The sequence below is a fragment of the Copadichromis virginalis genome, linkage group LG23 (genome assembly GCF_057382275.1).
Source record: "Copadichromis virginalis isolate Kocher_CV1m ecotype Utaka linkage group LG23, C_Virginalis_male_GT1.1, whole genome shotgun sequence".
In the NCBI taxonomy this organism is placed as follows: domain Eukaryota; kingdom Metazoa; phylum Chordata; class Actinopteri; order Cichliformes; family Cichlidae; genus Copadichromis; species Copadichromis virginalis.
Window position 1 is genome coordinate 34,603,951 of NC_140639.1, and position 72,089 is coordinate 34,676,039.

The 72,089-nt window shown below is 40.9% G+C and overlaps 1 protein-coding gene across 1 annotated transcript; it reads left to right on the forward strand.

Moving 5' to 3' along the window:
- Nucleotides 1-15,347: 15,347 nt before the first annotated feature.
- LOC146681462 (uncharacterized) lies at nt 15,348-29,571 on the forward strand. The gene is made up of 4 exons (XM_085448777.1): nt 15,348-15,937; nt 16,194-16,476; nt 16,658-16,817; nt 29,471-29,571. Exons 1-4 carry the CDS (start codon nt 15,732-15,734, stop codon nt 29,569-29,571), a joined length of 750 nt encoding a protein of 249 aa, XP_085304903.1. The 5' UTR covers nt 15,348-15,731.
- The last annotated feature ends 42,518 nt before the right edge of the window (nt 29,572-72,089 follow it).

The window sequence follows — 72,089 nt, forward strand, 5'->3', positions numbered from 1 at the left end:
GGAAGGGCCCGTTACAGGCATAGTTACATGATGAGCTGGGAGTGAGCAAATAGATATGCTGTATGTCAGGTCTAGGGGAAATTGATTCATTCGTGGTGGATGTTGCAGCTGCAAACAACGAGCTGTCTAATGCTAATTTGAGCATTTGTTGGTTTTAAAGGGAGTGGGTGTGAATGTAGAATGTGTGTGTGTGTTGGTTTCTACACACTGTGTGGTTATGCATCTGTGGTGCCATGCACATGGCACGAGTGTTTGTGAATGATAAGCTGTTTTCTACTCCTTGCAGCATCACGTTAGACGCTTCCTTTAGCGTTTTCCCAGTCTCCCAGTGGACGCACACACACATGCACACACACTGGCTTTCACAACAAGGAAGCAGGATTTGTTTTTTCCCCAACTCTAAACCAGGAGTTCCCCTTCAAACTCTTCCTGATGTGGATATAAGAATATGCAAACATACATGTTTACATGTTCGTCAATGTCTCTGCGTGGGTGCACACATGAACAGGTGGGAGTGCACCCAACAAGACACACAGGTGTCCACACTCAAGCAAACACACATTCAGTTATCAGCATGTCTTCCTTCCTACTGAGTCAACAAGTTGTTGGTGACTTTAATGATGTCAGGTTTCCCTCCAGCTTCCACACAGGATGTGTCCGCAATTGACCGTTTTTCCTGTGGACACACAAAGACAATGACAGCACGAGCAACCATTAACCTCATTCATAAAAAACACAGCTGCTCAGCTTCCACGGTGTGTTTGTCTAAGATGGATAACAGGATGAATTTCATAGCAAACACAACTCGCGCCTTTTGCGCCACTTCCCCTCTTCAAGTTGAACAAACAAGTGATGTAATGGGGTTACCGAGTTCTTCATTTGAATATAGCACTTCTGCATTCTCTATATTTTAAGCACATCAGTGTGTGCTCTGACTTGTAGCGCACTACAGAATTGTTACCATTTGCCCGCTTCCTGTTGTCCTATTAAGATTTCATGCTGCAAAATTAAAATCAGTGGAAATGCACAAGAAGTTCTAATAAATATCAGCGATACTCTTAGAGCAAAGAGTTTTCACGTGAGTTGTGTGAAAGTTTCTAGAGCTACATTCAAAGATGGGCAAAAAGAAAAAAAAAACTGCCAAGCCATTTATTACATTAACTGATGAGTCAAAACGTAACTGCTGACAGGTAAAGCAACAAAACACTATTAATATCTCATATCCATCTCACATGTCAAGGTCTGTAGTCCATTAGGCTGCAGGTGAAGGCTTAGTCTCATCTTAAGTCTTTTGGATGGTGAAGAAACAGGCAGCTGTGAAGACTGGAGCAATTTTGATAAGACCATATCTTTTCCTTCCAGTCAGCAGAGGTGTGTAGCTACTGACAATAAGCTGTATGTTATTTCAAGCATCTAATTCAAGCTAAACATCAGTGTGTTAGCCTTAAAGGAATTGCTCAGAATTATTTATGCTACTGAACTTTTTCTTTAAAAAACCCTTTATAATCGACTGTATATGAAAGAAGGACATAGCCACTCAGTTAACTATTAGGTTTAGCCTTAGGTTTAGGACTCAGAAGTTACCATTTGTATGAGATTGTAAGAGAGCTAAGTTATGCTAGCAAGGCTGTTTAGCAAGCTGCAGTTTGAAATTTTCTAGCTATGACTCACAGAGGTTGCCAACTGGTTTCCTGGCCTTTGTGACTGAGGCCTAACAACAGTAAGCACAAACATCCTGGTGATCATGCATCACCACCACCATACAGAAAATGTGACAGATAAAACACGCTTTTGTTATGCTAAATGGACTGGTACATTAATAGTGCTTTTCGAGTCTAGCTGAGCACTTGCTTAGTTAAAGCCTAATTCACTCAGAATTTTTTCTGTACCTGAGCACTTTGTCTAGCGTTTGCCCACACTTATTTACAACTCGGGAAAAGAAAAATCACGGTTTACCTTTTATTACCTTTTTTATTTATTTCATCTAAAATAAATGAAAATATCCCACTGCACTAAGTGATGTTGGAGTGACATCTTACAAAACAATGTTGATATTTGTAAATAAAAAGACATATTGATGTCCAGGCTGTACATGGTTGGATGCCCAAATTGAGGACCAAGTACAGACGTCGTATAGAGGTCCAGAATTGGTCACTGACCGAAGGGCCCAATATAGACATGATCTGCATGTCCATCCAATGTTCAGTGGGATGTCAACCATCAAATTGTTTTTCCTCTGCAAAAGAGAAGTGTTTTAAGATGCAATGACTGTAACTGCAGCAGAAAGAAAATCCTGGGAAACCCCCTGCTGGTGACCAATTTTATGGCAGTTTTACTTATGTGCCACATTTAGTTTTACTAAGAGTCAATGTGCTTAACCACAAGTGTTTGAGAACGAGGCCTAATCAATGCCACTGATTACCAGTTTCTTAAAGTTATGGGGCATATTTCATGCCTGAAACTTTCTACAGTGGCTAATAAATGTTCCATCAGCATACTGAATCTCTTAAAGTGTTTGCATAGCTGCTATGTAATGTCAGGTGTGTGTCAAATGCTTCTAGATCTAGAGCATTTATAGATTTAAATCAACATGCACCATGTGTTATTTTTAAGTGTTGTGTTTACATGAGTTTGTGCTGCTTGAATGTAACATGTACTCAACAACTCCAGTGGAATATTTTTCAATCCATATTCATACATCTTAACCCAGTTTCATATATTAGTCAACAACATGCTAATTTTAGAACACTGCTTTAAGGCTTTATTATCAAATATAGGAATGTGTCATGGGAACAAACCTCCTCTCGGTTTTTGTTTCGACACAAATGCGTCATAACTGCATCATCTGTAAAACAAACCTGCATTCCCGGTTGTCACGAAGAAATCCAAAGCATGTGAAGCATCCATGCACAACAGTCTTGTAATGCAATGGATTATATTTTCTACACCAATGAATCATTATGTTGACAATAACATCTTAGCAGAGCTGAACCATAAGATTTTTAAGGTGTGACTCTTTTTAAAACCCCAGCACCATTTCATTTCATTATCCACTGCGACACTTAAACGACCAAAGAAGATGTGCTGTTATCTGACAAGAGAAGCTGTGAGGGCATAGTCTGCAGAGTGTGTTCAGCAGTTTAGAGGCACGATACTGCACACAAGAGATCAGCTCAGTGCTAATGCCTATGTGCTAGGAAAGTCAGTAAATAACAGAAAATGAGATGCCAGAAAGTTGATTAGGTTCTGGACATAGCATCTCTGAAAACGCTACATCCACAGAATCAGAACAGCATTACCTGCATGAGTGAGCATGCATCAAGACAGAAAATGAGGTGTTTTGCAGATAACTGTGAGTAAAGTCAGTGGAGTTGTTTCTTGACGTACATCAGCTGATCATTCCTGCTTTTATACTTCAAACCTCTGGATAGTCCAGAGGTTTGAAGTATAAAAGCTCTTCTATGCTAGGGTGGGACGGCAGTACAACGATCAGTACTTACACCGCAAAGGGTTTAAATGCATTTAAATGTGCTGGCTGGCTATTGTTAGGTGAAGGTGTTGAGGGAGAAAACTTTATTTTTATTTTTACTTTCAAGTAAATTTTAGAATAAAGGCCGATCTTTTTAATGACCAGAGACAACAGCTTTTTACCTTTCTTCCTTTCTCTTTTTAACCTGACAAAGGTGTCTTTAGTCTTTTCAACTGATGATCCTGTTGGACAAAGCCAAGTAAGTACAGAACAACAGATGCTTTTACTGCAATGCAGGAAAGAAAGACTTCATAATAAATGGACTGTCAGACATATAAGAAGGAAAAAATGACGTATGTCTATATTGGTAATTCATAAGCATTATGGCCAAGCTAGATAAAGTTACACCTTAATGGAGGCTTTGTGTTCATGCTAATCAATGTACAGTGTTTACACATTACATTACTAACAAAGACACCAGTGCTGCAGTCTGCATCACTGCTATGTGTTGTGTCTTTCCAGGAAAGATGCAGCGATCATATAACAACACAGTATGTATATTATATTATTTTATATTTTATAAATATGTATAACATAAGCATAAAATGTATTTTTGTAACATTCCATCTGTACTTATTATAATGGCTTCAATTACAGATTATTGTGTAATACTGCTTGGCTTAATAAGGCCAAGAGAACGCCTCACAGAGACAATTCTAGTTTCTAACCACAGTTTAAAAAATAACTAATTTGCTTCCATGTGGAGAAAAGCATACTTCATTCCTCCTTTTGCACTATCCAAAACATTTCGAGACATTACCCAGGGGAGTTGTACGTCTGCATGTTTGAGATCAGACATTAAACAGTCTTTAACCTGCCAATGAGTGTTAATTTGACCTGACATCCTTCATGCACCAACTCTCAACCAAAGTAAACTGAGTGTTTCCAGGAATGAGAGTACCGAGAATCTCCTGTTGTTAAGTACACGTGAGAGTGGGCAGCTTTGGACTGTGCCTGGACCTGACTGTCTTGACACCATGTGCGAAAATGACTCAACACTTTTGCTCCCCTCTCCTCACACCTGAAGATCAGACACGAGGAGGGAGGAGATGTGAACAGTTTGTGAGGGGTTGGATGAAGTGTGTTTTTGTCCGTGAGAGTGAGGGGGGAAAGGAAAAAGAGACACATGGTGTGGAAGCATGGGGCAAAGCTATTTTTAACTGGCTCAGGCAACCTGATAGGGTAGGCCTATATATAGTGAGGCAGAGAAGCAGATTGGGTAACAGTGTGAGCGTGTGCTCGTATCAAGGAGCCATTTAGGGTTACTATTCTTCTGCTGTAAACACAGTACTCCCAAACCACACATGCACACACTCACACAGATACACACACAGCTATGTGAGATACACTTAAATGTTGCTAAATCTGTAAAATGAATCAACTCAAGCACCAGAAAGGCAAACATCTTAAATCCTGAATAATTCAACGTTGCTTATAATACAACAGTTATTGTTTAACCTAAGGTCCGTCTCCATCGTTTGCTATATATTCTTCTCCTGTTACACGCCACACTCAGTGGATGTTTTCAGTCTGCCTACTGTCACTTGATGAGTGTTTAATCTGCATGCGTTTGTGAGGTCCTTTGCTGATTTTGTATCAGTGACACAACTGGCAGGTGTGTGTGTGAACGCAGGCACCTGTCCTATTACAGATACCAGAGGGGGTAAGCCACAGGGCAGCTGCTGGTGTGGTCATTTGTTGTTTCAGGTGTTATGACAGAGAGGCGCTGAGAGCATCAAGGAACAGCTGAACATTTGTCTGGACACATCAAAGCCAGCTCATACTGTATTTGCACAGCTGAAATTTTTGTATCTCTTTCTCTCTCACACACACACACACACACACACACACACACACACACACACACACACACACACACACACACACACACACAGACACTGCATGGCAGATTAAGGTGAGTAAAATGTGGAAATGCGGAATGCTTCATTTACAGTCTCTTTATCCTTTTTCTTGGTGTCATGATGTCATTGGAAAGGGGAGAGAAAACTTGTGAAAGCTGCTTTCAGAGATCATCTTGCAAATGGGATTACACCAGCAATGATTGAGTTCTCAAACTAACCACATATTCAAATAGTGGCATTTTTACATACCAGAACACATTATTATGGGAAGTTAGTTGCATATGTTTGTTTGCAAATTGACCATTTCAAACTTGTGCAGACTGCAAAATTAGTTTCACGTTCAAATTAGGGCGTCTTTCATGTGGAGAGCCATACTTGATGATAAGAACAAGAGCTCCAGCTGTTTGAGAGTCCATAGTTTCCAACCTCAAATGCAGGCCATGTGACCAGTAGGTACGTCACCCCTCAGGGAGACACGGGAGTTTTATCATAACTTTGTGAGGTGTTCAAGGGAGAACATCAGCATCACATATCAACCACAGGTTTCATATTAAAGATAGAAACTTTAAATATGATTATTATCAACATTAGTGTTTTGGTGGATGCTATGTTGTTGTTGGTTTGTTTTGGGGGGTTAGTGTATTTGCTAGAAATAAGCTAAGGCTAGCAGTCTTGGTTACTAAGCTCCATAAACTAGCTGATAAGAGCTACTTAACATGAACTTCAACCACCTCACTGAAGCCTAAGCTACTTGGACAGTTTGTACTAGGCTGCAAATGATCGTGGCTCAACAGTTGGCAGTTCGTCTTGTAATTAGAAGGTTGCCGGTTTGAGCCCCGGCTCGGACAGTCTCGGTCGTTGTGTCCTTGGGCAAGACACTTCACCTGCTGCCTACTGGTGATGGCCAGAGGGGTCGATGGCGCGATATGGCAGCCTCGCCTCTGTCAGTCTGCCCCAGGGCAGCTGTGGCTACAACTGTAGCTGCCTCCACCAGTGTGTGAATGTGAGAGTGAATGAATAGTGGCATTGTAAAGCGCTTTGATTATTATTATTAAACCATAATAATAGACAGATAATGCTAGAATAATACTTCAAAAGGCACCAGAGGAACGGTCTAGTTCACTGACTTCATTAATGGAGGTGAAGTCACGGATGTCATTTTCATCACACTTCTCTGTTCACATAAATTTAAACTAGGACAACTACAGTGAGTTATATAAAATATAATCCACACATGTGAGTGTGAAGATAGGAACCTATCCATAGCCATTTTGAGTGGGGCAAATACAGGACGGGTACTCTGTGATCCTAAAGGAATGGGCATGGTTAGCAACAGTCAAGTAGGCTGTGCATTTGAATAATGAATAGTGTTTGTACTAAGCTGCAGAGATGCTCTTCTCCATTGCTTGATTGTAACAAGCAGCTCCTATTAGCTCGAATCAGTCCAGCCAGTCTCCTCTGAACTCTGACATCACAAAGAGAACTGCTGCTCAATATTAGGTTTTTTCGTACCATTCTCGGTAATCCTAGAGACATTTGTGAAGGAAACTCCCAGCAAATTAGCAGTTTCTGAAAAACTCAAATAAGCCTATCTGGTACCAGCAACCATGTTCAGAGTCACTAAAATCATCTTTGTCCTGGATTGGTTTGAATGTCAGCAAGTTGTGCTGCATGCTACTATGCATTAACGTACTGTTATGTTACTGCCTGATTAGACATTTGCATAAACGAGCAGTTGAACAGGTGCGCCTAACAAAATGGCCAGTTAATATATAAGTACAGGAATTCATTTATGAGTGAACCATAGGCTCAATCACCTCTAATAGAAGGCACCAAAGACATGCTCTGCAGGGAGAGAATATTTGCAGGTGGTTTAATAATGTCAACCACTCCCCCTGTTTTAAGGCACACACTTTCCACTCTAGGTAGAGACCGAAGCATTAATCATTCAGCAGATGGCCACTCTTCTTTGTGTGTGTGTGTGTGTGTGTGTGTGGGGGGGGGGGGGGGGCGCAGCAGAGAAAATGCCATGGCTGAATATCAAATAACAGTCCTCCTGACCCTGGCCCTTTTGCATGAGCTCCAAAGGTCTCATCCATCTGCATTATCACACCCATTACTTATTCATGACTAGCAGTTCCACTGTGAATGTTTGGCTGCTTGTGTGCAACTGTTTCTACATAAGTACATTTTGTGTATATGCTATACACTGTGTTAACAGTACTGGGTGTGTTTTTAGAAACCACAGGCATACAATTCAGCATTTTAGCTATACATTCATTAAGTCAGCGGCAAATTGAAATTTTATTTCCACTGACATGTGCTAATTATTTAGTTAGAAACAATAGGACATTAATAGAATTATTAATGTGCACTCAAACAGACATAGCTTGAAGGGCGGTTTGGGTCACATTACTTGCCACTTTTCAATATTTTTGTTTATTTGTTTTTTTAGACTTTTTAGACTTTTTAGACTTCTAAAACTGGACAACTCACACTAAACTGTTTCAGGTGGATAAATGGCACTAGAGGACAGAGGAAGCATTTGTAAATATTGTTGGAAATGTGAAGCCATGATACTGAACCAGAAAAGGGTGGAGTGCACATTCTGGGTCAGGGAGAAGTTGCTGTCCCAAGTGGAGGAGATCAAGTATCTCGGGATATTGTTCACAAGTGTTAGGCAAAAGTGGAGCAGGAGACTGACTGACAGGCTGGTGCAGCACCAGCAATGATACGAACACTGTGATAAAGAGAGAACTGAGCGTGTAAGCGAATCCGTTTATTTACCAGTCCATCTGCATTCACGCCTTTACCTACAGCCACAGGCTGAGAGTACTAACTGAAAGAATAACATCACATACACAAATGGTGAAAATGGGTTTCCTCTACGGAGTGTCTGGCCTCAGGCTTGTAGACTGGGTGAAGGGCTTTGTCACTCAGGAGGGACTCAGGCTAGAGCTGCTACTCTTCAGCATAGAAAATAGCTAGGTGAGATCATTCAGGCATCTGAATGCCACCTCGACACTTCTTAGAAGATGTGTTTCACAGAACCTGGATGAATGGATGTCCAACAGGTTACATTCAACATTAACTTTCAACATTGAGGCCCTGTAGGTAACTGCATCATAAAGTATACCTAAAATGTTTGTTGTCTAAAACAATATAATATTTTACACCTTTCCCTATAAAGACATGAAGGCTTTTTGCAGCTCTCTCCCAGCAGAAAGAAGAACACCATGTGCACCTTCTTGGTGTATGAACAGTTCTTTCCAGCTTCTTTTATGAGTTCTTAGAGCCCAGTGAAAAAAAGTTGGATGTCACTGCTGCTGGATGCTGAATAAAGCAGCATGCAGATGTCTTTTTTCCTGCTTCAGCCCATCAGTCAGTAAGTCTTTATATCACATTGGGACTTCCTTAACCCTATCAGGTGGTGTTCAGACCATCCTAGCATAAGGCAGAGAGAGTCACAGGCAGCTGCTCTGCTGCTTCTTCTGTGCCGCGCTCTGTGTGTGATAGGGTACCTTCCAGCTAAGTGGCCGAAGAGATAAGTACGATCATGCGTGGACAGAGTGTTGTAAAAAGAAATTCCTCTGTAGAAAGCAGATAAGCCGACGGGTGAGCAAGAGCGCTCCCGTGCACAACCCCTCCACCACTGCTCTCCTTTGACTCTCAAACACCACCCGCCTGTCACGCCATGCTCACACATACATCACTCCCGATTCCAACTCCAGCGGCATTAGTCTCATATATTCAAAAGACTCCTGCTTAGTTTCGTTTAAGGGAAATCTATATTGTACAAAGAAGAAGATGATAAGTTCACATTTAAATATGTCAGCTGTGTCTAAATAGCATTAGAATTTCAATGTGCACCCCGGCACGCAAGTTTTCCCTTTTCACCGTGAGCGTTTTTTGATCATTTTGCCAAAGCCCGCTTCATTGACAGCACTTCTTGTTGATGTGACACCTCCTCCCTGAGCTTTTTAAATCTACCCTGTGGCACTCAGCCATTTGTGTTGCGTGCCCGAATGTTTACCACACACTGGTACGGGTATCCTTTCCAACACGCACGATAGTCACTTCTAGTAATTGGCCTGGAGAGTTACTTGACTTTGCATGCAAGAGAAGTATGGCACACATTTGATCACAAATCTGAGCACTGCTCATTTTTTCCTCCTTTTTGTTTTGCTGCATGCCCAGAAAAATGTATAAATGCATGCAATGGCAATTCCCCACACGCGATATATGCACAGGCATACATTAATTAAGAATGGGTTTATGTGCAAACAAGATGACAAACATGCGTGGCTCCGTTTACTTCCACCCCGGCCTTTTTCTTTTTCTTTTTAGAGGCTCCAGTTTGACAAACAAACTCAACATGCACTGTTGCCGAGTTCTTTCACATTGGTTGCGGTTGCACCATATGATGGTGCATGTACACTCTCACATGAATAGATCATATAAATCATCTGCCTGGCTAAGATGGGAATCTAATCAAGAAACAGAATTTTAAAACAGCACAACACAACATTTTTCTTTTCACTCCATCAAATTCAGTGAAAAGGTTTTATTGTTTTTCTACTTTGAAGGGGTCTCATAATTTAACAAGAAAAATTCCAGCCATGTTACAAAGCAACAATAAATTTACCCTGAAAAGAAGTTCTCATTTGAATATAGAAAATAATGAATATACAGTATATTTTCCCAGCAACGCACTACTTCACACTCATTCTGTTTACACAAGACTGGTCAGTATTTAATACAAGCACTAAAAGCTGTCACAGATTGGGATGTGAAGGAGGGGGAGGGGTTATTTTAATAAATCTTAACATTTGCATAAACAAATATCCATGGGATATAAAACATCCTTAGTGTCTAAGCTCTTACCAAGGGCTAAGGGCCCAACAAGCCCCCTCAGCAATCACGCTGAATTGCACACTAACGCACATCAGGGAATTGTGTGTACGTTCCTGTGTCCACACTCAAATCTGCACAGTGTAATTTGCATGTGCATCTGTGTGGATGAGCAAACCTCACCCTTTCTTCTCACCCACCACCACCCTTTTCCCGTAACATCAGCGCTTGTTGTCCCCTGTGGCTACAAGGGGAAAACCTTCAAGCGCATCTTCAAGGAGTGAGCGGAGGAAGGGGAACCTACAAAACAATTTCAGAAAGAAGGCAGGGGGAGGGAGACAGAGGGGAGAAAGATAAAGTGTTGATAATAAGAGGAAAAAGTTTCATTTTCAGATTGTTTTGAAAATGAATCCAATGTGTAGTGTCAGTATTCTTAAAGGAAAGAAGCTTTTAGTATCATTTTAGTGCCTATAGAAGTGTTTCCTGTTTGTTACTCAGTTGTGTATGCAGCTGATGCAGCTGAAACTTGAGATGCAAAAATTTTAAAATGTTTGCAATTATTTGAAGACGCACAACACATCCAGAGACATCTGTCAGGTCTGGCTTCCCAGTTCCCCTACAACTGTACATCTTTAATTTAGGCATTTGCATTTGAAAAATATGGAAATGAGACAAAAGTAGATATGAGCTTTAGCTTTCATTTCATCTTATTTATAGCACATACAGTAAAATCTTGTGAAACTGGCAGGAAAAAATGCCAAGAATGTGAGAAGCTGTATCAAAATGAAAAGGCAGTTACTTTGTAGAATATAACATTTCCAACTACACTTTTTCCCCTTACTGCCAAGTGTAAGTACATATTTCATAGTTTTTGTTAGTTCAATTTTTTGTTGTTGAACAGGGTTGAAAATGTATGTATATATACTATTAAAAATGTGGGTGAGGTTAGAAAAAGGCTGTGATCCATGATGATCTCCTCAAACCAAAACACTAGCTATGTTTCATGCCAGTGCCGACTCAGTTCCTAAATGTGGTGCTTCATCAAACGTGTCTCTGAATACAGTCAAGTACACAGCATAATTATGCTAACCAACACAACACAAACCTAATTGGCACTTGTAGTGAGAAGTGAACTGTGTGTTTCTGATTCTCAAGCATTGTATTATAAATGTTAATGATGAAGCTCAAATTCACAACAGCTAAGAAACCCAGACACAACACAGTTTAATGTGCTACTAGTAGATGTCAGTTATTAGTGTATCTCGTGTTATCAGATTACTAAAATGTATGAAGTAATCTAAAAACTAAACAAGTGAATTTCAAAATAATGACAGTGAGGGACACTGTCATAAGTGCCTCTCCCAAAATGAGCACATGCACATATTTCATATTCTATTTTCTGAATTAGCCTTTAGCTGCAATTAGCAGAAGGCTACACTATTAGCAACATTTCTCAGAGGTGCTCATCACCCACTTTTATGACATTATACGCAACCTAACTAGCCACAGAACAAATTTAGACATGACTAATGCCCACTTGTGCTGCAGAAAAATGAAAAGATCAAAAAGTCACACTTTCTGTTCATTAACAGACTCTTGTAGATAAGGTTCTCTACCTGATTATCCCAGCGCTGCATTTTGCTCTCAGAGTGTCAGGGTGGTTTTACATGTGGAACCACCCTCCAGCTTGGGTTCACGAGGCAGACGCCGTCTCTGCTTTTACACTTGGGTTTCCAATATTACTTTAATAAAGTTTATCTTTTAGATAAGCTACTATAGATTCAGGCTTCTGAGGGACGTCCCATGATGAACTGCTTCTCTTCCCTTCCCCATGTAGTTATAAATGCCACATTGTGTTTTTACCTGCTTTGTTTTCTTTTTAGTTATTTCTTTCATCTCATCACCTGACAGATGACAGCCGGAAGTGTCTTGTTGTTTAAAATGAGTTCGTTCTCCTCGCAGTTGCCAGGTGCTGCTCACAGAGGATCGTCTGATTGCCGTGGTTCTCTCTCATTACTGTTGTAGGAATTTTAACTTTCAATAGAAAGCACACTGAGCTAAGTGTTTTATTAGCTCTTGCTATATAAATAAAACTTGATTAAATACATATCATTTCTTAAGCTACTTTCCAGTGGCCAGTGCTGCGATAGCAACTTTCCTCTGTACCAGTAAATAAATAAGATTTTCAACCATCTGAAGAGGTGTATCATTTGTCATAAGACCTATGATTGATCGGTGGCTACATTTATGTAGTTTTATATGTTATTCATTTCATAGTTACTGCCCAACTGTAATTAATATTAAGATTAGCTTTGTTGATTGTGTAAAAAAAAGTGCAATTCTTTTTCTTTTTTTAATCCAAAAGGAGGTGGGGGCAGGGTAGAAGTAGAAGAAGATGGAGATGGGGGAGGAAACAGAGGAGGGGGTTGGGACAGCATGGTTACGGCAGCTGCTGCTCAGTCAAAATTGCCTCAATTAGTTGATAGGGCTGCCATGACAACACTGTTTGAGTTGTTGTCATGGCAATGTAGGGGGAGTTGATGAGGATGATGATGGTGTTACAAGGTGAAGGGTTGGTGTCAGAGAGGGAAGATGAGTGTAAAAGAGCAATGATGGCGAGAAGGAGCACAGACTTGGTGAAGGATAAGGAAGAGCGGGATGAAAATAATGAGGGCTTACAGAGAAGAGGAAGGGAACAGCATGGAGGGAAGGAAAAATGTTGCTGTACAAGTAACTTGAAGGAATGACTCTCAGTTGGGAAGATTACCCTCTGATTGATCATGGTGAAAGTCATTTCAGGGACCAATGAAACAATACAGACGGGAGAGCTACCATGTAGAATGAAGAAGTGGGAGGTGATGGGGAGAGCAGAGAAGATAAAGCAAAAAGGGAAATCAATTGAGAGATTTAGGAGATTTAGAGCAAAAATGGATAAAAGGAAAAGAGGGGATCAAGGGAAAAGACCAAACTTAGATTCAAATAATGAAAAGATTGATTTGAAATGAAAGGAGTGACAGAATAAGAGACAGTCAATAAAGGGCTTGGCACAAAGGAAAATGGGCTTCTATTTCAGGTAGAGGATGGAGGAGAAAAGGAAAATGTGTGTCAGGAGAGGGGAGAAGAATACGAAGGAAACTGAGAATTGTAAAGGAATGATATGCAGCTGTATGTTTTCAACATGAAGAAATGAACTGACAGAAGAATAAAGCAGTGTTCATTGTTAGAAAATTTGCAGAGCAAAAAATGTCTGTAATGTCAAAACTTCATGGTAAAGCAAATACGTTCTCATCCCAAAATGTAACATACCGATGCTATATGACAAGTCGTCGCTATGTTACGCTTTCGGGCGCCCAACCTGTCTATATGTTACGGGTTGCGAAGCATGAGAGCGGTGTGGAAAGAGTCTATAAATGTAAGGTTATGGTTAAGGTTGGGCTTAGGGCTGCAATAGAAAGCCTTGAAGCGAATAAAAAGGGAAGCACATAGAAAGCAGCACAAAACAGTTTGGTCATCAACATCAAAAGTTTAAAAAGATTAAAAAGGCTGTCACTCTTTGAAGTAAAACAAAGCTGATTATGGTTGCAAGTCTTTAAACAGACTCCACTGAATGGATCTGGGTTATGTCATTGCAGTTGCATTTGTATTCTGGTGGCAAAAACAGGAAACTAGAAAGATCATGCAACTACTAAAAACTACTTTGAAAACAGTTGCTAAACTCCCAGACACACACAGGCCTAAAGACTAGTTGGTGACTGTCTGACAACCTCAGTTGCAGGGCAAAAAGGTATATTCCCTGAGTGATTGACAAGTCTGCGTATTTTCACTGGGTGAAATTAGTTGCCAAGAGTTGATGGCTGCACCAAAAACCTCCTTGCAATTGCAGTGGTTACAAGAAAGTGAAGAGTGCAACACAGTTAAAGTTAAAGTTTAGCCTTTTGAGAGCTGTTGTTTGCAGCTTCAAATTGGTGAGTGGTCCCCATTTTCACTTTACATAGTTTTTCAAGTTTCAGTTAGTTAGCAAGTGTTTGCAGACAAGTCGGTATCTTCCTTGCAAAATACAATTTGCTTTCAAACAAAATAATCAATAGGTTTTTGGTGGCGCACCCTCACCTAGAGACAGCCAGCAACCTCCACAATCCATTTGTCAACCAGTCAGGGAATACACATATTTCCTAAGCAGGAAGATTCTCTAAGCCGGCCTGATTGGAGCCTTAGCAACATTAGCGTATTAGCCAAAGCAACATGTGACCTAAAAAGATTACACATAAAAGGTCTTAATGGTAGAATTTTATAAATTGATAGGACGTGTTGTTATGTGTCTTCTTTCAGCTGCTCCCTTTAGTGTCCACGCAGCGAATAGTCTGCCTCTATCTGGTCCTATCTCTATCATCTGCTTCTGTCACACTAACATTCTGCATTGTAATCTTTTACTACTGTCACCTTCCTCTTTTTCTTCTGCCTGGCAGTACCTCTACTACTACATGTTTTCCACCTGTCTACCTCTCATTAATACACATGGAGTTGGTCTTACTTCTACTGATATTTATTCTTCTGTCCAGAGCATGCCTCCACCTTTACAGGCTCTCTTCCACCTGCTCCCCACTCTCACCACAGATCATAATGCTGTCTGAAAACGTCATAGTTGATGGAGACGCCTTCCTGACCTTATCTGTCAACCTGTCCATCACCATCACAAACAAGTAGAGGTTCAGGTAATCCCACCCTGACTTTGAACCCATCTGTCAAGCCTACCACACGTCTCAGCACCATCTCACTGTCATTCCTCTCCTGGCTTCCTCATGCAGTTCTTTTCTTGGTTCTCTATCATATCAACGTTGTCTGGCATTCTCTATACTTATCCACTGACCCTCTCAAAAAAAAAAACATCACAGCATGAAGCCATACTGATCAGCACCTCTTCTCTCAACATGGCTTCAGCAACTTTGCCTAACTTCCAAGGTGCAACACATCAGTCTTATTCCACTTGTTCTTGAAAATCAGCACCAGAACACTTCTGCCACTTTGATATGGCATTAACTAATCTGGTTAAAAAGTCCACTGGCCTCTCTCCTAGACCTTCACAGGTATGCATCCTCTTACAGTTTTTGCTCGTTGCTTGAACACTATAAACCCATGCTTAGACTAAAGTAACACAACTTGAAGCTTTTGTTACCATACCCCAAACACATGTACCCATACCTTAAACAAAAGTGCTGCTTTGCACTCTGGTTGCAATTATGCAACACACTTACTCCTTTATGCAACACACATGGTCCTGCATACTACACTCTATTTCATACATAAGACACTTCGTTCAAAAATGAAATTTCAGGGTGCCATTTGGAAAACACATGTATCCAAAATACAAAACACATCGGGTAATTGCAACCACTCAAATATACACCTGAAGGCACTTACTTGCAAAACTGAACACCAATTAGCCAACCACAAAAAGCCCTCAGTTTAGCCAATTCAAGAACTTTGCAAGCATGGATGGAGGGAGAGCAAGAGGAAGAGGAGGAGGAGGTCAAAGAGGCCATGCACGGACCCATATTTCTGATGATATAAGAGCAACTTTGGTGGACCATGTCATCAACCACGGCCTGACTATGAGGGAAGCTGGGCAGAGAGTCCACCCACATCTAAGCCGCTTCACAGTGGCATCTGTAATAAGAAAATTCCGACTAGAAAACAGGTCTGTCTTCATCTCACTGCCTTCTACTCCACTCAGATGGTTTTCATAGTACTGTTCTACAGTTACCATATCAAGTGTACAGGGTATTGCAGGGTGCTAATGCTCCTTTTGCAGCCAAAGTGGTAGTTTCTGTGAAACATACCATGATTACTTATATTGAAGTACAGTGTTGTACAGTGGATGATACAGTACATACAGTGAAGTACTGTAAGAAAAATAAGCAAACCGATGACAATATGTGGTTGTATTTCTCTAGAATGACTCGAAGACCTTCTGGGGGAGGACGCCAACGCCTGTTCACACAACGGCAGGAACTTGCTGTTGTGGACCTAGTGAGGGCAGACAATGCCATCTGTCTCCACCAGCTACGACGGAAAATACTTGCAGACAGGCGAGTGTTCAGCAACATAGACCATGTGAGCATCACCACCATCAGACGCATCTTGGGTAAACACAGCATCACCATGAAGCAGCTCTACAGAGTCCCATTCGAGAGGAACAGTGACAGGGTCAAAGGACTTCGAGCTGAATATGTACGGGTACGTGTAACTGTCCCTTACATTTACAATAGAGTATTGGTGAAGTCCAGTAGCAGCTGAATATGTACCATATCAGTACCACATGGATCCATTCTGAGAGCTACACAGGTACCTGTGTGATGGGGTGAGGGTGCTGTATGTGTAGCACTGTAGTACAGTGATATGTTCCCCTTTTTTTCAGAGAATCTTGGCCATGGATGGAGCTGCACAGCCTCATGAATACATTTTCATTGATGAAGCTGGATTCGACCTGAGCAAAACAAGACGACGGGGTCGTAATGTAATTGGCCAAAGGGCAATTGTGCATGTCCCAGGGCAGCGCGGGGGAAACATCACATTATGTGCCGCCATATGCCTTCGAGGGCTTCTGCACCATCATGCAATACTAGGTCCATACAATAGCCAACACATACTCACATTTCTAGATGCTCTCCATGATATAGTTGTACAGAACAGACCAGATCAGCCCAGGTTTGTGGTGATATGGGATAATGTCAGTTTCCATCGGGCTGCTCTGGTCCAGGCCTGGTTCTCCAACCAAAGGCAACTTGAAGTGGTATACTTGCCCCCTTACTCACCATTTTTAAACCCTATAGAGGAATTTTTTTCGGCTTGGAGATAGCGTGTATATGACCGCCAACTACATGCCTGCATGCCTCTTCTGCAGGCAATGGAACAGGCCTGCGGCGACATTCAGGTGACAGCAATCCATGGATGGTTTCGACATGCAAGAGGATATTTTCCCCGGTGCCCAGCGGGAGAAGACATTGCTTGCGATGTTGATGAGGTCCTGTGGCCAGACCCCAACAGACGGCGGGATCCATGAGCCCACGTATGCACAATTGTCATGATTTTTTGTTTACAGTATAGTGTTTTTTCTATTACTGTATTATGGGGGTTTTTTTGTTTTGGTTTTTTTTTGCTTTATCTGAATTCATGGTACTGCAATGTACAATATTGAGTAGGTCTATTTGCTTTTTTGGTTGTTTGCAAATGTGTCTCCTGAAAATATGCCTTCTGAATGAACAATGGAAATCAAAGACTGCAGTGCTTTATATAAAGTAGACTAGTGTGTTCCTCCTGCTCTGTAAGTGTTTGCATATGATGCAAGTATGTGTCATTTTGTCAACAGAGTTACATTTTGACAAAGGAATGTTAGGTTTTGATAGCAGAGTTTAGGTTTTGAGAGTAGAGTTTCAATTTGGTGCAGATGTGAATGGTATATTTCCCAGTGTTGTGTCATGTTTACTTGTGTTTAGGGTTTTGGCACAATGAGCAAAGTTTTGCAAAATGTGTTCAGGCAACGGGCAAAAACTGTAATAGCTGCCCTGACTTCTGTCATACTTCCTGATTCACTAACTTTCCTCCGTTTGTCCTCCGTTTCTCTCTCGTTTTCCATATCCATCATCTCTTTAAAGTACTCCTTCCAGTATAGTCTCTTCACATATTAGTGCATTTCTACATCTCTGTCCTTAACCACTGTAACCTGCAGCACATGCTTTCCAGCTCCATCTCTCTGCCTAGCCAATCAATACGAATCCTTTTAGCCTTCCTTAATGTCCAGCCTCACATAAAACTCATTATAAACCTTTTCCTTTGCCACCTCTATCTTTATTGTATGCCTATCCCCCCCCCCCCCCCCCCCCCCAGTGCTCTTGTCTACTTTCTTCATCTCCATTGCTATCCCATTTTTTCCTTGCCACTTTTTTATTTTGAATATTTTCCTGTACTTTCTTATTCCACCATCAAATCTCCTTGTCTTTTTTTCTCCATTGAGAGGATAGTCCAAACACCTTGGCAGTTTACTTCACCACTTCAGCTGAACTTTCCCAGTCATCTGGTAACTCTTACTCTTACTCTTACTCTTCCACCAACACCTCCTCATCATCCCTGTTCCCTTCACCTACATCCCCATTGAAGTCTACTCTAATCACCACCCTCATCCCCTGGGGACGCTTGATACCACCTCATTCCAACTTACTCCAGAATTCCTCGTTCTCTTCTAACTGACGTCCAACCTGTAGGGCATATGCACCGGCAACATCCAGCATCACCCTTTGATTTCTAGCTTGAAACTAATGGTCCTATCTGGCATTCTTCAGCGCCGCACTATTCACATATTCACATATTCACATTCTTCTGGATTACCGCTGCTGCACTTCGCTTCCTTTCTACACCGCTGCATAACAGCCTCTGGCCTTGCTTCCCTTCCACCTGGTCTCCTGCACAGGCAATATATCTATGCTCCTTCTCCCTATAGATCAGGTTCACTAGTCATAGTCCAAAGATTTAAAATCCCCACTCTCATCGCCAAAGTCGCTGTCTTCAAACATACATACGCCTAGTTCTTCTTCCTGCATTGCTGTCCATAGTTATGGTCATATACTATTATAATGATCATGTTATAGTGTGTTTGTGTGTGTGATTTAACATCTACTTTATACTATGACTGAACAATGGCAGTATATATTTTAACTTGCTCATCATAGCCCATTTCTTGTGCAGTTTTGTTTTAAACTCTTGCCCTTTGGCAGAATGCTGGTCGGTTGCACAGATATAAAAATCAAAATGTTTACAAATGTATAAAAAACAAACAATACTGTAAAGTACAAACAGGGTTCTTCTGGGAGAAACTGTGTGTATTATTTGAGCTATTCAGTGGGCTATAAAAACTTCCCTTGCTTAACTCAATTAAAATACACAAATGTGCAGCAGTTTTATGAAAGGTGTCTACTTTTGTCATTATTTGCATATGCAGCATGATATGAGGAAGAATTGTTCATGAAAATAAATATATGCTGAGATATTAATGGTCATAACATCTTTATTTCAACATACTTTATGAACATTTCTCTACATATCGTGCTGCATATGCAAATAATGATAAAAGTAGACACCTTTCATCAAACTGCAGCACATTTGCATATTTTTTTTCCCTTTTACACAATAAGAACGGACAAAAGCTTTTCCGATAACTCTTGCTGTAAGCACGTGTTTTAATCTTCAGGTGTCTTCTGTCGCATCCTCCACTGACTTCAGCTGAAACCCAGGACCCCAGTAATAGCTGGTCAGTTGTACATCAAGCAAAAGCTGTGAAGTGGAAAACTTTCCTGTGCATGTGCACCAAGTCAGTTAGGCAGTAGCAGTAGTTGTTATACAGAAACAATTTCAATTTACCTTGTAACATCTACATGTAATGTTTTAGCAAAATTTCCATAAATTTCAGTAGCTGTGACCCACACCCCCTTTATTATATCTGAGAGTAAAGGTAGTAATCTTAATGATAGATATCTCAAAATCAGACAGATCAACACTATTTAGATTTTATCTACTACTAAAAATTCCCCAACGCAGCACTCAGAGTGAAACAAAGGACAGGGAGGCGAATCGGGCTTTAGATTTGCACCAGTCTCGAGAAGTCAGCTATCTGGTTCGATCGTCTCCCGCTGCGACCGTCTAACCCTCCGGTCAGCAGAGCAAAAAGCAATTTGTCACTCTCACTGATCTGATGGAAGATGGATGATGGTGGCAAGAGAGCAGTAATGCGAGTGTGTCTGTAAGTAAGAGTGTGTGACTTCGAGTCTCTCACACTGTCTCTCTCGGTCATCTTCACGCACATTGTCTCCAATTTATGCGTGTCAAACGTCTGTCTCTCTGCACGTGTGTACGTACAGCAGGTGTGCTACCAGCAGTATCATAAAACCAATCAATCTTATATCATATCTAGTTGGCTAAAACAAAATACATGCTCTTTCCATATATATTCATGAAAGGCCATTTTTTTCGCTGCAGACACAGTCATTTGCTTTGTTAGCTTCATGATTTATCGTCCCACCGCAGCTGAAGGTTGGGGATGGGAGAGAGTGCGGTACAAACCGCTGAGTAGGTGTATCCTCTCGAAGCAGCGATGAGCCTCTCGGCGCTTCGCAAACACAAACGCACGCCATCAGAGCAGCTTCCCCCCATCAATTCAGTGTTATTATAATCTCCCTCATTCTTACAGCTAATTCAGCCTTAATATAATGTCTTCTGACTGATCACACGTACCGAAAGTGGTTGTGTTTGCCTGTGTGTTTATTGCAGTGTTGGAAGTCCCAGCGATCACTGTCACAGGTGTTAAGGTGTGGATCAGGTGGCGAGTTTTAAGTTAATGCTTATGCTCAGTCAATGCAAATCGACCTGATCCAGATACAGTGCCCATGTTTTATCCCCCTGCACAAGATGTCATGTGGCGCTTAAAGGTCTCAATTACACTGACTCTTATCACACACGTGGCCACAAATCACATGCCTAAGCAGGAAACGCACATGCAGTGATTTCATGCAAGCTGGAATCCACAAACCCTGCATCATTCAATGGAAAAATATAATGTAGGCTTCTTTCATCTTGTTAAAATTACACTTATTAACACAATAATAATAATTTTTATTATATTGCGTACCATAATAAAATGCCAGAAATAAAAGTGTTTCATCAAAGCTCAAAAATTCAAGTGTCTCATTGTAAAAACATGGCATGAAGGGTCTTAAAAAAACATTTCTAAAAAGTAAAAAAGAAAAAATGAGATTTGTGCATTGATGTCAAAGTAACCCAGACTTGGAGATTAACTGATGGGAAAAACAGTGGGAGGTTGAGAACATGGTGAAACCCAAGAGTCTTCAGTTATTTTATTCGAATAACTAACATCACACCCTGTTCCCAACAAATGTCACAGTTAATCTCATGGCGAATCTGTGAAAGTGTATCATTCAGTAAAAAACTTTTTACATTTTAAGACAGTGGCAGAGAACTTTGAGTAGGGGATTTTGAAAAGAACAGCCCAGGTGTTCTTTGGTTTTATTATTTGAAAATAATTTTTACCGCAGTATTCTCTCAAGAGAAATTCTTAGAGGGATTCTCAGAAATATTTTCTAATGTAAAAGAAAAGAAAAGTTACAGTTATTCTTTCAGAGAACAAAATGCCTTCAGGAACCAGGAAACTCTGATTCTCAAACGAAGGCTTTGAAGCAGAACTGGAAGCAAACCTTGCCCCCTTATATAAAACCAAATGCAGCCTCCAAATGTTGGATGATCAGTGGTCTCGCTTCATATAGTAATTGGATTAATGTATGTAAAGTATGCAAGGTTTGACCTTCTTTCTGAAAAAAATAAGCTCTCTTTTTGTCTCATTTGTAACAATCCAAAGAAAATCCAGTGAATTTTCTGTAGCCTACTACAGCTGGTCTGTGTTGATCTCTTGTGAAAACTCTATCCGGGACTCAGACACAGGCAGCTTTGGACACTAGTTGAGTTCCTGTTATACTTCATTGAAGTTCGCTTGAAGTCTGCTGCCTGGGGCACACATGTAGTTAATGTGTTGCAATGTTCATTGCAAATGGTCCATGCAATAGCAACAACCTGACTGTAAGCTGACGTTTGGAAGGACTAAATTTTCTGTCATTCTGAACCAAGCAGAATGAAGTAGATCCTTGCGGATTCATGGACATAAAAACTACAACACCCATCTAACATGACGAGTCCCCTGCTTTAAAAGTTTACCTTAGCCAGCCACTAGATAGGCAACTAAAATACACTTCAACAACATCATCTGGTTAGTGTGGTCTCCATTATGAAGCATGTGTTTTTACCATTATCATGTTGATGTTTTCAACATAGACAACTGTTTGCCATTGGAGACATTTATTGTTGGTTTGACTGAATCATTATCCTATGACTGGATGACTCATCAAGTAGAATGTTCAGAAGATCGATGTTTCCACGTGCCGTCTCTAACTCATCATTGCTGGTCTGTCATTTTCTGCCACCTGCCCATTAGCAGTTTAATCAGCCTCTGGCTTTGTCATAAACACAGGCTCCTCTGGTTTGCTGTGAATTCCATCTGTTAGCAGCGTTTTGTGATAAAAAACTGAAAAAATTGTTATTTTATTTAGAAAACCTGATACTACCCCCCAGTCCATGTCTGTTGGGTTCTTTCCGCATCACGGGACAAAAGAGAAGCACTGGTGACATCTCCATCTTCAGTGTCCTGTTTAGAGAACAGCTAGCCATGAATTGCCTTCATCTTCTGTTCATTATCATCGATAACGCTTCCCTGCCCATTTGACTCACACGCACCCACTTTCACTGATCATCTCTGCCACCCCATTGCACATAGCCCTTCCCCCATAAAAGACATACATGCACTCACATATTCACACAATCACACTATTTACTCCCCCCGATCCACCCCGCCACATTTTTTCAACCAGATACTTTCTCCAACTGCTTCTTTTCCCCCACCCGCCTTCCATCATTCATCACCACACTCTCATTTTCGCTTCCTTTTTAACTCATGTACTCACCTCTTCTTCATAGCAGCTCACCCCTGCACCCCACATACCATCCCCACCCCCTCATCAACACCCAGCACCAGCACTTTTATCAAAGTCAATCTGACTACACCAGCAAGATTTGCACTGCTCAGGTTTCCTTGGAAGCAATCCCACAGAAATCAAAAGCTGTCCTCTCTGAAATCCATCCAAAAGCACTGCTGTGATTGCTGGTTGTCAGCTTATGCAGATTTCATATCCAATCAAATCAAAGCACAGGTCATATTCTCTCAAGATGTCCTGTAGTGCCCACACAGCATCTGAAGGTCATCGTTCATTATTGCATAGCTGAGGTTATAGCTGACACTCTCCAAGTCTCTAATGTATAAGTGACTATGGCTCTGCTGCATTAAAAAGATTGCATTTTAGGGGAATGGAAACTGTTGAAAAATTGCATTCTGTGAGGTTTCTGCAGAATGAAGTATGGTGTCCTGAAAAATGGGCCACTGTCAGCAAACAGACTAGATAGTTGTGTTGTCATAAGACATGATGGATGAGCGCCCTGAAACATTTTATCTTGACAAAATTGCTGTACTACCACCAGTATTATAACATATCTAAAAGCATGAATCAAGACTAGAGTTAAGTCCTTGCCTGAAGTGCACAATGATCGATATCACGCAGTATTTACTGGAAGCATTAACATCGCCTTACAGGGTGGAATATTAAATGAATTCATCAGAGCTCCAGCGCGCCTTCCATTTGATCATATATATATATACTATAACTCCCCACTGAAGGCCGATCATTTCAATATACTGAAATGGGTACACTTATCCATGCATATTTCTCTGCACCCAAGACAGCAAAACAACACATACACAAACACACGTCTAGCATAAGCGTGACAACCGCTAGTTAACGAGGAGTTAGCAGGTGGTAATCCCCCTGTGGAGCTGATGCACAGAAAAAAGTACATCACTCAGGCTTTACACACATACACCCTCATGCACCAGCGCTTGCTTATTGAGACTCCTGGATGCCCACTGGGGGACAGAGCGTGCAAGCCCCCGTTAAAGTCAAGCTGTCACTACCCCCACTGCCCTCCCCCCGATCACTGCCCATTTTTGCCAGCTCTTCAGTTTATCAGTGCGCTCTTCCGCTCTTTCCTTCCACCTCTTGCCCACGCACTCTCCAATATACTCCGAAAAAACAGTCTCTCACTCATGCATGCAAACAGATTTCGGAAAACGCGTGCCCACACACTTGGCATAGCTTCCGTGCAGGCCTTGTAGGCTTCAGCATGCACAGTCTTTGAGCTATATTAGCCTCCCCGTATGTTTTCCCTGTAGTACATAGAAGCATCTTTAATCTATACAGAATAAGAACACAAGGTACCAGCATGGAGCGGACAAGGGTTTCTCTTGGGCCTCGTCTTTGGTCTTCTATTTGCTTCTGTTGGATTTTCAGATTTTCTGTGAACATTCTCTTTGGTTTATTTTTCCCCATCTACAGCTTTGTGTTTCAAGGTTGTATTTATGCACAGCAGCTTCAGCATTTTCCCCTTGGTAATTTGTACAGGACATTTAGCACAGGAACAATTAGTGCTGAAGTTAAGCAGAGTAGATGAATGCCTCAAATGATAGCACAGGGCTAAAACGACATATCTGCTGGCTCAATCTGAACTCTATTTTAGCTCTATGATCACATTACACCAGCATTTACTTACTCCAAAATTGAGCTTTTCTGAATACAAAATCTGAAGAATTTTGTATTTGGGTGACAAAATATTGTTGTTGAAACATTCATAGTGACGTTTTTCCATAACAAAGTCTACAATAAAGATGGCATTCTGAAATTAAGCTAGCATAACCTGTATTAATAGTACACTAAAAGTGCTGTAAATCTAACAACAACTGTGCAGTAGTGACTGCGGGGTTACAAATATAGGGGACTTTCTTTCACTGTCACTCTGCTGAGCAACTTCAACAAACTTCTTTTAAGCCTCAGTCACACATGCCTAGAGAGCAGTTATCAACCATCTGGAAAGTGGTCCTAAAGAAAACATGTGCATTCCCAGACCGGTTGCAAGTGGTTTCTGTTGGTTGCTGGGAATTACTAGCATGAAATTGGCATAAGATAAGATGACCGTTATTAGTCCCACAGGTGGGAAATTTGTTTTGTTACAGCAGAAATTAGAAAACACTGGAATGCAATAAAATACAATAGAATAAAATAAAATACTATATACAATAGAATAAAATAGAATAGAATAATATATACAATAGAATAAAATATAAATACAAATACTATATACAACTGAGTAGGAAAATACAAAAATACAACTTCGTCAGAAGAAGAATTGCACAAGAATTGCACATATAGCAGTCTTATTGCACATGTGTGGGTTTGTGTGTTTGATCAGCTGCAAAAGTCTTTGTTGTAGAGTCTGACAGCAGTGGGGAGGAAAGACCTGTGAAATCTCTCCGTCCCACACCATGGGTGCCGCAGTCTCCCACTGAAGGAGCTGCTCAGTGCTGTCAGAGTCTCATGCATGGGGTGGGAGATGTTGTCCAACAGGGATGACAGCTTAGCCACCATTCTCCTGTCACTCACCACCTCCACTGGGTCCAGAGGGCATCCCAGAACAGAGCTGGCCCTTCGGATCAGTCTGTTCAGTCTCTTCCTGTCCCCAGCAGAGATGCTGCCGCCCCAGCAGACCACACCATAGAAGATGGCCGAGGCCACCACAGAGTCATAGAAGGTCTTCAGGAGTGGACCCTCCACTCCAAACGACCTGAGTCTCCACAGCAGGTACAGCCTGCTCTGCCCTTTCCTGTAGAGGGCGTCTGAGTTATGAGTCCAGTCCAGTTTGTTGTTCAGATGAACACCGAGGTACCTGTAGCTGTCCACAGCCTCGATGTCCATACCTTGGATGTTCAGTGGTTGCAGTGGAGGATGCTTGTGCCTGCGGAAGTCTACCACCAGCTCCTTGGTTTTACTGGCGTTGATCTGGAGGTAGTTTAGCTGGCACCAGTCCACAAAGTCTTGAGTCAGTCCTCTGTACTCCTTGTCGTCCCCATCAGTGATGAGGCCGACTATTGCAGAGTCACCAGAGAACTTCTGCAGGAAGCACTGGGTGGAGTTGTGGGAGAAGTCTGCAGTGTAGATGGTGAAGAGGAACGGAGCCAGAACCGTTCCCTGTGGGGCCCCCGTACTGCAGACGACCCTGTCCGACACACAGCCTTGAGTCCTCACATACTGTGGTCGGTCGGTGAGGTAGTCCAAAATCCAGGTAGTGAGGTGATGGTCCACTCCAGAGTTCTCCAGCTTGTCCTTCAGAACTGAGGGAAGAATAGTGTTGAAGGCACTGGAGAAATCAAAGAACATGATTCTCACAGTGCTTCCAGCGGTCTCCAGGTGAGCGAGGGAACGATGTAGGAGGTGAATGACGGCATCATCCGCTCCAATGCCAGGCTGGTAGGCAAACTGAAGTGGGTCCAGTGATGAGCTCACAAGGCGCCGAAGCTGAGCCAGGACCAACCGCTCCATGGTCTTCATCAGGTGGGATGTCATAGCCACCGGCCTGTAGCTGTTGAGGTCCTTGGGGCGTGATGTCTTTGGCACTGGTACAACACAGGAGGTTTTCCAGAGCTGTGGGACTCTTCCCAGCCTCAGGCTCAGGTTGAAGAGGTGCTCCATCACCGCACACAGTTGGTCCGCGCAGGACCTGATGACCCTTGAGCTGATGCCATCTGGGCCCGCTGCCTTCTTGCCATTAATCCTCCTCAGTTCCCTCCTAACCTGGGTGGTTGAGAGAGACAGGCTGGAGCCTTGTGTTGATTGTGTATTGGATGCTGTTTTTGGGGGTGGGGAGGAGTGAGCAGGGTGAATAGAGGAGGTGTGAAGTGTCTGAGGTGTCAGAGGTGGGACAGCAACAGTGGGGGTGGGTAAGTCTGCAGTCGATGTTGCAGACTGCCTCATTGCTGAATCAAATCTGTTGAAGAAATGATTCAGTTCATTTGCCCACCTCACATCCCTCCCAGGCAGAGAGTTCTGATGTTTGTGGCCTGAGATGGTTCTGAGGCCTCTCCAGACTTCACCAACGTTGTTTTGCTGAAGCTGGTTCTCCATCTTCTGCCTGTAGCTGTCCTTCCCATTCCTTATCAGTTCCCTCAGCTCTCTCTGCACCCTTTTCAACTCCTCTTTGTCTTTGGATTTGAAGGCCCTCCTCTTCTGCTTGAGGACAGCTTTAATTTCTGGGGTAATCCAAGGTTTGTTGTTGGAGAAACACCGTACAGTCCTGGTAGGTACGGTGTTATCCACACAGAAATTAATATAGTCAGTAATGCATGTAGTAAGGCTGTTGATGTCCTCTCCGTGGTCATCACAGATCACCTCCCACACAGTCGACTCAAAACAATCCTTAAGAGCCTCCTCGCTCTCCTCCGACCATCTCTGTACTGTGCGGGTGGCTGGTGGCTCCCTGTGCACTAAGGGCTCATACACAGGGACAAGGTGCACCAGGTTGTGATCAGATCTGCCCAGAGGAGGGAGAGGTGATGAACTGTATACCTCTATGTAGCTACACCAAAAAACTCCTTGTAATTGCTGTAGACAGCAATTGCAAACCCGAAAAAGAGATGCACAAACGGAAAACAGACACCGTTCTCATTTTAAATTTTATTTGAAAATAGCGTGCCTTGGAGTTGTTTGATGACTTAGCCTATCTGTATCCCTCCCCAAGAGCAGCTCAAATAGAAGCAGTTTGGAATCCAGGAAGTGCTCTAGTATCTACTTAATTATTTATTCCTTCAAGAAAGTACTTTGTTAGAATAACAATTGCATCACTTTTGCATCACTGCGCAACACTGCTTGAGGTGCACAGTTGCATGATTACCGTTTGACAATGAAAATAATAATTTACAGTCCGACAGGCAAATCTCTATCCTAATGAGGAGGCTACACAGAAGAGCTTTCTTTTACTATTTAAATATTAACGCAAAGGTCAAAACACAAGCCCAAAGAACACTTTACAGTAGAAATAGATACTGGTATTTTTTTTTTTTTAAAAGAGGAAAAAAAGGAGAGGGTGATGGTGAAAATGGATAATACACTACCAAAAGTCTGACTGTTCATCACTGTGTTGGTTGATTTCATCTATTTTTCTCTGCCTTTCATTCTGCAGCATTCAGGAGATTGCGTTTCTAACCAAGCATATTTTAGAAAGCATCTACTATCTTTTCTCAGGGAGTGTAAACAAGGATGGTTTATGGTCTATAACACAGTCAACAACTATGTCATCTATCATTTTATGCAGCCTATAAGTGGATGGAAAATGGTTCTGTAGGCTGCAGAATTTCAATTTAATATCACATGTGTTGCTGTTCCAAATTATGTAGCAATGATGAGTCATGATCAGTTTTTTGTTCTATGCTTTTTTCAGCCAAATGACCATGGGGGAGTCCTTTATTTGGCTCTAAATAGGTAATGCAGGGAACAGAACCATGACTCAGTGTGCTGAGATTCAGCAGGGTTACCTGGGCTGTAAAAGCACTTGCTTGGATTAGTGTGTGTGTCATCTATGGTAAGAGGTAATGCTAATGTAAACGCTTTGAGATTTTATTCAGTAGATAAAACCTTTAGCCCTACTTGAAATATCCATGTAGGTTTTAAGATTTTGTCTTAAGCCTTTTTTTCTATTGCTTGCCGTTATTGAGAGTCATTGAGGTACAAAATTGAGTTTACTGCCCAACCATCATAAAAAATGAATGTAATTAACACAAATTCATTTTATGGAGAGAGACCAGTGCCTGTAATCTTTAAATTGGCCTCAGGTGAAAACGTTCCACTGGATGGTGGATACGTGTATTCCCAGACACATATATATTTTATGTATGTACTCCAGGACGAATTTGTGTGAAGAGGGAGATATTAAGGAAAGATCAAGTGCCAGCATTTCATCTTTCTGTTATTCTGCAGGAGATGTTCATGTCTATAGCTCAAGGCAATTAACCCTGCAGTGTGTAAATGGATTTACATAGGTGTCGGTGAGATTTCTTTCCTCCAGGCAGGCGTGAAGAAATTCTTTTTATCCCGGCCTATTTCTCATTATTATTCCAGTTGCTTCTGCCTGTTATCTGGGGCTCTGCTGGTCTCAGAGGGAGTTTCTAAAGAGCAGTGATGACTGGGGGGAAAGGATTTTCCCACTTATGGATGAGCCCTAACTATGTAAATTAGTACATATAGTGTAATTGTTGCTTAATGAGCCTCAGTTCAGCAGATAATAGCAACAATAGCTGATTAGCATAAAAATACATTTCTTTCTCTTCATCACTGTTTTAACTGATAATTAGAAGCCCTCTGCAATAGTTGGTTTTCACAATAGTTTTCACATCAAGTTGATGATGGACCTCGAAGCTCCCAGTTTATGGCCTAAACTAAACTTTGAACCAGTCAGTTGAAACCATTGATTGTTCTACTTGGACACAAGCAAAAAGGACTGCAGCAATTCAGTTTTCATATTTTTCTATATACATTTTCTAGGTTTTCTGTAGTAACAATAGCGAAAACAGTGGTTGGAGAACAAAAAAATAGGAATTGGAGAGTGGTCCATAGGGACACTCTAGGTCATAGGATCAGGATCGATTCTGTAATTGTATCAACTAATCTGCGGTCTTTCCCAGGTGAAGAGAGGAACAAAGATGAGTTGGATCGGGTGATGGGAGAAAATGGTGGACAGGCCTGGCACATCCACATGGATAGTGAAGGTGCACTGGGAATGTAAGGCAGGGGCCCCCTGTGCTCAAAGTCTTTAGTTCTGTCAGAGCTCCAACAGGACTCCAAGGGAGTTTGGGGACATTGAATTTGAATGGACCATGTTGCCTAACTCCACTGTTATGTGAAGCTGTGGCCACAAGGTGGTTGGTGTTTGTCATTTCAGTAATCCCGAACCAGATGTCGCATATCAGAGGTACATTCTCCAGCTAGCCGAATATCCACTAAATGATGTTTTCATGTGTTAAATCTGTCCTGTGATGGGAATCCAACCACTTTCACACATTCATTCAATCCATCGAGGAATCTTACATCTCATTCATGAGTGGTAACACTCATGTCATTCATGTCTCATGACATTACAAACTACAAAGGCATACAAGCAGGAAATAGTTTCTTCACGAAGGACTGCAGACTGAGACAGAAATCTAAACATAATCTGTAATAGCTACAGGTCCTTGTCCTTGTACATCTTTGCCTTATCATACCACCCATCATATTGACTAATAACATCCAGAAACAAACTATTGCTATTAAAAGGTTTCACTTCTAAACATCTGAAATGTGCATATTGATGAAGACTTAACTCAGAGGAAGTAACTTGTTGTTACAAATGGCTCTTTTTTTGAATGAATCTCTCCAAGAAGCAGGAACTTCAAGGCCAGTGATATTTCGAAAATAAAGTGTAGGCAGTCTAGATTTCTTCTTTCATAAACACTTCTGGTAAAAGGATGAATTTATTCCTTTTTTGTATCATCAGAATACCTCGCTTTTATAAATGTAGCAAAGGTTAAGCACACTGGACATATTCTGATCCAAAGCAACTCGTGCAATTATGTTGGCAATGTGAGGAGCCTTGATTCTGGGAAAAGATACAAAAGATTTATTTAGAAAGCAGCAGCATAGCATCAAATCCCTCAAGGTTAATTCAGCTAAAAGTTGATTCACAATTTTCCCTATTCATTTCATTTTATGCTCTTCTTTTCAGTGAAAGCTGAATGAAATAAAGCTATTTAAAGTTCATGATCTACATTTTGGTAAAAGGCCACCGTACATCTGTCTGGCAGATAATTGTTGTCACTTTGGTAAACTTGAAACTCACATACACCATTATGTTTAACCAATCAAACAGACAGGAGTAAGAGAGGTAGTTTTGGTACATTTTTGTAACTTTGACATAGTTTGTGTTGTATTAGCAAAATGAACCAAATCCCAACACCATGGCTTGGTGAACAACAGCAGAGAGAGCGGTCAGTTTTCAAATAGTTGTTTGGTTGAACTGTGTTGCATTTATGAAGCCAGGGTAGTAACTGTGATGATAAGCTTGCAATGGCACATGCATGCTGATGTTTAGCATAGTCAGTATGTAAAAGACTGCTGCAGTCATGTCAAACATCAGTTTTGGACTCCACATTTTGCAGCCTAAGAGTTAGTTAGCATTACGGTCATTTCCAGGTTGTTTGTTTGTTTGGTAGGATTTTAGGGGGAAATATTTCAAACTGAGTTACTGTTTATTGCTGACAGGGTTGGTTGTGTGCTTGGTTCAGTGCAACACACAGATACATACTCCTGCTAATTACTAGTATATGAGACTAATAGGTTCCAGTGCTCCAGTCATTAAAACTGGAACATAGAGTTCTTGGACAAATGAATCCACGCCATAATATTCACCAGACAGTTTCATTAAAAGTGCTCTAAAAGGCACCAACAGCACAGACACAGTTAATAGGTTTAGTGGCCTGTGAGTGTCACAAATGTTTTCACCAAATTTCATTAATGAACCCTTTCAGTAATTTTGAAAAATATGCTCCTAAAATCCTGTCAAAACTGTGAAAATGTTGTTTTGACACTAAATTTGGCACCAGCCCATTTGGTAAGCTGTAGACATCTGCCTTTGACTTCTGAGCATACTTACTGCACTGTAACCTTTCACTTTTGAATTAAACATAAATGTAAAGGTACATCTTGTTTACAGCTGGCTAACCATTCTTAGCTGAGGAAAACATCCATGAAAATCTGCTTCTTGGTGCATTACTACCATCGCTGAATACCCTGAGTAAAATTTTAGCTGACATAAAGATGCCACTTTTTGTCTTGTTCATTGTTAAGTGGAGATGAGTTGCATTTCCAGATGGGGACTTTTATTTTTTATGGTTCACAAATAATGTTCAGAGTAAGGATTCAGCAGTATTTCTTCAGTCTGCCTAGTATCTCACTTATCACACAAGAATGTAGACTCATTACATCTCAATGCATCACAAAGCAACACTGGATCTTTGAACCTTGGCTTCCTATTTCAAAATATTTTGAATGCTGGATCCAGGATGTTCCCTGTACTTAAGATATATTGTCCTCAACTCATTTGTGATTATGTGCGTGGGTGTTTATTTTTATATATATGTAAGTATATCCTTGTGTCTGTGTCGCTGAATGACCCAACGTGGCATCTGCACAAATCTGATTAAACATATTCTACAATAGAAAAAAGAACCAATGAGATCTTTGGCATTATCAGGAGAGAGTGTCAACACTGAGATTCAGAACAAAAGAGGCTGTGCAGTGACTGACGGTTTTGTTAAACCCCCCAACCCAAACATGTTATCCTGGAATAAAGGTCACACTGGAACATTTTCTTTACTCTCGTCTTTTATTATACATTCTGAGACCTTATTTACACAGTTCTTATGGCGCAACATGACTTATTCCTTTTTATTATTATTTATGCTTCTGTCCTCCACACTTTGAATAGTTTTAAACAGCATAATACTCCAAGTTTGTCAGAGTTTGCAGCTTTTTTCTTTTCCCATATACACCAACTATGAAATGAGAAAGACTCCTGTGAATGTGATTTGTACTGTAAACAGAGATTTTTCATCAAGTCTGTTTATGCTTTTGTGTTTTCTATCTTTTAAAGACCACAGAAAAACTGCCCAAACAATATATGACTTATTCTTTAAAGGTAATGTTTTTCTACTGTCCTTAAAGCTTGATGGTAAATAATTTACAGTACAATTTATATTCTTACAATCTTGCTATTAAATAGTCAAACACAGTTTGAAGATCACAATCTGCAAAATGACAAAAAAGCCAAAAAGATGATGTTCGAAAGACAGAAAGCATGACCTCCAATAACACCACGAAGTGGGATTTATTTAATGTATATTTATTTATTTATTATGTCTCGACTGCCTTTCAATGTCAATAAACCAGGAAAGAAGCTGGGTATGTAAACGACGTTTATACTTTTTCTCACTGTAAAATGATATTTTTATAGATTCATTACAATCCGCTGAAACTATTAATTTTATATTTGGAAAATTCTGTTGTGTAAATAGATTTGTCAAAAATCCATCCAATGCATACAGTATCAGCATTTTTTCAATATAGATTCCCCCCTTCGTGCATTTTTTTAAATCAAATGTTGCATTTCTATGAATGGACTTCTTTGTGACAGTCCAAAAAAACAGTATTATTCGGTTTTATATTGGTTAAAAGATTTTGGTCACTCTGTCCTCAGTCTTTGGTCCCCACCCCCCTCTTTACCATTCCCTCCCTTCACCCGTCGATACACTGTCTCTCCTATCAAAACGTCAAAGGAGGATTACCCTCAGCAGCTTAAACCCTGGACCTGACATGAACCCTGATATTATGGTGAGGCACACCATGGCAATATTTCCCAGGGCGGGTCTAGTGGAGTTGACATTAATTTACTCTGTGTGTGTGTGTGTGTGTGTGTGTGTGTGTGTGTGTGTGTGTGTGTGTGTGTGTGTGTGTGTGTGTGTGTGCAAGACAAGGGAGAGAGAGCAAGAGCATGAGAAGTGGAGTTCAGAGGTTAAATATCTAACATGGCTTCTGGTATTGATTTTTCTGCAAGTGGTGCTGATATTTAAGTTTCTGATTCTTAACTGAATAGTCCCTCAATGATGAATGTACAAAGCAGTAATTCTTTTCTTTTCTTTTTACAGTGAAAACGGGTTGAGCTCCAAGCATCTGTGTGGGCACCCCACAGCTCTCTATAGCCCACAAATATACAGTAAAGACTCCACAATAACAGGGTCCCAGTAAAGAACACTGTTTTGGTGTTCATAGATAAATTTGCTCTTTATAATGATTATATAGTAGAGATTATTTTTATAACTAACTAATTTAAATACATCAAAGACTTCAAATGGCCACTTGGTCACTTTGCCTGACAACTGGGAGCTAATCCGAGTCACCTGCGTGAGTGAAATTCTACCAATTTAATAGTCTGTTTTAATTTGCATGAGCATTAAATGCCACGAAATAGCATCTCTGACCTAACAAGAACCATATCCCAGCTTTAAAAAACCAGGACTTCTTGATCCAACACAAGTTTCAAAGAAGTGCTTTCACAACCAAAAACGGACCGTTTTTGTCGACATACGAGAACAAACAGATCACATTCTGTGACTATTTCAAGAATTGTCATGAGACCAAGCAGTCATGGGATGTCATACAGTTTATTGAGAAACATCAACCGTGAATATTTTCCTGGTTGACAGAACAGATTATCCAATTAGGAGATTATTATGTGACATATTGACATGTTTTTATAAATAAAATAGCAGTTACAGGGCAGCACAATTAAGAAATAAGAATAGTATGTATGAATGGATTGCCAGTATGGAGGGTGTTGTATTGCTGGTGGCTCCACCTATGCCTGCATAAGACATCCTAAATACCAGCCCCTGATGTTACTACTGAGATTTTCATATTCGCAATGTACTCCCCTCATAAAAGAGAAGCAACTATGAGGAAGCAAGTCAGCTTTTAATGTTTTAAAATGCACATTGAACATTCTTTATGTTCTTGGTAGCCCCTCCTGGGGGAGGTGTACCTACTGCACTCAGTCATTAAACTTTGGCTCCACAGCATGCATCTGTATTATTGCTCTATACATACTAGATGTAAGTGTGCATGTAGCACTTCATGCACATACGATGTGCCTATGTGCAGCAACTGCTAAAACTTTAAATGTACCAAAGCCGTCCTATTCACTCAGAATGTCTCATTATCTGTGTATTTTAAATGAGCAGGCTGGTGAATTCTTTATGTATTTTAATAAGGAGTGCATGCATACAGCACAGCTACCTGCGAGTAGATGGATTGGAGGCCTCTCAAGTCTTTTGCAAAGGTGAAAATTACACCAGAGCGCACCTTACAGCTGACATAAACCACACTGTGAAATTTTGATCAAAGTCAGTTCGTTTTCAGTTACGAAGAGAGAAACAATGAATATGGATGCTTCTGAAATGGAAACACGTGATTTTTAAAAATGAATATTTACTGTGGAGTCGGTTTAAAATACTCTACAGTTTGAATACACACTTATTTGTAGGAACGTATAAACCTACACACTGCAATAAGGTAAAAGTTAATAACAGGGCCATCATATAATTTACAGTGTCCCAGATGTAAGATAAAAACAGTCTATATGAAAGATAACAACTCTAACTCTGCATTTACCTTCCCAGAGAAAAATTAATCTCAAGAAGGCTGTCAGAGACGTGATTAAAGAAAATAATTATTCTACTGAGTCGCTTTTTTAATTCCCAGTTTTTGCCCAGATGCAGGCTGGTAACCATGTACCCGGACCTTAAGATTTGCATTTGAAAATCCAGAATTACATCACCATGACTGCCACTGAAAAAAACCCAGCAAATCTAATCTAAGTCAAGAACTGGAGCACTTTTCAAATCCAAGGAATTTCACAATTGGAGCATCTGAACCCGTCAGTAAAAATGGATGTTTTCTCAACCCACTCTGTCAGACACTGCTCTGAACAAAAGCCAGAGGTGTCACAGCAAGATGCACGTTGTTTTTTGGCAGCTAAGTCCGCAGAAGTAGAAAGAAGCAGTGCTATAGTGGGATGTATCCTATGTTTGTCCAAGACAAGTCTCAAGACAAATCTTGCACTTTTATTTATTTTCATCAAGAATGTGTTGTTCAGGTACTAAAATTACATTGTTTAAGGAAAGCCGTTGGTTTGGGAGAAATACACCTGTTAAGAACTGTCACTCTGCAGGCTGACAAATTACACTTTTAAATTTGATGTCAAGGGGTCCAGGACAAATACACATACAGTACATGATCCATTAGGAGTGACGCCCAGCTCACAGCTGATGCGTCACAGCAATGATGCCAAAGAATGCTAGCTGAGAGGTCCTTTGCACTGCCATGTGTCACTATAGCTACTAAGTGAAATAAAACATTTATAAAAGAACTGTAACTTTGTTAGTTCAATTTATGCTAGTTTGTGATTAAGATAACAGACTTCCTATTTTAATTAATTGCTCGTTATTGGACATGCTAACATGCTAGCAGAAGAAAACCTTGTTCATGTATTTGTTTATTTATTTTTTGGACCATATGTCATGGTCTGCAGTGGGTGGCTGGAATTTCCATAAGGCTCCTGAACTGACCTGGGATCCGCCCCTGGGCAGGGCCAACTCCAGCTCCTGCACACCTGGAGCCTATTGCAGGCAATCAAGCCAGAGGGATTTAAACCACACGTTGATGTTCATTCACTGCCAGTTCGTCATCAACACATGTTGGTAACAGGCCTTATACTTCAAGTTCTTGCTGTGATCTATCTTGTTAACAAGACTCTCTTGTGCTGCAGTTGCTGTATTCACCTTGGCTCACGCTCCACCTCCAGACTCAGGATACCAAACAATCATTTTGAAAATCTCTCTATGCCTCACCTGCCTGCCCTCCTGCCATCACACTCACCACACACGTGAGGAGCCATCAGTTAATGGTTAGCAACGTAGGTTCGCAACGTTCATCTGTAACCTGCTGTAATATTTTTAAATGAGTGGATTTAATGATATACAATAGATTGGTAGCTCTAAGTTGTGTAAACAAGACACTAAATTCCAGTTTAATGACGCCAGTGGCAGGGTGATATAAGAGAGCCGTGGACTCTGAAGCAGTGAGAGGAGACAAAGCAAAGGATGATTTGTCCTAGTTGATGGGATGATAACAAATGATCATACATACAGTATTTATGTTTGTATGTACATTTGGAAATTACAGTACTTTGTGCAACTTCCTAGAACACAGCACTGACACAGCATTTGACTCACAGGAACACATCTGAAAGATAGTACAGTAGTTTTTTCCTTCAGCCTTCCTGGCACTTATAGCCATCTGGCTCCAACATTAATGATAATATGATCACAAAGGATTTCATACTGTTATTGGATTATCTAAATGTCACCGTGTCACATTCATGTCTCGCTCATGATGTAACACATTTCAAATATCCACCACTGATTGGCATAAGAGGCTTGTGTTTACATTCTCTCATTGTGAAATACACATGTGCATTCACACATAGAAAACATAAACAACTAAGCAGCAAAGCGAGTTGTTTTGGTGCCACACAAACCTTTTTGTTTTAGTATCCAATTGTGTATTTATGGGGTTAAAATCAGTGATTTGTCTAACAACCACATGCATGTACTCTCGTTTCAGCAGCAGAATGAAGGTCAGGGCTGGACACCAACAGGATTACTTGGGATTTGCACAGAGTATCACTAGCCAGCTAATATGGGCCAGAGGTTTCCCCTGTTCACTCAGTGCCAGAGTATAAATAGCACTTAGACCTGCCTCCCTAATCCATATTACATACAAATCCACTTTTCATTCATTCAAACTTTGATGCTCGTCAACGTGTTTGAGTCTCCTCATCAGAGGCAATAAGAAGGTTCATACAACTTGCCAAGTATTTTTGTGTCCATCTTGCCAAGACTTTGGTTTTAGTATCGTTCATATCTGTCTGTTTGTTGGTTTGTTTTTGTGCACAAACAGCTCCTACGCGAGGAGTGGAGCAACCAAAATTGCAACACAGGTGCATCAAAGGACTTGAGGGTTGTTATCTCTATCGGCAGTTATTGACATCTTTGTTTCCTAGCAACCACTTACTAAAATATTGCAGTTTTGTGATTTTTACAACAATAATGTAATTTAAATGTTGATGTCTCTAAATTGTGATGTTTACAGTGTGAATATTACATTACATAATTTGGCACACCTATGAAGTCAAATATACTTATACTTTACTCCTTGTATGTAATCTTTCTATCGTTAATGGGCTTCTGCAGTGACTGGTTGATGAGTGCTGCCGGTTAGTATTTTTTTGTACTTTTCTCATTTTAATTCAGTATTTTGATTTCCTAACAACACAAACAAAACAAACAGTAATAGGGTTGTATATCAGCACATTTATAGAATAATGTTGCAATGTAGTGTTGTAATAAAATTTCAAGACCTTCATAAAAACAAAGATTTTATTCGCTAGTGTACAGTTACTGCATACATACATGTATCCATTCACAGCAGCATTTTGGCTTCCTGTGAACAGTGAGTGTTGTCAGCCAGCAACAAAATATGGAAGCAGCCTTCACATGGGAATCACGTGAGGTCCAAGCAAACACTGATGACCCTAATCCCAACCCTGTGTTATCAGAATATGCTTTAAAAGTAATCATTTGACCCAATTAACAACTATTAAAATTTTTGGCCTTTCTAGGTGATGAGTTTGTGAAGAAGAAAGTTGCATGTTTAAAGTTGCAGCAAAAAGCAGCAACTCGATTCTGAGAAACATTTGTTTTGTCTTTGTTTGGTTTTCATCTCACTTTATATCACTTTATACATAAAATCTTAATGGTTTGAGTCCTGCCAGAGTGCAGTTTAGTAAATGGTTTCACCACTGCAGCATTGTGAGAAACTTCCATGCCGTGCAGACAACAAAAACAGAAATTTAAACCATGCAGTGCGACCACTGGCCTGTTCTTCCCTCTAAACTAAAAGAGGATCAAAACAACTCAAGAATTGCTGTCTGGGCTTTCTTCATCTCACGGAACGTCACCAAACACACTCTGCTGTCCTGCACTTTGTGAATGAATGCAAACAGAAAGCAAGAGCAGTACAGGAAACAATCCTAGACAGCCGCTGATTTCACATTGCAGTCCAAACATGCTGCAATAAATATCTGAATTTCCATCTGTTGTGTATTGCTGATTCATTTCACTGGTTTCTCCTCTTCCTGCTCTTTTAACAGCACCAAAGGTCCATTATTACGCGTTGTTTTCTTTCATTTGATAAACTGAAGATTAAGGCCAAAGTGTTCTAAGAATAAGCCCTGTGGTTCAACAAAGCTAGGAGTCATCACTGCGCTCTTTGAAAGAGTTTTTGTCCTTAAAGTGTGTCTGACTCAGTCCCAAACAGAAAAAAAACAAGTTTCACAGCTGTTTGCAGCCCCGCCCGCCTGACATATTTCTAAGCCGGAGTCACTGATGTCTCGTTTGTGCCAAGGCTTTGTAGGCAGAATTTTTGTGGTTTTGAGACCAAGTAGCAACACATCATTTCCATCACTGCTAGTGGTTTTTTAAGTCTGTCTGAAAAAAACCACGTCTGGCCCCTTGTGCCACATCATCCCGACCTACTGCCCCCCCACCTCCCGCCCCTGCACTCCCCTCGACGGTCCTCCTTTCTGTGACTGTTTTCATGTGGGGGGGGGGGATGAGTTCATTCTCTGACCACGAGACAATACCTCATCCTTCCACTTTGGCTCTCTAGCTGAATCACAGGCTTAGGGGAGGTGGAAAACATCTCCCTTCTCCTCTACTTCTGTCCAAGACAAACAGCTGTGGCTCAGTTATGAGTGTGTGCCTGCTGTGTTCTGACAGGTTTCCAGAAACCTGCTGTCAGGTAGCCCATGCAGGGAAACACAGAGGCGGAGTGTTACAACACCGTTAGGGTCTGTGTGAACTTGTGGCCTGATCGGATGAATTCTTAGCTAACTAGCTAGGCAGAAAAAAGTACACTTAGCACTTAGCACAGCTAAACAAAGACCTGGTAGACTGAATGACTATTTCTACATGGAACATGTTAGCAGAGGCTTACTCACAGGTCACTCCTCGACATGTGGGAGTTTGCTTTACTTTCACACTGGAGGATTGGGCTTTAAGCGGGGGTCTAGTTTTCCTCTCCTAAGAAATGCTGAGCATCTTATGGTGCACTTGCTGCATCGTACACATGCTGATCTTCCACAAACTCATCCAGTTGCCATGGGCTTTGTCTATGCCTGTGGTTTTTCTTTATAACTCTTAGTCCATCACTTCCTATGTGTTTTTAATGTTGCTTCTTGCTTCCTGTTTTTTTTTTTTTTCTTCTTTGTTCTTTTGTCTGTGGTTCACTGTTGCTAGTGTAGGTTTGCTAATCCTGTTCCCTCTTTTGTTTCCTGCTTTATTTTGAAGATTTGTTCCTTATATGGCTTCAGGATTTTTGGCTTTCATTTCACATCCCAAATATTATTGCTTTTCAACCATGCACTTAAACTTCATTGAAAAAAAAGACAAGCATTAATAAACCTGAAGTGAGTTTTTGATCCTCTCTTTGATCCTTCCTTATTTTCTGTCACATGTATACATACTGTTAGCCCAAGATTACAAAGACTACACCCTTGCCACATTCTTGCTCCAGCACAGCCAATGGAGCTAAACATGCTGGATGGCGTTACAGAAGCATCCCAGAATTGTCCCAGACGTGGCTCTCCCTGTGGTTCAAAACGGCTCTATTTTACAATGAAGTAACATCATCCTGGTCAGAACAGATAAGGAGGACAGGAAGTCAAATGCAAGAATGCCCTAAACAATTGGGTAAAATTGTAAATTTTCAAAATAAGAGACATTTTGCAGGCTTATCAGGTGAAACAAAAACGCTTCACAGGCAGGCACCTGATGTACAGTATTCCTGAGATTATAATGGTGGATGCTCATAGTAAACATTTCAGTTAATGAGGTCAGTGCATGAACAAGTAATCTCCACGAGTCAGAAGCTCGGTCTTCAGAGTAATCTGAAGCTCAGTTTCTTTCTGTTTTTGCTTCGCAGAAGAAAATTCACCAGTAAAAGAAAACCAATCATTTGGCTTAAAGGGAATGGGTTTCCTTTAGTGGAAAATAGCTAAAACTGCTTATTACTAGGAAGGAGGGTGGGAGGCAGGGGAAAGGAATACATTGTGTATCTGACAACAGATACACAATGCTCATGCTGACATGTGGTCTACTAACTTCCTCCTCCGTGTTGCTTACCTGCTTGCTGAATGGCTGATTGCATGGCTTGATGAGTCAGTGGCATGCTGGGCTGCTCGAGTGTGTCTGTAGTGATAGAGTAACTGATTTGCTGACTGACTGGCTGTCTGAAAAACTCAGATAAAGCCATCCCTCGTCAGAGCCAGAAGAAGGCCTCCACACCCACCAAGGACTATGAGATACAGGAGAGGGAAAAAAGAAAGGGGCGGGGTTGGGGGATGGGGAGAATAAGAAGCAGAAGACATATGAGGTGACTGAGAATAAGAGAGAGAGAAGAGTACTGTGAATCCAATACTGTTCTATTAGGAGTGATTAGATTTTGAAGCTCTGAGCTGAAGCATAGATCTCGTGGGAATATGGCTAGAGTTACAGCTTTGATGTTGACCTTGCATGAACTGGTCTCACTCTGTAACCCACTTTTATTGAAATTTTTCAGCCCCCAGATCCACTCTGAGTCAGTGCATTCCTCAGAGTTTATCATTGTTTATCACGCCACTAGTCGCTTGGATGGTTTATCCTGTGTTTTGGGGAAAATTCTGCAGTGTTGATAGTTACCACCAAATTCCATCCAACTTTTGGCTTTGACATTTTCATGATATCGATTGTATTTACTACTGCATCTCAAAGAAGAGCTGAGGATGGGCAGGGTGCGATCAGACTGCACCCTATACTGCACATATATTGTTATCAAATTTTGTTTGCATATTTATTTGTTTTTAAAGGCTTCCTGTGTTGATTAACATGTCATTAGAAAAATGACATGGCACTTTTTGGGAGATAACTAATATAGATTATACATAAAAGATAGTTACCAGCCACTGTCAGATAAGCCACTGATTATGGAAGTCCTGTGGTGAAGCTTCAAGCTGAGCATTTTTGCCGTCTAGTCATGAAAATAAGTTATACTGCACACTCATTACTTAACCATAATTTACAAACCCAGCGTCAGTGTGACTTGAAAAGTGGTCATGACCATAAACTCATTAGAAAAGGGTTTATCGAGGTCATAGATAGCTTTAGCGTTATTTTCCTGTAGACTTCTATCTAACTGGACTTTTTGTCCAACCAGGCGACTCACCCATGGTGGCCATTAGAACAAGGCAGGTTTGGTGCACTTATTGACTGGCTTCTCATCATTTCTTCATATGCAGTCTTTACTAATTGCCCACTGTTGAGGTCCCTGAATGTCTTCATATGGCTTTTTTTCTTGTTTGCACTCATTTAATCAGTCAGAATGTTAATGCAGTATAATAGGCAGTTGGTAATTGGTATTACAACAACTGAGCTACCCCAGTTTTTGAACACCTAAGGTTGAACAACTAGTTCAGTCAAGTTTGGGGGATTTCCTTACCTGGTTGATCAAGACAAACAACTGCCACAAGCTCAAAAAGTTGGAAGATCCCAGTTCTTTATAATCTCAACAACATCAAGATGGAAAGATGTGTGGTTGAAAGCATCAATTTTGTGCTCCTTGGACTTGTATAATGCACATTATACAACAAGTGACAATTTCCTTCAAGTATTGCTAAGCATGCAAAGAACCTTAGACCTCCTCTGTGCCAGAAGTAGTAGAAGGACTATTTGCTGGTGTGTAGGCCCGACTATATCAGTTCAGATGCGGTTTGATAATTGTGCTGTTCTACTTGTAACTTTATTTCAGCTTCATCTACACTGCTTTGCAGTGCGTGGATGCTTCACATAGCTGAGAATAACAAACCTCTTGTATTTGCTCCAAGATTTAGGGTTAATCAAACCTACACTTGATGGTTGCTTCACTTTTCTGTGTTTTGATTAATTTTTAGAGCTATGTGTTCAAATTCTTCATACAATGCCTCTGGTAATATTTAAAGTTTTGTTCTTTTCTTTTTTTAATATGGCAGCTGCTGGTGCTGCACCACACAGTCGGAAGTTTCCTTTTGAGTTGAAGAGGATCTGTCCTGAAGTAGGAACTTTAATGGCTCAAAATACAAAAACAATGGACGTCCATCAAGAGCGACACTTATGAAAAGGTTCGTGACAGCAAAGGAGCTTCTGGCATTCAAAGCGGGTTACATTGTGTCATGGGGAAAAGACTTTGTACATACATTTCATGTTTTCATATCACATATATTAATTTAGCAACTTGCACTATCATGACAGATTTTTCCTTTTCCTTCCCACTGTCGCCAAAGTGCTTGCTCATAGGGGGTCATATGATTGTTGGGTTTTTCTCTGTATCTGTTATTGTAGGATCTACTGTGCAATATAAAGCGCCTTGAGGCAACTTGTTGTGATTTGGCGCTTTATAAATAAAATTGAATTGAATTGAATAGATTTAAATTGTTTAAACTTTGTTATGACTCAAGCAGTTATTACTTGGAAATGAATTTAAACTTTGATGACCAATAAAGCATTAACATGAACCAGTACAAACCACACGCCACAGACTCTAAAACAGGCTGTGAAACACCTCTGTACTAAAACACCAAAATGTAGTTTCTAGAAAACATTCCCACAGCAGGGGAAACATAAAACCAGTAACGCAACACTGACTACACCTTCAGTTAGAAGTTCCAAAGCCAGAAGGACGGTAAGTCTGTGGCTGTGACATTTGACACCACTCTGCTGCCCCACTTCCTAAAAGTCAAGGTTGGTTTCTTTTAACTACAACTAACCTCAGCTTAATGTTTTCATTTGGCGCTACACCTAACCAAACCTAAACTGTAGTACTGACACAATTGATGCACAACGCTGTCCTCTTGATATGAGTGCAAGATGAGAAAACAACTTTTGGGCAACCTTTTCTGTCATTTAGATTGGAGAACTTGTCTGCTGTGTGATAATGTTGCTAAACAATTTGCCCTTTTAGGAGGGAAGTTGGGTTGATAATTTGACTGCGGTCAGTTTGCTATGAGAAGCAGCCTGACCCGAGTTTGCATTTGTATGAACTTTGCAACAAACAAGATAAAAATTAGTCGTATAAAACGGTCACTTTAAATACATGTGATGCTTCTTATCAGACAGCTGAAAGATGTGCATCCCTTCAATGTCATTGCAATTGTCAGATGTCATGTTTGCTGTTATTAGCTTTGTATGAGCAGGTATTAGGAAGCTAAAATGAAAAACTTTCCTAGGCTCCTCTAACAGAGTGGCTTTCACCCCAAACCAGAAATCAAAGGTATTTGCAACTAATACTTAAAACCGAGCCAAACTTACTCTTAGAAAGCCTCTGAGCGGAGAGCTAAATCTGTTCAGGGAATCTGTTGCCTTGGTTCCTGATGCTGTACCATTGCCATGCTGGCTCTGGGCCCACTACTATACTCTCCTCTTTCAGCAACCAGTGAGGGAACATTTGGCACCATGGCAATGCCGCTACATCACATCAGGAGTCATTTTGAGTGTTTAAATGAGGTTTAATTTAAGGTGTCCCTCAGCTGTTCAGACTTACGTGAATGCAATTTGTAATTTTTATGTAGCTTTCTATAAGAAGTTGTTGTGTAAAACATCAGACACAGCCTTATATAATCCCAAGGCCCCAAAGCCCAGAACTCATTTGCTAATCAGAAGACATCCTGCAACCTGCTGCAGCCCCATGGCTACCCTCTGTAGTGCAAACTGGGTGTACCTGAGACAAAATATTCATCCCAAAGCATTCATCTGTGGGAATCCTCTAAAAATGAACCAGCTGTTTTCTAAGTATTTGGTTTCACAGGAAGGTTATGTATGAACAGACTTGTGTTTGTGCTCAATAGTGTTCAAAAAATAGGTTCCTGTGTGGTTTTGCAGGCGCGGGGGTTAATTTGGGTGATTCTCAGAAGAGGAGGCAAATATCTTGCACTCATCAGTTATGCAGGTTTTGTAATGCAGTACATCTATAAAATATCTCCAGTTGTATGCATTAGCGACCTCAATCCATCTCCAAGTCCTGGGCCTTCTCTCCCATAAATATTAAGCACACAGGCTTGCAGACATCTGAAAATCATTCTAAAAGTGACAGGTATACATAAAAGTCGATTCTGCAGAGAAGCGCATTAATACCATGTGATGAAATGGAGCAAACAGGATGAACACTCAGGCAAGAAATGCTTCAAATACCAAAAGGACCAAGCAAGCAGATGGGGATGGCAAAAGAAGAGAGAGAGGAAGAGGTGAGTAAACACCACTAGACATGGTAACAGATGGAGACATAAGAGAGGAAGACAGAGTCATTTAGGGACAGAGCACAGGAGCAGACGGAGATGAGGAGAGGCAGAGAGCAAGTGAACAGATGAGTGTATTAGAAAACCACTCGGTCGCTTTAGACAGCTTGTGGAAACAGACCACAGAAAAGGTTCGTGTCAGGTAACGGCTGCTGCATTCATCCATACAGCTGATAATAAGACAACTGAGCTGTGAAAAAGTAGAGCAGTGAGAGGTTAGCCAACTCTGTGGAGGATCATTATCTCCAAAATCACACTCTCAAAAGAGGACTGAGCTGTCTCATATATTTCACTTTTCAGTATTAGTCACTCACGGGGTTTTTTCCCTCATGGTGGGTAGCTCATTTGACATTGTCAAACAGTTTGGGAAAAGCTTCTGTCTACTTAGATTTGAAGCACCAGCAGCCAGTCAGCTTAGATCAGCATGCACTTTGGAGAAGAGCTAACCAGACTTCTACAATGTAAAAGAAAACTTCTGCACTTACTGGTCACCTTGTTGGGTATACCTGTTCAGCTCATTAATACAAATATGTAAACAGCCAATCACATGGCAGCACCTCAGTGCATTTAGGCATGTAGACATGGTCAACATGAACCTGCTGAAGTTCAAAGACAAAAATACAAAAATAGTTGTTTTAGCCTGTCCACAATTGATGCACACCTGCAGGCCAATTTGCACATCCACCACTTGGAAAATGGGGAACAAAATAAGTAATCCTTCTAACTGATACATGTGAAAAACTATTCATGCTTTTTTAACAAAAAGGTCAGTTTTGGCCTCCTCCAAAATATAGGGTTAATGTAGGTTAGCACCTATAATGACTTAGGCCAGACCTCCATCCATTTTCTTCCGCTTATCCGGGGCTGGGTCGCCAGGGCAGCAGCCTAAGCAGAGAAGCCCAGAACTCCCTCTCTCTGGTCACCTCCTCCAGCTTATCCAGGGGAACACCAAGGCGTTTCCATGCCAGCTGAGAGATATAATCTGTCCAGCGTGTCCTGGGTCTGCCCTGGGGCCTCCTCCCGGTGGGACATGCCTGGAACACCTCAGCCAGGACGCATCCTTATCAGATGCCCGAGCCACCACAACTGGCTCCTTTCAATGTGGAGGAGCATGCCTGAACTCCTCAGGGAGGGGCTTAGGCCAGGCCTCTGAGGGTTTATTGATGTCATCTATTGTCATCTGTTCTGTACTGTGCTAAATTACTGCAGAATGGAAAAAGAATATAATACATTTAGTCATGAGAAATGGTGTAAATAAAACAAAACAAAGTTAAAAAATTTAGTGTGGCAACCTTACTACTGTTTCCCTGCATCCAGGATTCTTGCAAAGTTCAAGTGAAGGAGGATGGGCTATTTCAGCTAATTCCAGCTGCGTATCACAAATGAGATTGATATTGTCCTATTTTTAACTGTAATTTCTTAAGATGACTGAGAAGTAGAGCAGAGGGAAATGCAATAAATCACAATGCACCACAACTCCTACATCCAACAGCAAGAAAATGTCCAGCTGCTCTATACATTATTAAACACAGCAGCATCCTGTTTGTTCTGCTCTAGCAACGCATTTACTATCATGAGGAACAGCAGCTGGCTGATGATTTGCTATATATGGACAATTATTATGTCATATAACAACTAAGGAGCAAACTCAAGGACATCACAGAATATTTTCCCTGCTTGCTGTTTGACTGTTTCTCTATCAGCCGAAGGATTACTCTGGAAAAAGAACCAGCAGCAGTGATGAAGCGCAGATGCCACGCAGTGTGACAAGACGCATTTGCAATGAGCTTTCCAGGAACTCATTTGTTGTTTCATAGTTGTCTGGGAGACTCAGCTGCTGACAAGCTTTTTGTTTGGGAAAGGGTAGATGTACGGGAGCTCAGTCAGGCTGAAAGTCATATCTGAATCACTCCAGTACACTAGCTTCAGTCTCACTATGATAGTGAGCAAAAAACAAGCAGAGACCCTTTGACAGGAAGTTCAGTCATTCAGTTTAAGCTTTCGTTCTTAATAATGCAGCTGGGTTGTGTGCTTAAGAAGAAGCCAATATAATCAGCACTGACAGTAAGTTAAGATAACGGAATTTCTATTGAATCATAATTGTTCAGCTGTAATTCACAGGAATTCTGGTCAGGCTTGAGTCTGGACTGAGATCAGCGCCACAGCTGTTTTCATCACCTCACTAAACTCTGGGAAGGGGCCACAGAATCAGCTGCCAGGGGTCAGTGAGTGTGCCTGTGTGTCCATGTGAGAGAGAATATCAACTGTAAAGTAAAAAAGGAGGTCACTGAGTTGGTGGAAGATTGCCCAAGTGTTGTTACATGTGTGTGTCTCGCTCTGTGTTTGTGTTTGTGTTTGAGTCAGCTGGATATGGAGTCGCTGAGGCCTAAGTGAGGGTGAGGTAGAGCAGATCAGCAACATTAACCAGACATGGCAATGAAACAGCCTCACGGCCTTGGAGATGCTACACTTTCCTGGAAAGAATGTGACCTGTAGCAGCATACCTCTAACTGTCCATGCTTTTCCAACAAAGAACATGTAGACAGCCAGGAACCTGTGTTTAACTTTGCCCCTAGTCACAAGGCTGGTTAGACTCTGATACAATTCTGACGATCTAAAATGAAGCCTTGAGCCTCACAACATTCAACTTCACATTGTGTGAAGTTAACCCAAAGCATGTTAAGTTGGACTGTAGGGATTTCATGCTACAAAGTTCCTTTTAAGCTCACTGGTGCTGCCTGGAGAATGTTCCTGAAGCCCGAGGAATGCACTGACATCACTTTTAGCATTTTGCCAGAGCTGAAAGGTTGGGAGTAGCTAGATGGACCGAATCTCCTCACATGTTTTTCTACCACTGTGTGTCTATATAGTGTGTGTGTGTGTGTGTGTGTGTGTGTGTGTGTGTGTGTGTGTGTGTGTGTGTGTGTGTGTGTGTGTGTGTGTGTGTGTGTGACTGTGTCTATATACTACAGATGGCTTTCTATTCCTTCACTTTGGACCAGAGTGAAAAATAAGATTTGCCACTGAGGACAAATGAAAATGCTTTAACTCACCTACAGAAGGGTAACTGAGATTTCAAGTGAAAGACCTTTCAAGTGCTACATGAATCAAACAGATTTGTGTGCTCTCCAGACTTTGAGACTGCCAGATGGAATTTTTGGATGAAATTAACCTGAAACTGCTGGAACAGCAGCATCACCGTCTGCAGTGAAGTGAGTTGCTACGGATGGGGAGTGCATACAAGAAACCTGGTCCAAAATCTGTCCAAAAAGTTTGATAGAAATTCACAGCTAGCCACATAAACAAGCCATATCCTTCCAGGAGAACATTTTCATGGTCAGACAAGACAAAGGTTGAGCTATCAGGCCAACATCACATGAGGTATGCTTGGAGGAGTAACACTGAGACCTTCATACCTAAGAACACTATACCAACTGTCAAGAATGGTGGCTGTAGCTAGGTTGTTTTGCGTTCATGCTACTAGTGTATACCCAAAATAGAGTGGAATAATGATGAAGGAAAACTATCTTCTAATCATTCAACAGCTAGATTTTTGAGACTTGGGTACAACTGGATGTTCCAACAGGATAAAAACACAGTAAAAACTGGTTTTGGGAGAAATACTGCATTATTCCTTCCAAAACCAGTTTTTGGAAGGAACAGCTGACATTAACGTCTGGAATGATCTTTCCAAAGGCGCAACCTCAACCTTATTTATAATTAATTTGCTTTGCTTAAAAAACAGTGAACCAGTTTTGACAAGAAGAGTGGTCAACAAAACGTATGACGCCTTTTGTATGGCCTGCTTTAACAACGTGCTAACCTTATTTACAATCAATATTGTATGGATGTAATAATGGTGCTAATATTCAGCTGGAATTATGCCAGAAGCGTGTTGAGGGCTACCAAAATCCTCTGGTCGAGGTACAAGTTTCTAAGAGACATTTGATCAAATATAGTGGTGGGGTTGTACGCATATATCTGTACCTCTATGCATACTTTAAACCCTACGTAAATCAGAAAAAGAAACGAATTCAGACTTGTGCACACAGTTCCCATCTTTGAAGCAACCATTTCAAAGGCCATGAGATTGCACACAGTCACAATAATTTCGATCATGCTGCAGACTGTAGCATAAAGCAGCTTAAATGACAGCCAGCCCAGTCTGTGGGCTGGCCGAGATAATAATCTACCAGGTTTGTTTCAGCTTTTTGCTATCAGAAGTAACATTACTCATTTTCTGATGTATGACTTCGGCATCTTTTAATGTATTGTAGCCCCACCAGCATTGCATGAGACAGGGTGCCCTCTCTTTATCATGTGTGAACAAAGTTGTGACACTCACAGAATTACAGCTGCATTCTCATTTGGCATGTCATCACAAGAAAGCATTCCTCTAAGACGAGTTTGCTGTAATTTTACATGCTGGTTGGTAGGTACCCAGACACTTTGCAGAACTGAGATATCATCAGTGAAACTTTTATCACATGTCTGTTTGTTGTGAAGAGTCAAAATGTCTACACTGAATTATTATAATGCGGGCCTTACCCTGGGCCAACAACGTCTACAACACCAGAACCTGGAAACTGAAGATATGAAATGGAACTGAGCTGTCACATCTTCACAGGCAAGAGTACACAATACTTAAAATATGAAAAAGTGCTTTAGCTTCCTAATCCCGCCCAAACCATTTAGTCTTTTATATTATATCACATAGAAATCTCGAAGTTTGGGTTAATGCTATGAAGCTTGGAAAACAAGGAGCAGCTCATGGATGCATGTATAATATGTACACAAAAAACTCAAACTAGCCTGTTATTAGTTGTTGTTATTTGTTTTTCTGCGTAGACAAAAAATTGTAAAATCCTATAAAAGAAAGAAAGAAAGACAGAAAAATAATACCAGGTGTACTGACTTTTTGCTGTTGAGCTGATATTCTTATAAAAACAATCATTTACAACCTTGGAAATACAGTTTCTTCTATTCCATATAGAAATCAGTTTCCCCTGCTTCCTGTAAGGTCTACATACAATGCATGTTCATGTTTACATAATAAGAAAAGCCGCTATGGAAGGCACAAGTCATAAGACAAAATAACCTTGTTATTTGCGAAAGCAGAGGAAAAAGCCTTCGGCCTGAATAGTAATATACAGCATCTAAATGGATTTTTTCACACTTACGCATCACATATGTAGCCTACTATTGCTTAATCAAAAAAAAAATGACACCAGGGGTCTCAAAAGTATCCATCACTTTCATTTTAACAAAAACAATACCAGCGTGAACATGGGGGTACCACAGGGGCTGCATGGCTCTTCTAGGAAAACTGCTCTGACCACAGGCCACCGCAATGTATGCTGTGTTATTATAAACAAACACACGAGGATGTGCAATATTAATCACACAAACCTCCTGCCTGCTTTCCTGTGTAGCCACACACACACACACAAATATACTTGTGTGCAGAGGAACAAACGCACATGTTACAAACATGAGGCAGGGGTGTGGATTCTCTGGAAGTGTGAGGTTTAGATAAGAACAGTTCTACGGAACAAGTAAGACGCAGCCACATGACAGTTGAGAGTGAGAAAGCACAGGGGTAGCACGGGGGGGTGTGGAGTTGAATAAAAGCAAACCCATCCAGGACCTCTTGTAGCGAACGAGTGGCTGCACTCCTTTGTTTCTCTGGAAACATTCTACACGGTTTGTTGAGGGAATAAAAATGAGTCACATTGATAAGGCCAAAATAGCTCCCAGCATGCTCACTGAAGCTGTTTTATGGCTTAACTCCCTCTCTTTCTGCATTATTTCCCATAGTGGGTTTGGATGCTTCATAATATCTACAGTGACGCTGCTGAACTAACAACTAAATATAGACCTACGACGGATTTAGGCTCATTTCCAAATAAGATGATTTGCATTTGTTAATACCAAACACTAGTGTGTTCTCACTAACTGACAGTCACCACCGATATAACTACGAATCAACAATGGATGGAACATTTTGCTCTAAAGTAAGGAGGCATCAAGAACTTCTCTCCATACTTGGAGAATTTAAAAGACATTTGGGTTTCTCTATATGCTGAACTTCAAACACTTTTTAAATATGCAAAGGTAGAAGTATTAAAAAGTATTCACTGGTACCCACTGACATTTTTGGTAGTAAAGCATTACAAAGTAACGCACTACTGTAATCACATTACATTTTTTAGTAACATGGCAATGTTACAGTAATGTGTGGCTCTTCAGTTATCTGCATGGAGGGTGCATAGAAAGAACAAAAAATATCAAGCAGACAGGGGAGACCTTCACCAGACCTTCACCAGGTGCTCGGGTATTTTATACCCTGAAACCAGAATAGATTTGCTGCTGCTTTTGAGCACTGGATGCCCTCTGAGCACCTTCTGTTTTCAGTTTTCCAGGCACATCAAACTGGTAGGAAATCCCAACCCAGAATTTGATGAGGTGGGCGACATTGATTACTGGTTATGTGACCTGATGAATTTTTGTGAAACTGTCAACAACTACACCAAAAATTATTTCTAAACATTCTGGAGAAGTGCCTTTCATTGCTAAAGAATTGTTCTCCATATTTAGCTTTGCAAACTGTGGTTATCGTGGCTTATATAGCTAAGATGACAAGTTCAAGAGTGCAGATGTGCTGAACAGATGGTGCAAACTATAAAATAATGGCCCAGGTTATAAAGTTCTAAAAATATCTTCTAAAGATACCTTAAATTAGAAAAGTCCAGTCAGGTGTCGCCTTGTCCGTCTGGCTGATGACAAATAAACATAGAGTCTTTTATTTTATATTAGGCTTTACTTGTAATTTTATCATTTAAAAGCAATTTGAAAGGACATTAATAAAGCTGCTAATATTGCTGTAATAAATTGCCCTTCATAAATGTCTTGAATTACCCGTTGTCTTTTAATGACCTTTAATAGTGCGTGTTGTTTTAATTTAATATTAAAGTATTTAATCTTCTGTTATTTCCAGCTCAAGATTTCAGTTTTGTGCACAGATGAATGTGTATTTTACTTGTGCACCCAAAGGGCTAATAACTCACATCTTGGTGCATCAAAGTATGCTCATCTAACAAATGTACCCTGTGGTAAAGTCAGCGTGCCAGATGTGTGACAGACAAAACTCAATGTTCTGCCAATTCTGTACCTGGAGTCACACCCATAACACTTGCTGCTGCCAGATACTGGTGTGGTATTACACTGATAGCTTATTAAGCAGCCTTTTGTGTAGGTTATTGGCCGCATACAATATGAATAGGCTTCTATTAAAAGGTTAGCAGTAATTAACCCAGGAACTCTAATTGAAATGCAGAAAACTAATTTAAAGACTTCTGAAAAATTTGCTAAATTCATTAAAGGTGTGGTTTAGGCCACAGCAAACAGCACATAATGTTTTGCAATCTCTCATCTGAGTTGGACAATTTAGCTTTTATATTATCTTGGCTGCATGCATGTTTACCTTAGGAAGCACTGTTGTAAATCAACTCCCAATGTGGCTCATCCAACAAGTACAAGGACTTCTTGGTCTTCTTGCACAAGTTCAGGAGTGCCTTTTGAGGGGAGGATGCTATAGCATACTTTGGCTTGTTACTTAACCCTCCTGCCATCCTTTAAAAAACTCACACCCATCACCCTAGGGACCATTCTCAGCCACGCCATAAAAAGACCATATATCCATATTTTATTCCACTTTAAATTAGCCAACCTTGTAAAACTACTTCTCCCTGAAATATTCATGTAAAGTTTTAATTATATTTTCGTTGTTTTAACCCTTCAAATCCCAGTGTTATTACATGAGCGCCCTGTGTTATAAGCCCCAAAAACCAAAAAACGAAACTAAATATTTCCACAAAAAACCAGTTGAAGTAATATGTGATTGTCATTATAAGTAGGCCTTTAGATGGACCAAAGATTGGCACCAACATACATTTTGACCTGCCATTATTTTTTTTGCATTTTTTTTTGCAATTTAAAAATTAAAACTTCAAGGCCCTGAGTCTTCATTGACATCCAAGAAAAGAAGAAAAAATAAAATCATATGATGATAATTTGGGGTTGAAAAATAGCGTTTATAATGGAAGTCAATGGGCAGAAAATGGTCCCCAGGGTGATGGGTGTGGGGATTTCTGCTGCTCAGCCATTTTAGGCTGATTTAAGGAATTCACACTGGAATATTAACATTGACAGGTAAAAACTATCCTGTGGCAAGTTTGGTTATATTCCACTGAACACAGTGGAAATGGCAGCCATTTAACACATAGCAGTGGCACAAAAAGGTCCCAAGAAGGCAGGAAGGTTAACTGAGGCCCCTCCAGCATTGCATTGAACTATTTTAGGAGCAAGAGAATGCATCTTATGAGGGTTGAACTATTTGGAAGCCAGGTGCAGTGACTTCCTGAAATGTTATCATTATCATTCTTCTAGCAGGAACTTAACAGTGCATGGTCAGAAAAATTGCCTCTTTTCTCAGTACTTGGGGTTTTCATATGGCTTAAACAGAAATACAAAAAGTAATAGAAAGAATTTGTGGCTTTGTGGCAGTCATCATTCTTATGATTAGGTCACTGGCATTATTATCATATCTAGTCAACAGACATCAGAGTGGTGTTCAATGGACCCTTGGTTGTTAGGGACAAATCTGTCTTTGGTAGAATCTGGTAGAGTCCAAGAATAAGATTATGGTGCAAGAAAATAGCATAACAGATTGATGATCTGAGCGCATGAAAGTGAAATTTATCCTGCTACTAGTTTTCCATGCTTTCACAAAGAAGTATGAAGGAGCATGCTTATTTTTGTGTGACTGTAAAATCGAGATCTAAATCTGGGGCCAACAAAAAGTCACCGTAACATAAATCATTAAATTTGAAATAATGATTATCCATCCATTCTTTTCCGCTTATTCTTTTTCAGGGTCGCGGGGGGGCTGGAGCCAATCCCAACTGTCTTGGCGAGAGGCAAGGTACAACCTAGACAGGTCACCAGTCTGTCACAGGGTTAACACATAGACAGTCATTCACACCTATTGGCAATTTAGAGAGACCAATTAACCTAACCCAACTCACTGTATGTCTTTGGACTGTGGGAGGAAACCGGAGTACTGGGAGAGAACCCACACAAACACGGGAAAACATGCAAACTCCACACAGAAAGACCCCGGTCTGATGGTAGAACTGAACTCAGGACCACCATGCTGCCCCATAATGATTGTTGTAAAAAAAAGAAGTTGCTGAAAAACATTTAGGTTGAGAATGAGGTTTGGGAAGCAGGAGTTATTGTTACATTAGCATAAAATGTATGTGTGAGTGTGAACTATTATTAAATGTTGAGTACACAACACTGACCTGAAGGAAAAAAAAGCAGCATCCACTTGCATCCAAGTTGGAAAAAAGAAAGTGTTAGGTATTTTGATACCATAGTAGCATTTACAGGATATTGTTTTATACAGGAAAACTGTTACTCAATAAGGCCCAACTACTAGTTGTTTTTCTCTTTCTCTGTGACCCAAGAATTAATGTGTAGGACTCACAAGCTGGTACCCCAAGGTCGAAAACACCACAGAGATGAGACCACTTCCTTACTCCCATCCTCCCTTTTTCTTTATCTCCTGGAAAAGGCTCGTTAAAGGCTAGGTGGTTTGTTTCAGAATTCACTAATGAAAGAACTCTGTATTTTATGTCTAGGAGTGTATTTTGCTGGGATGATCATAAATTATAGCTGAACTGAGAAACTACACACAGGATACTTCTTTGCTCACAAGGCAGGAAGACGTTTCCTTATTTGGTCTGTACCGGTTTGAACTGGGAAAGCTGACACACGAACCTTTTTTTCTCTATATAAGCTGTTATGTATCAAATAAACCTTTGAGTCGATTTGGGAAGACAACCTGAAGCAGTCTGTGTTTCCTTGTTCTCCCAAGCTGCTCCCGACGTCGTAACTAACCCAGCTGAATGGCATACCTGAGTGTTACTTTAAATAATTAGGAATCTTAGAAGGAAAGGACAGAACTCTGCTTATCGCTCACGCCACGGAGGAAACCCGGGAAGGCAATTTCCTTCAGAAAGTGCCACACCTTTTTGCTCCTATTTCTCCACTTCTCACACCTCACCCAAGCCACACACGAAACCAAACACACCCCGGCTAAATATCTGTTCACGTGACCCTTTGTTTTGCCGCCTCCACCACGTGTTAGATGCTCTGCCTTGTTGTTAACCTGTGCTTTACTTTCACACTTGCACTGTGACTCATAAACAGAAAGAATTGTGCGTGCGTGTGTGTGTGTGTGTGTGTGTGTGTACACGCATGCATAACCATCTTTGTTTTCATGTTCGTGGCTGTGTGACTCACATCCTCTTAGTTTTATTAAGTGGACAATCAAGTGCTGTAAACAGTAGCTGTGTGAGTAAAAGGGCGATCCACTTCTCTTTTCTTTATTTCTCATACTCTATTTTCAAGCTTTCTGTTTCCATATCTCTGTCTGTCTGTCTGCCTCCTACACACGTGTTTACTATACAGATGTAGGAATTTTACAACAAAAAAACATAACTCTCAGTCCCATTTTCCCCAGAACACTATTCTCATACTGCAGGTGCTTCAGGTTCCTGATTTTAAAACAGCTGTGCATTTTAAGAGGCCTGTTTTGTAGCTTATGGCCTCACCCATTTTTATTGTCATACATGAAAGCATGTTCTCTCCTTACCACATATTTAGACAACAGTTACTGTACAGGAGTTCTCACAGTGACAAGTTTGTATTATTTATCCACAGTCTTTCTGGTTGCACCCAATAGCTGCGATTAATAAAATTAACAATGAAAAGCCGTCCTGTCCTCCTGGTGTTGCATAACACCTGCGCATATCAGTTCTCTCTCTCATGCAGATTCAGCTGCAGCATTAGTGTCTCTATCACACCTGACCATGATAATAATGCCAACTTCCTTACAACAGAATAGCTCACTTCATTGTTGAACAAATGGAAACTAGGTCGGAAGAAATCCCCATTGACAACTGCTTTCCAGTTCCCTTCCAGAAGATATAGTGTCACTTCCTCATTCTCGGCTTTTTTGGGCAGCCAGTGACCTGCTAGTGTATGGTGATACTGTTGACTGGAAGGCAGCTGTTCCGCATTGTTACTCAGTGGCTACATAACTTCTTCCCTAATGTGACGCACAACGAACCAAAACTTCATGTTTCTGCCTTATCCTGTCTCCAACTGATTGACCGCTGCTAGCAAGTCAATTCATCTGGATCAGTCTAACTTAAGCAGCAAAGAACAGCTCTGAGCTTTAAAGCACTTCAGACTTCGATTTGTGATGAACCCCGGCTCAAAAGCTACTCTTTCTATTCACTGCAACCAAAAAAAAGTGTCGTCCGAACTGAATAAATTTCTCTAGACATCACAAACTTTTGCAAAACTGCATTTGTCTTATATAGAAAAACATCATTGATTCATTTTGTGTTCAAGAACCCAACAGGAAGTCTAAAATGTGCAGTGTGTCTCTCACACTTGTGAATGGGTAGCCATCTTTAAACATTCTACCCGGCTGTCCCTAACACACCCACAGTCTGGCTGTTGAATCCAAAGAGCGTGAATCTGGCTGAGACATGCTGACCACTAAACTGAGGAATTGAAAGAACATTACCGGGATTAGAAACTGTAACTAACTGCTGAATTTAAAATGAGAGGAAGCACATATGTAATGTTTCATTGATTTTGCACATTAGGGTGATAAAGCGTTGCTTCCATAATTACTGTATATGTTCGTGTGTGTGTGTGTGTGTGTTATAATTTTTTGTGCCAAGTTAATTTTTTCTGCCTTTTTAATAAAGTAAGCTACAAAGCTCCCACCGTGGATCCACATACTCAACTCTCCTGGCGTTCTTGCGGCAGCGCTGTTGCTATGTGATTGCCATTAAAGCAATTCTTGGAAAAGCATCGTTAATTGATGAGTAACACAAGCGACCTGATTCCCAACCAGTTAAATGCACTCAGCAGGGCGTCCAAGCAGCCAGCAGCACTGATGTTTCGGCACAGATCAGCATGGAGGTATTGTGGTGCTAACTGTCCCTGGACCTCTATTGTTGCTCGATGGACCCTTGCAACAATAGGTCGCATTCCAGTCCTGCTGGGCCTGCAGCCGCGGTCAGCTACTGTGGCTGCACAGGCCGATGAGAGGTATCATTGTCGTTGCATGTGTGTGAAATGTGCACGCCAACTTTGTGCGTTTGCACGGTTCATTTCATGCACCGCCACCTCCTGCAGAGTGCATGGTTGTCTGTGTGTGGCCTGTCTGCCCACTGGAGGAGTTTGTCAAAGTGAACTTGCCCTTGATGACACCATTGTGGCTCCACACAGATTTTGCCCCTTCATGTGCTGCCACAACGATTCTCATAGAGGGGAAAATGGAGAGAAAGAAGAAAAACAAATGAATCTCCGGAAAAAAGCAGTAAGTGCTGAAGAGGAGTCTGTAAATCACAAGCCTGTTCTGCAATAGGAGGATTTTTAATAGGCCAATATTCCTCCTTTTGGTATCTGACTCAGAACATTTTTGGAGCATCATGCGAAACAAATGAAAGACATCAATGAGTGTGTGTTTTGTTTTTTGTTTTTAATGAAAACAGACACTTTCTGTGCCTGGGGCTAAGTACCAAATGGGGATGTCCCCTGGAAACTACTAACTTTTCTGTTTTCATTATTCTGCTGCAGGCTGAATGCTGAAGTGATATCATAACCAGATAGCAGCTGGTAATACAACATCACTTTTTGTGATGGGCTTTCATTTTCTTGTTATGCTGTTTTTCTTTTTTTTTCTCTACTTTGTCCCGTGGTGTGTGGATGCTTAGTTCTAACACAAAGGAACTGGTAGTGAAGTTTTTGATGTTTTGCTCTGACTAATTAAAACTGATTTAGATTTCCTCCATGGCATACGTGATTTTAAGCTCTACTGACAATAATCACATTATACTATATTTAGTGTGTTGGTCATTTCAAAGTTTCACTAACTTTGAAATTAGCTGCTTCAAACACTACAAATGTTTATTGATTCTGGTTACCAGCAGATTCATGCATTTGTCAATCAACACATGCTCACATCTACAGAGTTCCTTTTATGGAGGGAAGGCATGGTAGTCATTGATAAAAATAAAAAAAAAGAGTTCTATGAACTACAGACCCAAGTTGTTATAGGGCAGACAGTTATAAGAGCTGAAAAATTCCTGTAGCATCTATTCGTATATTTATCACATTCAAGTGTCTCACTGGCCATAATTTAGGGAGGAAAATTCAGAGGACTCAGATGCTACGTGTCAATCAAAGTACATCAAATAAATTAAGACAAAGACAAATTTAAATTTCATTTAAAAATTTTCATCCATCCGTTTTTCTTAATCCCAGTCAAGGTTACAGAGGGCTGAAGTTTATACCAGCAGTCAAAGGGTATAAAATAAGCCAACCCAAAAAGGGTCACCAGGCTATCACAGGGCTAACACAGAGAGACAGATGATCATTCATACCAATGGTCGATTTAAAATCACTAGAATAAATTAACTTAGCAATACTTTTCCTGCAGGCCAGAGAAAAAATCAAACAAATTACAGGAAAAATGCATCATCATCTTTGAAAGTGAGGGAGGAAGATGGTACCTGGAAAAAAGCCACTCAGTCTCAGGGAGGGCATGCAAACAAACCAGAAATGGTGAGAGCCAGTTAGTGAATTCAAACTCAGGACTTTTTAGCTGATAACAATTCTAACCACTGCACAACTGTGGTGCTAAGGTGCAGTCACGTACATTTAGAGACCGGATGGTGACCATTTGACAACCGCAAGTCACGAGGGAGAAAACTCATTTCCAGTCAGCTGATGAGAGGATGTTACCAGTTGCTGTTAAATTGATTGTTAAAGCTCCATTCACACAGGCCTAGAGACCAGTCAGCTTCCCCCTGGCAACTGCTGGTCACTAGCAAAAAGTATTCCCCAACAGGTTGCTGAGTGGTTGCGTGAAATTGGTCATAAAGAGGTATAACATGCTGTACTAAAAAAATCTCCTTGCACTCACTTGACTCATTAGCAGGTTGACGTGGTTGCCAGTAGACTACATGGAATACGTCGAGTTTCCTAACATGAAAACCTTGTGCCTTTTAAAATGTGTTGGCTGCATTGGTAAAGGACAACTCTGTGTTTCATGCAAGCTGCAGGTGATTGCTGCAATCTGCTAGCAATCAAAGCAAGCACGAGGAGGAACTAACTTATCCCAGTGTTAGCCTGAAAAGAATAAAAGATTTTCCCTTGTAGCTGGTGGTTGCCAGATGAATAAGTCCAGGTCTCTAGGTCCATGTCATTAGTGCTCGTTTTGCTATTAGACAAAAATATCTGCTCACGGGTGCTGTTGCTACCACAAAAATTCCAGAGTTTCACATACAACCACAGCAGTCATTACAGGTCACACATTGCCTAATGCCCCGTTAAACTCTTGCTTATCAAAAATCTAAAATGTAGTCTCTTTCCCAGGGATTTATTCTCATTAAAACATATTATCATGAGGGGATCCATCACTAATAGGCCCACAACCTATTTAGAATCCTGACCCACAGGAAGCAATTCAAAAGGAATTTCCCCAGAGAAATGCTTCATTTCTCCCACCCTCTCTCATCCACTTTTTTTTTCATAATCTATTGATCCAAAAGAAGAGTTGCTCTTTTCACATCCCTCCTTCACAAGGAGGTCAGGGGTCAGGCTGAGCTATAGAGCACCGTTGGAGATAGACGAGATTCAGTATCTAGTGAAGGACACTTGCTGCCTCAGGGGCCTTGATCAGGTGGAGCAAAGGCTCCCTATGAGCACAACAGCAGTTCAACTCTGTGTTTTCCACGCTAAGCAAACATTGCCCTTTGTTACTGCAATTAAGCTCAGTTTCACTGCAAACAGCAAAAGCTATTTCCCGATTGAGCTACTCCAGAGAAGATATGTAACTGGCATAATGCAGATTTATTGGATCAGCACAATCTCTCACTCTGTCTGCTCGATAATGTGCCCACTGTCAACCTAGTTCTGAACTATAAATTGTTTCCACACAGCAGAATTTCCTGTATCTGTCAGTAATAAACGGGGACTTCTTGTGTTCTACGATCTTCCCCCTTAAAACAAAAACCAGCCAGCAGTAAAAAGTTATATCAGACTACTCAAAGAGATTATGGATGAGTCATGAGAGATCCCAAAGGTGTTTTCACCAGCACCTCACAGGTCAAACAATTTATGTTATGCAACACAACAAGACAGTCCTGAGATACCGGATCTTTGAGAACCTTTGAGAAACCACACTCAAACTGCTTTTCCTTAAATGCATTCATTCAGAATGAGAGGTCAGCAATTATTGTGCAGTTACTGTTTGTAGTTAAGTGCAAACAGATTTGAATTTTGATTTGGTTTTTCCCTTCATAAATGTGTTTTCTAGAGCATTTTCTCCTCTCACTTTCTTAGGAGCCTTTTGCTCTTAAAGTTTATCTGAGCATTGTCCATACTGTCAGACAAGATGGCAGAAGATCCCAGTTCATTTTTTAAAAAATGAACATATGAATCACTTTGCAACTTTTTTCCCCATCTGTGATCTGAACCACTCGGATCACTGTTTACCATTTATTGATAATGGAACAGATGAAAGCCTGAGCAGGAAAAATTCAGACACATACAGACACAGTTTGTCTGTCTTTCTACAAAGTCATTCCTCCAATCTTGTTAGCTTCTCAAACAAAGCTTTCATAAGGGGCGAAGCCTGCCTTAAATTGCATTAAATGACCGTTCAGCCCTACATTCGTCAGCTAGCACTTGATTAGACCTACTTTTAGGAGCCCAAAGTGGGCCAAGAAAGTATCTCGCATATACTACTATGGCTGTGAGCGCAGAAGCCCCACCCACCTTCTGTCCGAATCTTCTGTTTACCTGCAGCATCCAGTCAGATTAAAAGCAGTGGATGAGCTGATGAGCTGCAAGCTCAGTATAAAATAAATAAGGATTATTTTGAAATGTGAATCTGTAGGAAAGTATGACAAGAATGACAATATGTAGATAAACACAATAGGTTCCTTTTAAGGTATTCTCCTAAAAATACTCTACAATTAATAATCCAGGAAAGACAGTAAGGGATAGTGTTTATTGAAGTGTCACATATATATCAAATATTAGCTAAGAGTGGCCAGATCACCAAACACAGTAGGAAACATGAATAATTTACCCTCACATCCTTAATGGGTGTCTCTGTGTGCAGTTCTGCTTCTGTGAGTATTACATAAAATCTGACATTTGACTTTTACGCAACTGAATTTCAAAATACATGCATTTGTCTCCTTATGTGCACAATGTTGACCTTGCAAAGCCTGTACTATATAGGGCTCACCCTCTCAGCTGATGTTTATACCCACGTTTGTAAGAATTTAACCGTAGCTCTGTAGTAGCATACTCAGCTTCTCCTTTCATTCCTGCTCGCCACTCAGAAACAGTGCTAAATGTTTTACCCAGGCCAGCCATGTTTCACATCAGCTCATTTTTGGCTCATTAAGTAATCTTATCCATTAAATGCAACACTCCTAAAATGCATGTGCAGAGTGCTCTGCTTGCCGATATGGATCATGTTCTTCCACCTTCCAGCCTGTCTTACCAACAGATGTCTGTTTCATTGCTCTAACACTGGGAAATGGACACACTGTTCCACAAAATGTGAGCTTTCTATGAAGACTTTGTGCTTTATGGAGAACATCTAGTTCTCTCTGTTTAAGAAGAAATACACTTTTGTTTTAGTGGTTAACATTTTTCCATTTCTGACTTTACTTACAGATGATGAGTCATTACGTATCTTATATAGTCTCCTAAGTTGACTGTTTATAGATTCAGCTCAGGGTTTAGTACAAAAATATAAAAATTACACCAGCAGGTGCGATGAGTGCATGTGGCAGTGCAAGAAGTAAGATTGTAACTAATCACTTTTTCTGCATTACTTTTTCAGTAAGGAACATTTTTTTGTGATTGGCTCTCGCTCCCGACGCATAATAACCCGCCAATTTCGTCCCGAGGACGATTTGTCACGTCCCGAGCCGTTCCATGGGAATGCGTTCCTAGGCTAGACACTGGATTTTGGATGAAATCAAATAGAATGAAGCTCCCACGGCAACACACATTCCACCTGTTTATTCCAGCCTAACCCAAACCTTATCCCTAACATTAACCACCACCTTAATTGTGTTAGTGTTTTCCTAAGCGATTTAAGTAAAATAAACGTACTGTACATGTGTAGATTCATTCCAATCGGTTTTTACATTTCCTCATTTTTCCGAACTCATAATATAGGGACGTGTTGGGTGGCTGAAAGCATAATATACCGACAATTTGTCACCGAGCGTAAAATGTTACGCTTTAGGAGTGAGAACGTGTTGCAGCAATAGGCCAATCTTTTTTCCTTAAACTTTTATTCAACTAAATTTCTTCTACCTTCGCATAAAGTGGAGAGTGTAGCAAGTTTTCTTTGTGCTGTGAAGAATTATTGATGATGATTCCTTGGGTGTCCCAAGTGTCCTTTGGCAAAACATTGAATCCAGAGTTGCTCCTGATTTGTTCATATGTGTGTGACTGTAAGACAAAAAGCACTTACACGTAGAAAAATGTGCTTATATGAACGTGTGTGAATGGCTGGATGAGGCTTGTTGTATAAAATGTATTGAGCGCTCATGTTTAGTAGAAAGTTGGCAAATCTCATATAGGGCATACTTTTTAAGCTGGTTCAGCCTGACCACACTTGCTACATCTTGGCAAGATGATTCGTAACCCACCATTGCCCCAGCTCCTAACTTTAGACCAACAAGGTCTCGATCATAATTGGTACGGGCCCCAACACTGATTTCAACAGAAAAGATCAGAGGACAAAGAAAATAATCACTCTGACACACATCTTGTTTTTTAAGTACTTACAGGTTTAGTGTTTGGAACTAGGGTCACTAATGATGACTTAGACTTCGGGGGCTTAATTAATGTTATATCTGTTACTGATCACTCTTTTCCATGCTGTGCTGTCACTACCTATGCTTCCTAAACATGCATATCCCAAAACATGGACTCGCTACCAAATATAAATGAGCACAGATGGAAATAGCAATCCCTTTTCAACAATAGTGGTCTCAGCTGAAATATTCCTGACAATGCACCACAAGCTTCATTGCTTTATTTTTATCATAAAACTGTCTTGATCCTATGTGTATTGCTGGTGCAGCAGCTGTCAAATCGTGGTCATCTGCTTCACCCCACTAGAGTTACAAAAGCCGACAGGCGATCACCCTCGAGGCCCGAAACTGTAAGAGCAGGTCCAACCAGGAGATTACTGGTGTTACAAAAGTTCAAGTCAGAACTGCTTTCCTCACCTGCGTGAACAGGATTCCTTTGGAAAGTATTACCATGACAATTCATGACTAATAGCACAAAGTGAAATGTATGAATTTCGATTGCTTGCAGAGAGAAGCGGAGCACTTGGGCGCGGCCTGTGTGCATTCATTCCTTGACAGCTCACCTGCTGTAAAAGTTAAACCAGCATATTACTGAAAGGCATGTAGCTGTCAGCATATATTGCGTAAGAGGAATCCACTGTCATGAGAACCGAGCACAGGACCTGCCTTTCCACAGTTGCCCCCAGGGCAATACCTCAGAGTCAAATCATAAATGTCACATTTGTTATGAATACTGATGGAGCTGCTGCTGCAGGGCTGCAGGATAGGTGGAGCTAAAGTGGGAAAGTTGCAAGTGTCAACTGCTCCTCCCTGACTTGAATCCGAATGAATTAACCGAGAAAAAGGTGCGAAAGGTGCGAGTGAAAGTCGAGAAATCAGTTTGCGTGCATCAGCGGAGATATACACAGGCGAGCGGTGAGCTCCAAGGGGAGGAAGGGGTTATTAACTGGGCTAAGCTCAGAGTTTCAAAATGGAAATCTCTTGTGCGATGCCTGACGTCTGCCCGTGGCTCAGGTTACCTGGAGTGACGACTCCTGCTGCGGCAGCCTGTATTTGCTTAACAAGGCCGTGCAGCTTTACCTTTGGCTTCAAACTCCTGTCTTTTTCCACACAGTGTTTTTGTTATCGGCTCATTCTACGCTTCTCCCTGCTTCTGTGTTTCCATCCTCCCCATCTCCTGTTTGCTAAAGATGTAGCAGAGTGCTACAGTAATTTTCCCAGGTAAGTAAACAGGACCCTCCCGTATGGCCACTGTTGATCCACCAAGCCCTGAGCTCGCCGCTGACGTCAGGGCTGGAGAATGTAAACAAAGGTTGGGACTCCAGGCAGTGCCTCTCCCACGTTTTCCTCACATTAATGGCTGCTGTTTATAGTAGGCTTCCCTGTAAACAAGCATCCACGATGGTGTGTGAGGAACATTAAAGGAAAGTTACACATCCGTGTGTGTTGTTAAAACCTGGGCTCAGAGGTTTTGCGTAGCTTTTGTTTGACCTGTCCACATTCTGAAGCACTGTGAGTATAGCAGGCGGTCATCTGTGGGAGAAGACCAAAGCAAACAGCTGCTCTGACGTAAAACAAAGTGCACGTTCCTCATAAAATATAGACTGTTTTACACTGTACATAACAACAGACTGCTGATATGGTCATGGAATTGAAATTATGTCTTAAATATAACAGGTTCATGATGGAACGCTACAGTCAATCATCTTGTTTTTATTACTTTAAATACAGAACATATGACGAGTTTGTAAAATATGAGAAACTGAAGTGGACCTGTTGCGCTTTTGCTTATATTCTCTCATACATTGGACATCTAACATTGCCAGAGTATTTATATAATGAGGTCATTGGATAAACTGAGGAACTGCTGGTAAGCTAAATTCTTAGGAAGCCCCAACTTCCTCTAAACACTCCATTACAGACCACTTTTGTCCAGGTCTTTGTAAACTGTATGTTCAATATTTCTCTTCCTTTCCACTGTCAAATATTGTATCTTGGATTTTGTTTTTAAATGTTATTGTTCATCTAACTTGGTCATTAAAATGCCTCTTTGTTTTCCTGCCAGTTCAACCAGGTTTTCTGTCTGTATTTCCTACTGTTGGGTCTTTGTGATGTCAAAGAGAGAGGATATCCCTAATATGGTCCTCACAGGCACACAGCTGCTGAAACCTGTTTGTATGCAAAGGGTAACAAATCTGAAGAAAAGCAGATTAAAAGGTGCTGCAAGAGACCTAAAACAGCGTTTCTAATGCTGTGGATGAACTAATAGACAGTACCAAAGACCGAGGTAAGATTTTAAAAAAGCATTAATTTGAACTGTGACGCTAACTCTAGAGCACAAAAATAAAACAGTGGAGCTGGAAATGAGTATAAAAGCTTCTTGAAATACTGAGACAACCATATACACACACTCACCAGCCACTTCATCGCGTGCATCTATTCAACTCATTGATAATACAAATATGAGTCACATGACAGCACCTCAAGGCATCGTGGCATGTCGACAATGGTCGAGTCAACCTGCTGAAGTTCAAAACTAACCATCAGAATAGGGAAAACGGTAAATTGGAAAAGGAAAATTAAGTGACTTTGAGTATCAAACTGCCGATTTACTGGAAATTTAGCACACTACCAACTCCAAGATTTACAAAATATGAGCCAAAAGGAGAAACTATCCAGTGAGCACTAGTTCTCCTCATTCAAATACCTCATTCATACTAGAGGTCAGAGGAAGGTTGTCCAACTGCTTCAAGCTGATAGAAAGGATAAGCTAACAGCAGCAGCAAAAGAAAATACCTCTAAGAACAGGAAACCAAGGCTACAAGTTGGACTGGCTCACCAAAATTGGACACTAGAAAACTGTAAAAATGTTGCCTGGTCTGATAAGTCTCAATTTTTGCTGCAAATTTCAGAGAGTAATGTCAGAATTTGGTGTAAACACTATGAAAGCATGGATCCTTGCTGCCTTACGTCAATGCTTCAGATTGCTGGTGGTAGTGTGATGGTGTCGGAAACATTTTCTTGGCACACTTCAGTTCCCTTAAGACCAACTGAACAATGCTTAAACACCACAGTCCATCTGTGTACTTTTAGTGACCATGTCCCTTTATGACACAGTGTAAATATCTCCTGATGGCTGCTTCCAGCAGCATAATGTCCCAGGTCACGGTGTATCTGATATCCCTGTGCTGTTGTTCCTACATCATCATGATAATGTTGGTGCAGGATCAACATTGCAACTGACCAATCACGTTGTCATGATGCCATGGCTTTGCATTGCGAGTAAAAAAGAAAAACATGTCCTTGTTTATATAAAACTCTTTTTTCTGGGACAAATCGTAAGCTTTATTCATTTATACAATATAATATGTAGTTAGGTTTGCTGTTAATGCGCAATAGTATTAGCCAAGTGAATTCTCAAACGTCATTAGTAAGTTGTCAGTAATAATGTTGGTCCCAGACCAACACTGATATATGAGCACATAGCTCACCACCAGTTCCTCAGTTTAACCACTGACCTCAGTATATAAAAACTTTGTCAATGTTAGATATCCAATATATGAGAGAACACCAACAACATATCAGATCACAAAGCTCAGATGATCTCAGTGTAGTTTCTTGAGCATGACAGTGTGTTCAATGTACTCAAATGGCCTGTGCAGTCACCAGATCTCAATGAAAACCAAACAGGAATCAAAAGCTTCATATGAAAAAATAATCACAAACTAAGAGCACTGCAGCAGCAGTAAAACCAAACAGAAAACAAAACCTAATAACAACAAAGAGAAACCCTGGGAACGTGACAACAGATCACCTTTAAGCTTCTCACAGTGTAGCGAGAACTAAAACAGTTCCTAATAAAGCACCACTATAATTATCATACTACTTTTACAATGTTTTCATGGTGGCAGCACCTTTTACAAGATTACAGATTAAAAATGCCAGATGACATTTTTTTTCTACCAAGGCAAAAACTTTTTTTTTTAAAGTGACAGCAGCTGCTATCATTCATCCGGCCAGCCAGCTGCCATACACTCATTGAGCTGGACCAGCAATTTGCGTGTCACCATGTGCTTCCTCTGTCATTAACTTCCAGAGTGACCCTCAACCGCAGCCTTAAAGAGGGTGGTCAGTGGCTGAGAGCCGAGAGCAAAGGCCACGTGAGAGAAGACAAAGAAAAACACAAACGCAAAAAGCGCTGCCTCGTGTAATCACATCAGGCGCAAAATCGTCAGTCCCTGAACAGTGTGTATACAGAATATCAGATCTTTTGGTGCTTACGAGAGCAAAAAGAAAAAGACAGGACATGTTCTTCATACCCCGGAACTAATTAGCACTGAATGTTTATTTACAATTTTATGAAGTGGGTGGTGTTTTCATTACAGTTTATCCCTGGGAAACGATATCAGATCTGAAAAAGGCAGAGTATGTGTCATCCTGTGATGGCACAGAGACAAGATGTAATCACTGGAGATAGAGGGGAAGAGAAGAAGGTTGGGAGCAAAGATATGTTTTTTCTCTGCATTCCCTCCCTTCCCTCTGGGGACCGCATGGCCAGATGACTCCTCATGCTTCCTCCTTCAACGCTACCATCCACCCACACCCCGCACACACATACATATATAGAGATATTTGCATGTGTGTGCAGGATGTGCAAGTGGGGAGGACCAGAAGGGAAAGTAGGCCAGAGCCAGCAGAATTATGCTTTGTGTCCCGCAGCCATTTAAAGGTAAATCAGTTCATTAGGGGGTAAAATAGGAAGCACTAGTGACACAAACCTTACTGTTTCAATGTGAATGTGACCACAGAGTCATGATTTACTTTGTTAAATGCATTACATTTACAAACATGGGTTGCAGCTCGGCGAGAGGGCTGCTGAATATTAAATAAGCAGTCACATGTCACACAGAAAACTGAGATTTACTCATATGATAAATATATTTTCAGAAGTATATTTATGTGGTATGGCATGTCAAACCACATGGTGCTGCTCATCAAGATCAATAAAGTATTTGGTAAATATTTATTCAAATTTCCACTTCCTTAGTTGTGGTAGTGACCAATGTTCCCTCTAAGCTGCGCAATTGCGCACTGCTGGCACGGTCTCTGCGCACAAAAAATCTGCGTTGCGCACACACAAAAATCTAACCTGAATTGAAATTAAAATTAAAACTTTAACAATTCTGTTTTGCAATGTTAGTCAGTAAGTCACTGGCTGCTCCCGTATGGGATTAGAACGATGCCACCTTATCCCATAGTCCAGCCAATAATGCGATTCACATTCGTATATACGCAGCTAATCAACGTCGTTGACAGGCTATGACAGCGTCCTCATGTGCCGACACCGGTGTTTTAGCTAACAAAGTGGCGTGGCTGATGTGGAGTGAAGCCACGTTAACGACAACGTGTACAACCATTGGAGATGTGAGCAGGACAGACGGAAAACACGTGGACTTTATACCAGTTTTTAAATTGTGTTGATAGGTACGTAAAACCGGAGTTATGATAAAATTATATGCAATGTTTGGTTTTCTTCCTGAATACTATCATAGTTTATATCTTATATAAAAACTGTGTTTTATAAGGAAAACGCTAAAAAGCACTCTCCGCCTGTGAGAAAAGCCAAAACCAAAAAAAAACCCAGCCTTTCCTATTGGTCGAAAAATGTACCATGTCGACCAATCAAAAAATGATATGGCAACATGGCATTTAGTTTTGTTTAGGAAGGGGGAAGTTTTAGAAGTGACGGCGGTGTTTTGAGATGTGAGTGATTTGCGACATTCAGCGCAAATCTTGTGTCGTTAGTGTGTAGTGTAGTCAATAGTTTTGTTGTGTGTGTCAGAACAATGAGGCGACTTCTGAATGTTACAGGTGTTACAACAGTGATACATCTCCTGTTGTCAAGCCTGCAGGTATCAGGCTGTTGTTCTCCTTTATCTCATAGTGGACAGGAATTATTTTTTGGAGTGGCACAAATGATTTGTGTGGCATCAAATTTGATGCAGAACAGCTGATTGTTGTGTAAATATTGTGAAATGTTTGTTTAGAAAACACCTTGGCTGCATTTTAGGTAAACAGCTGCAAAAACCTTTGTTCGCAAAACTCAGCAACTTTTTTGAAGAAGTAACTATAAAATTAATTGCCCAGCATTGGTCATTATATACTGTATTTTGCAGACAGAGAGTTACAGGACTCTCTCCCAGACCACAGACTCATAGTACAAGTCAGAGCTTTATAATATGTAAAAGAAAGTTGTGTTTTCAAAATTGGAGTCCAAGTTATTTTTACTTCCAATAGTGCTAACATTTTTACACAGGTCATGAACAAGACTTTTTAAAATTTTGATTGTAAGTGGGCTAAAGCACTTAATTAAAAGTAGTCTAACATAAATGTAAATTCTGTAATTTGATTATTTTAATTAACCATGTAACTTATGAATGGATTCGATGCTGGCGTGACCACAGTGCACACGTCTGCTGTTGCTCACAGTGGTCCAAGGGACCGCTCAGAGAGTTTGTGCGTTCGCTCAGACACATGAAAAATTAGAGGGAACATTGGTAGTGACGGAGATGTTGCTGCCACAGGCACTATCAACTTCTGCAATTATGGTATTATAGCACCATAACAACTACCCTAACAAGTGACATTCCCTGCATTAGGAAGAATATGCAATAATGTGAGATACACAAAAGCAGCTGACAATGACACAGCAGGGGTTAGAAAAGTGAAGCCATACAGTTAGGCCTTGTAGATGTCACCGCTAATAGTAGCAAGCTAGGCTAGTTAGCATTTTCCCCCTGAAAATAATAAATGAAAAGAAAGATGATGCTTTGGGGATTTGTTTGGTAATGTTTCTGTTGCTAATAGGTGTTAGCAACAAAAACCATGTTATTAAAATGACAACAGCACAGCGGGTTTCCAGGGTTAGAAGAGTTACTATTCATGGGTGGCAAAGGCCTACAAAGTTCTCCAGTTGCAACAGTAAACCACAGTAGTTAACAGTTGCAGCAACTGCCATGGAAAACACTGACTCACAGGTGGCTCCCCAACTGTCCATAACAGTACTGTGAGAAACTTACACTTGACAGTCTATAACTCCATATAAAGCAATGGATAACAAAGAAATTGATAACATTGCTGATGCATAAATGGAGGAGAATAATATTCTGCCTAAGAAACGAAATATTTTATTGATTCTTGTCAGAGAGAAATAGAACTTTTGACCTTTTAAAACACAGGCCCTCTTCTGTGCACCAAAGTCTCCAGCTCTTCTATGAATGGTGTTGCTTTGTTATCTCAAACATCACCTGCTCCAGAACAAATTGTTGATGTATAAAACAGACAACAGTAAAAACAAAATAATTTTCGTGACAGTGGAAACTATAGTGAAACTGGGCTAACCCCGAAGTTACCCTGTAGTACAAAGCCCAAACTCTAGCTTTGTACAAAGACAGCCTGCAGAAATGTGTTATACTAGAATCTGGATTATGTAAAAATTATATCTCTTTACCATCAGTAAACAAGTCTCCTCCAATAAACATGCTCTTCCTAGTTCAAAAACACCAATCAGTTAGACCTGCTGAATGCACCCTTTTGTTTTGGGTTTCATAGTCCCCCCCTTGTTCTCCTGTTGTTAGGTTGAATCAGCTGTTGGATATTTTTACTTGATGACTCATCGACAGCTGTATTTCATGGCTGCTTGTGGCCTAAGCCTGTATGCATGAATGCACAAAACAGCAACACAAATAATAAATCACAAATACTGGCAAGAGCTGTCTTTTTTAGAGCCGTGTTATATCCTTATTTTATTGCTTTAATGCAAATTTGGGGGGGGGACAGGCAGATGAGTAGCCAAGCCGCTTTGGCATTTGAGTTCAGTGGGTTCACAGTGGCCTCTTCAGCCAGCAGCGGATGGGAACCTAATCAGAAACCTCACAGTCTCTTCCAAGCTGCTCTGCTATAACAATCAAAGAGCGAGGGGGAAAAAAATCGTCTGGACTTCCTGATATGGGGTTTCCCAGGGAAGCAGGACTTTGAGCAGTTTCTGGGCCATGACATCACCGGCAGCAACACAGAGGTGTTTTGATTCAGTTGGAGGAGAGGGAAAAGCTGGTGGGAAAACCCCTCTACCATCACAACAACAATAACTGCTAACCCCACTCTCTGAGCAACAATGCAAATCAACTGTAGACACTCTAGGGGATGGGGGAGTGAAAAAGAAATGGAGAAAGTTCGACAGGGCACCGAAACAAGATACAGAAACCAAACAGATCAGTGAAAATAAATGCTAAAAAAAGATAAGGCAGCATTAGCTGTAACTCTTGTGGGGACTTTTTCAGTGTTCCATAACTTCGTCAGGGAATCTTAGTTGTTTGGGACAGGGCTATTTATAGGTGGCATCAGTGTAACCTGTCTCTAATTTCTCGAAATGAAAACAGACCACCTGATTGCCAAACATAAAGAAAGGGCAAAGGAGAAACTCCTTGTTCCATCCCTGTGGGAATTTTTTTGAAAGAACCCTGCCGCCAAAATTCTTTGGCCGTGACTGGTTGCAGTGTCACTGAGCTGTTTGTGTGATAGCAGTCTAATATGTCACTACTGTGTGTTTCCCACGTGGATGAATGCGTACTGCCCCCGCTAAACAACAGCTCTTCTCTCCTTCAAGTCCCTACCCCCTTGATCCCCCTAACCTCTGTGGGAAGGTGACACTAGCAGACTTCTTCCTGGTTCAGCACATTCCTTGCAGAAGCACACAGCTTCACAGCTCCCCTCAGTTCACCATTTCCTCACTGTGACCCTCAAAGCCATTACAGAACCAGTGGAAGGCCATTGCTGAGAGTGGTGTTTTCAGCAGACCTTCACCCAGGCATCTTGGGGGAAGGCTGGTTATTGCTATTTTAGCATAGCAGTGCAATTTCAAGAAGTCCTTAATGTCAAACAGAAACAACCAACAGGGCCCCAACAGAGAAAGCAAATTTCCCCCATATTATCTTCTCTTCATTGTCTCCCTGTTAAATACAATATCAAATTTGTAATCCTTCTCCTCTCATAGATAGCCTCAAATAATCAGATCCCATCTTATCTTTAAGACCTTATAGTACTATATCACCCCAATAGAGCATTTTGCTCCCATACTACTTACCTGTGGTACCAAAGATAAAAGTAAAATGGGAGGCAGAGCCTTCAGCTTACAGGATACTCTTCTGTGTATCTCCCAGTATCTCCCAG

Excerpts from the sequence above, each read along its gene's own strand:
- LOC146681462 (XM_085448777.1), top strand. The coding sequence starts at position 15,732 with ATGGATGGAGGGAGAGCAAGAGGAAGAGGAGGAGGAGGTCAAAGAGGC. Across the intron at positions 15,938-16,193 it reads AAATTCCGACTAGAAAACAG|AATGACTCGAAGACCTTCTG; the intron begins GTCTGTCTTCAT and ends GTATTTCTCTAG. Across the intron at positions 16,818-29,470 it reads CGGGGGAAACATCACATTAT|GTGAAGAGAGGAACAAAGAT; the intron begins GTGCCGCCATAT and ends GGTCTTTCCCAG.